This window comes from Phaseolus vulgaris, chromosome 4, assembly GCF_000499845.2.
Source record: "Phaseolus vulgaris cultivar G19833 chromosome 4, P. vulgaris v2.0, whole genome shotgun sequence".
NCBI lineage: Eukaryota > Viridiplantae > Streptophyta > Magnoliopsida > Fabales > Fabaceae > Phaseolus > Phaseolus vulgaris.
In genome coordinates this window covers 44353660-44425015 of record NC_023756.2, presented here as the reverse complement: position 1 = coordinate 44425015, position 71356 = coordinate 44353660, and the positions used below count along the sequence as shown (strand labels likewise).

General features: G+C 30.7%; 7 protein-coding genes across 10 annotated transcripts; 4 read left to right on the top strand and 3 right to left on the bottom strand.

The window, feature by feature from the left end:
* The first annotated feature begins 6067 nt into the window (after positions 1-6067).
* On the top strand, positions 6068-10672 carry LOC137837873 (homeobox-leucine zipper protein HDG11). 2 transcript variants are annotated; one of them, XM_068647031.1, is made up of 11 exons: positions 6068-6205; positions 6625-6854; positions 7054-7171; positions 7298-7486; positions 7577-8044; positions 8144-8245; positions 8327-8536; positions 8623-8803; positions 8888-9162; positions 9245-9334; positions 9676-10672. In XM_068647031.1, exons 2-11 carry the CDS (start codon positions 6733-6735, stop codon positions 10066-10068), a joined length of 2148 nt encoding a protein of 715 aa, XP_068503132.1. In that variant the 5' UTR covers positions 6068-6205; positions 6625-6732; the 3' UTR covers positions 10069-10672. The 2 variants fall into 2 exon arrangements, with proteins under 2 accessions (XP_068503132.1, XP_068503133.1); XM_068647032.1 differs by lacking the exon at positions 6068-6205 and having other exon boundaries at positions 6595-6854.
* An 18621-nt stretch (positions 10673-29293) lies between these two features.
* Positions 29294-30586, bottom strand: LOC137838897 (uncharacterized). Its single transcript, XM_068648107.1, has 2 exons — positions 30100-30586; positions 29294-30012 (listed from the first exon to the last, which is right to left on the bottom strand). Exons 1-2 carry the CDS (start codon positions 30584-30586, stop codon positions 29294-29296), a joined length of 1206 nt encoding a protein of 401 aa, XP_068504208.1.
* Positions 30587-37855: 7269 nt separating this feature from the next.
* LOC137837871 (protein REVEILLE 7-like) lies at positions 37856-42636 on the top strand. Its single transcript, XM_068647029.1, has 7 exons — positions 37856-38316; positions 38589-38685; positions 40099-40212; positions 40310-40421; positions 40512-40573; positions 40772-41197; positions 41437-42636. Exons 2-7 carry the CDS (start codon positions 38674-38676, stop codon positions 42127-42129), a joined length of 1419 nt encoding a protein of 472 aa, XP_068503130.1. The 5' UTR covers positions 37856-38316; positions 38589-38673; the 3' UTR covers positions 42130-42636.
* A 193-nt stretch (positions 42637-42829) lies between these two features.
* On the bottom strand, positions 42830-45566 carry LOC137837872 (organelle RRM domain-containing protein 6, chloroplastic). Its single transcript, XM_068647030.1, has 4 exons — positions 45197-45566; positions 44153-44221; positions 43906-44012; positions 42830-43121 (listed from the first exon to the last, which is right to left on the bottom strand). The coding sequence occupies exons 1-4, from the start codon at positions 45498-45500 to the stop codon at positions 43035-43037; spliced, it is 567 nt and encodes a 188-aa protein (XP_068503131.1). The 5' UTR covers positions 45501-45566; the 3' UTR covers positions 42830-43034.
* A 1785-nt stretch (positions 45567-47351) lies between these two features.
* LOC137837870 (uncharacterized) lies at positions 47352-50093 on the top strand. The gene is made up of 8 exons (XM_068647028.1): positions 47352-47452; positions 47657-47889; positions 48021-48119; positions 48262-48592; positions 48944-49078; positions 49314-49399; positions 49566-49671; positions 49761-50093. The coding sequence occupies exons 2-8, from the start codon at positions 47672-47674 to the stop codon at positions 49836-49838; spliced, it is 1053 nt and encodes a 350-aa protein (XP_068503129.1). The 5' UTR covers positions 47352-47452; positions 47657-47671; the 3' UTR covers positions 49839-50093.
* A 6951-nt stretch (positions 50094-57044) lies between these two features.
* Positions 57045-60959, top strand: LOC137837869 (NAC domain-containing protein 54). The gene is made up of 3 exons (XM_068647026.1): positions 57045-57233; positions 57759-58036; positions 60357-60959. Exons 1-3 carry the CDS (start codon positions 57077-57079, stop codon positions 60633-60635), a joined length of 714 nt encoding a protein of 237 aa, XP_068503127.1. The 5' UTR covers positions 57045-57076; the 3' UTR covers positions 60636-60959.
* A 119-nt stretch (positions 60960-61078) lies between these two features.
* Positions 61079-66297, bottom strand: LOC137837868 (uncharacterized). Of its 3 annotated transcripts, none has more exons than XM_068647024.1 (9): positions 65994-66297; positions 65763-65861; positions 65290-65620; positions 64792-64926; positions 64471-64556; positions 63568-63673; positions 63261-63478; positions 61445-61548; positions 61079-61361 (listed from the first exon to the last, which is right to left on the bottom strand). In XM_068647024.1, exons 1-7 carry the CDS (start codon positions 66209-66211, stop codon positions 63401-63403), a joined length of 1053 nt encoding a protein of 350 aa, XP_068503125.1. In that variant the 5' UTR covers positions 66212-66297; the 3' UTR covers positions 61079-61361; positions 61445-61548; positions 63261-63400. The 3 variants fall into 3 exon arrangements, with proteins under 3 accessions (XP_068503125.1, XP_068503124.1, XP_068503126.1); XM_068647023.1 differs by having other exon boundaries at positions 63377-63478; XM_068647025.1 differs by having other exon boundaries at positions 61445-61534; positions 63377-63478.
* Positions 66298-71356: the final 5059 nt, after the last annotated feature.

Genomic DNA, 71356 nt, shown 5'->3' with positions numbered 1-71356 from the left:
CATTTGGTCATCTTTCAAGGATTATCACCTAATATATTTTAATCAAGTTCTTGGATCAAGACATCAGTCTCAGTCTCAGTGTGGGAAACTTGCTTTTGACAATTTACATATTATCCAAGCCCATGATTTTAATTGAGCTTTTAAAAATATTCCCTCAGCGTCTCTGTTTTTGACAATTTAGATATTATCCAAGCCCATAATTTTAATTGGGCTTTTAAAAATATTCCCTCAACGTCTCTGTTTTTTACAATTTACATATTATCCAAGCCCATGATTTTAATTGGGCTTTTAAAAATATCCCCTCAGCGTCTCTGTCATTTCATTCCATACAATAGTCCCCCACATGCAACACCAAATTATGTTTTCTTCCTTATTGAACATTAGGAGTATAAAGTGATTATGGTAACATTTAGTTAAGTTATGATGTGATCTTCTTACCCTGACCCATTTGTCACACATATCTCACACACACCCAATACAACTAAAAGTAGATGACTGACTGGCTAACTCTTTTGTTTCTCCACCTCCCGTTTCTTGTCACAACTGTCCTTTTATATAAATTATCTTGCGTGACAACTCTATTTTATAACACTTTACATGCAAAGAATTGAGTAGAGGGTAGGACCTTGATTTTTGAAAACATGTCATACAACTTATGTTCTTCACCACTAACTTCATTATATTATAAGCAAATTTAACAATGTATGCTTATTTCTCTTCAACCCTCCAACTTCATTCATTTTGTCCTTATTTATTGTTTGGTTTTGAAGGAGGACAGTTTCTCACTCAAACCAATTTCCCCTATCATGACTTTACAATAATTAACATGCATGACCCAATTACCCTATCTAAATTAAAAATAATCGGATAAAAATATTCAATATTCTAACAATTTAAAGAATGATGACAAATAATAAACTTATCAATAACAAAATCTTTTTAGAGTTTTAAAAATGTCAAATTTTGATTGAGGAATTAAAAAATAAAAAAAATTAAGATTGTAATGTTCATTATTATAATAGGGATATTCTAAGTCATTTATTTCAAACATTTTACATTAATTCAGAAATTGATGTAGATATCACTAATATAAAGGTGGAGGGAGTTCAGTGAGATTTTACATCAATTGGGGTGTGTAATCAATGTAGAAAATATTACTTTCATATCAATAAGACAAAAAAAAATGTTAAATATCACTTACTATCTTCATTATGGGCAAAATCAATATAAAAAACATCTCATACATCTATTATAGCAACAATGTTGCATATGTTGTTTTTTTAAACTAATTTATTTTTAAACATGTCATCATATAATAGCAAAAAGATATAAACACCTAGATGATGATACCAACTCTATGTTATTCTTAACTAAATCAATTCTTTTTTTTCTTTCTTAAAGTAATAAATACAAAAGTTCAAGAACACATACAAACCACAAATCTTAAAATGAAAACATAACAACTAATGATTTCCAACATGAAAAAAATACTTTGTTCACTCGTTATTTTATTTTTCAATTGTTGATATGATTAATAATTCTTTGTTTGTAAATAGTTGCACTACATACAATATATATTAATTTTTTAACATTTAAAATTTAAAAATACAAATGAGTTAATTTTTGAAAATTTTAAAGTATGTTATTATTTGGTCTCAAAAATTCGTAATACATGTACATGTTATGGTCTATATCCAATACATGATAAATTATTTAGATGTGTGAAATTGTGGTGATTAAAATGGAATATAAGTTAAAGTGTGATTACTCAAGTATTTATTTAGTTGTTGGAGGTTCCAAATATGATTTTAAAAGTAAAAGTGTGACACAACATATTGGTGCTTGAATGGGTAGTTTGGAGTAAATTTTAATCATATGTGTTAAAATTGAAATTTCTTGAACTATCCATTGGTGAAAATATGTGTTTATGGGTTGATATCATTCAAGCAATAGACTACTGCTCAAGCGACATTCAAGCAGTGAGTCACCATTGAATACATCGTTCAATATTGCTCAAGCATTATCCTCGATGCTCAAAAAACACAAAATATTACTCAAGATATCCCTTGTGGACTGAGTAAAGAAGAGGTGAAGGGAAATTTATCTCTTTTAGAGCAAGTGACGCTCAAGAAATAAGAGGTTTCTCAAGAATTAAGATGTGGTGGTGGTGCATAGGTTTTCTGAATACGAGACAATATGGTTGCTCACCATTAAGCAATAATTCATTATTTGAGCAATATCAATCCAAAATCACAATATTCCATGTTTCAAGTATGAATTTAATCACCCCTCTACCAATAACATTATGCTTTAATAATCCACAACACCAATTATACATTTCAACAATTGTCATAAGTCACTATTAACTTTATTGAAATACTCTAATCCCTTAATAATACAACATACTTATGTGCAATTATATCTTAACTTCAAATATCTCTACTTCAATTTAACCCAACAAAACATGTCACATTTTTAATTGAATAAAAAATGAATAGATAGAATTTAATTAATTCCCCCTACTTAAAAGTAGTATGTAATTAGCAAAATTGTACATCTACACCTTTAGAATCCCAAGTTATGGTATTGAAACTCTCAAAATTTTAACCCTGCTTTAACAACACCTCCTTTTAATCAAAATTGAAAAAAAATAAATAAAAGAAATGATCAACAATAAAAAAACTGAATATTTAATTTAACAAAAGAAATTGTTTGAATAATCTTGATCTACTAATTGTTATCATCACTTTATGATTATTGTCACCTCCAAGATAACCTTGGAGACAATAACAATAAGATAGTAACACTAACAATAATAACAAAAAAAAAATAATATATATATAATAATAAAATAATAATGACGATAATAATTACATGAACTTAAAAATGCTAATAATATGTTAATGAATATGAAAATAGTAGGGAAATAAACTAAAATAATAATGAAATAGTTATTTCTTTTAAGTTTTAAATTCTAAAATAATTTTGAAAATTAATTGGTACAATAGTTTCATATAATATTGTTCTTTATATATATATATATTATTTTTTATTTTTATTTTTTATTTTTTTTTCTTCTTGAATGACCTAATTAATTATGATAATTTATTCACATTTACACACATGGACACATATAAAAATCTCACAATCAAAATGAAGAAAAAAAATGGTTAGGTTGGATTTAATAACATAAGTTCATTCTTAAAATTCATGTGTACTTTCTTCCTATTTAATTTCTATCAATAAGATTTCAAAATCATAATTGTGTTCATACTAAGGAATTAACAAGATGAGGTTATAAACCATTTCATTCCACAAATGGTAAGTTTTATCTCTCTCACAAGGATTGCTTAAGGGATTGATATATAATTATCATGTAAACAATAAAGTTACTAATTTTTACAATAAATTTAAACATAAACATTAATTTCTATACTTTATTACATTTATCTATATTTTTCGGATATTTGTAGGAAGGAGATGAACGTACATTCATTATGTTTTTTTCTCACCTTACATTTTAAAGTATATATATATATATATATATATAATTATTATAAAAATAATAATTTATACATACATAATAATCTGCTTTTGAATAAAAATATTTTTTTATTATAAAAATATGCTAATTAAATTCTAAAAGTAATTATTATAAAAGAACCAGTAATCTTATTATATTAGATAAAAAAATTATACATGTAAAGTTAGTTGATATTCTCATACTTAATATGTTTTATTTAATTTGTTATTTTGACATATTTTTTATACTGAAACTGTTCTTCCCTTAAGATTAGAGGGTAAATAAACTATTTTTGAGATTTTTTTTATTTCCCTTGCATTCATTAGAGATGCCTAAAGAGTATAGGTAATATTTAATTTTTAAATTGAATATGTGGTGTCATATTTATCTTTATGATACTATTTGTTTATGTTTTAAATTACTAAAACACTCCTAATTTATTACATTATTTAAATAATTTATTTGTAGCATTCTTTTTTATTCTTAGTTTTATTTTATTTATAAAATTATTATTTATTTATTCACATAATTCTTAGTTGTTCGTCTTGTTCAATATTTGTAAAATTTATTTTTTAAGGTGTATTTTTTTTTATCACAACCTTAATTACACATTTTTTTCTTTCTGTTATTTCCTTCAAATAAATAATGTATTGCATTTCACGAAACACAAATATCAATTTTATTAAATTAAATAGTTTTTAGAATACAAATATGATTATTTATAATCCTTTTTAAATATATTTTTTTTTCATATAAAAGGATCCAATTCTTTCAATTTCAAGTTTCAAAGTGTTCAATTGCATAAATCTTTAGAATATGTGTACTTTTAATATTAAATACTTGATAATAACATTTTTTTTGTGATTTTTATTTTTTATATAAAATGTGTTTAATTAATACTTAAAAAAGGACAAATATGGGCACAAGTACAAATATACATATTTGTCAATGAAAATGAAGATGGAACAAAAATTTGGATATGAAAAAAAAGATGTGACAAAAATTTCATGCACATTTGAGATAGAGAAGATAATAATAAATTTTTACTTTAGAATAAAGATGAGATAGTCAAAGTGACATCTGCCCCACTACGTTGTGATCTCTATCTCGGATTACAAGAAAATATTAATTAATTTTGCACTCCAATTACTTTTTTCAAGAAAATATTAATTAATTATAATTATATAACAAGTTTAATTTTAATGTTCTATTAATATAAAACAAATATTAGACAATCAATCAGTATAAAATCATTATTTTTAAGTGTCGTTATTTATAAAGCAGCTTATAATTGAATTAAAGTATTTCCTCTATTAGTATATAGACCATTGATTACTTAAATCATATAATTAATTGTTTAAATAATAAGAATAACTTTGCTCTTATAATTTAGCATATTCAATGATTTTCTTAAAAGGCATTATCTTAAATCATATCATATAGAAAAAACAATCTTTAACTATTTTGTTCCAAAGGGAAAAAAATTAATTATCCAGTTAATCCTTAAGTATTATAATTTAGTTTTTAGTTCCTTAAGTTTTAATTAGGTCTCCTAATTAGTTAATTCCATAGCAGTGTGTGATTCTAATGCAAAGGTGAGTGTGAAATTGAATAATTATGATATTTAAAGAACCAATTAACATCATTAGAAATGAGACTACCTGAAATAATATATTTATGATACTCAAAAAATTCAATTAATACAATTAAAACATAAACTTTTTTTATCTCAGAACTATAATTTTAATATTTAATGAACCAAACATAACTTCAACAGAAAATAGAAAAAAATAAGTATTAGTGTCGTTTAGTAGTCAGAAATTTAATTAAGATGCATAAAATCATAAATTCGAATTTTAATGTCATTATGTAAAAAAGAAAAGTCTAGAATTTTGATTTTTACTGCAAGCAGCATGCATTGGTTGGTTTTTGATTCGTGGGTAAATTTGAAAGGTGCCAACCTCGCATGATTCTAATCCTTAACTCCCCCAATGGGATACCAACGTTTGACTTTTGGCACCCCTCGCAGCATGTGTGTGACCTCAGAATGGAAAACCAAGAGAGAGAAAACTCAAGGGCATGCATAACCATAAATGAAGACAGAGAAAGAGGGTGGCGGAAACAAAACCCCCTCCACGTGCCGCCGTGTCACGGCGTTGCTCCGGCTACCCGGAAACCGGTTCCTCATTAAAGTCCCAACTGGGGCACACCCTGGTGGTGTGGCTGTACCACTCTAGGAGAGAGAAAGAAAAGAAATGAGGAGAGAGAAAGGGAGTTAGTGTGTATTATTATTATTACGATGATGATGATGTAGAAGTGGTAGTGTAGTGCAGTGTGTGAGTGTAGATAGATAGAGATTAGATAGCACCTCTTTAAGTCTCTTCCTTTCTTTCTCCGCGTTCTCTCTCACAAAGCCAACGACGCTTTAAAAGCCCCTCCATCAGTTACGCTTTCTTTTTTTCACTTTGTGACACCATATAATCAATATACACATACATATAATATAATATATTATATATATTACACTATACTTTAAAAGGGTACAAGTGAGTGTGTTCATTCATTCATTCATAGGTGCAAACACAGCAAGAGTTCTTATATATATATATATAGAGAGAGAGAGAGAGAGGGAGAGGGAGAGGAAGAGAAGAAGAGGTGGTGTGGTATGGTGGTGTTGTGTTGGTGAGTGAATGTTTTGTTCTTTTTTTTGGTTTTTCTTGGTTGATTATTAGATCAGCAGCAGAAGCAGCAGCATCTTCTCTATGGAGCATCCCTTGAGATTTGCCATAACTCTCTCTCTCTCTCAAATCATGCCGCTATCTTTGATGGTCACAGCCGTTTCAGAATAATATATAATTAATAAAATTATATGTGTTGTTTTGATTGTTGATGTTATGATGTTATTGTGTTTGCCATTTCACTTTGCTTCTCAAAACACACAGAGCATAATAGCCGTATAGCCTTGTAGCCTTACCCATCAAAATCACATCACAAAAAGTTTTCTCTCTTTTTTCACACCCACTTTCCAAATTCCCTTGTTTCTTCTCCTTCTTCTTGTTTCTTAAGCTTTTTTTTTGTTTCTTCTGTGTGTTCCTGTTTAGTTTCTCAATGGTTACGATGTCATGGGAGTAGCTGATTCAGTGGAGAGAAAGTGGTGGTGGTGGGAGTGATCAAGAGAGAGAGAATTTGAAAGAGAGAGAAAGACAAGAATGGAGTATGGAAGTGGGTCTCCTGGTGATCTCCATCATCACCATGATGGTTCTTCTGATTCCCAGAGAAGGAAGAAGCGTTACCACCGTCACACAGCTAACCAGATTCAGAGGCTTGAATCGTAAGGACCATTCTTCTTTTATTCATTTCTATTCAAACTTTTGGTGTTCTCATTTTCTTGTTTTATGTGATGTCTTTTTGCATTCCTTTTTTTTGATGTTGCTTCTTCATGAACAGTTAAAAAAAAACCTCATATGCACCCTTCTAATTTTGTGGTCCCTCTCTCTTTTTCTTTCTGTGTGTGTTTGGTGTTTTTCCAGGATGTTCAAGGAGTGTCCTCACCCTGATGAGAAGCAACGGATGCAGTTAAGTAGGGAGTTAGGCTTGGCGCCTAGACAGATCAAGTTTTGGTTCCAGAACAGGAGGACCCAGATGAAGGTAATGTTTTGTTCTTCCATTTTTTTCTTTGGATTCTAAAAAAGTTTAGTTTTTTGTGTGGTTATGTTTTTGTACGTTTCGTTCCTGATTATGGGACTTTGTTCTTTGATTAATTGAACAATTCAGGCTCAGCATGAGAGAGCTGATAATTCTGCACTGCGGCAAGAGAATGACAAGATACGTTGCGAGAACATAGCCATAAGGGAGGCCTTGAAAAACGTTATTTGCCCTTCTTGTGGTGGTCCTCCTATCAATGACGATTGTTATTTTGATGAGCAAAAGTTGAGATTGGAGAATGCTCAACTCAAAGAGGAGGTGCAAAGGCTTTCTCTCTAATTCAATAATTCTTTGTTTAGATTTATGAATGTGAATATATATCCATTGAAAAATTGGTTGAATTTGCAGCTTGATAGAGTATCTAGCATTGCAGCTAAGTACATCGGAAGGCCAATTTCTCAACTCCCACCTGTTCAGCCTATTCATATATCTTCTCTGGACTTGTCAATGGGGAGTTTTGCAAGCCAAGGGTTGGGTGGCCCTTCACTTGATCTTGATCTTCTTCCCGGGAGTTCATCGTCCATGCCGAATGTGCCTTCTTTCCAACCTGCGTGTCTTTCGGACATGGATAAGTCCCTCATGTCAGACATTGCCTCAAGTGGAATGGAAGAAATGATCAGGCTATTGCAGACAAATGAGCCCTTGTGGATGAAAGGTGCTGATGGGAGGGATGTCCTTGATCTTGATACCTATGAGAGAATGTTCCCCAAGGCTAATGGTCACATGAAGAACCCCAATGTTCATGTTGAGGCTTCAAGAGATTCAGGAGTTGTAATTATGAATGGCTTAACTTTGGTTGACATGTTCATGGACCCGGTAAGAAGTTCTTTGATAATCTTATCTTTGCATTTGAAACCTTCAATTCAATTCAATTCAGTTCTCTAAATTGTTCAAATATCATGATTTGTTTTGCAGAACAAGTGGATGGAGCTGTTTCCCACCGTTGTCACAACGGCAAGAACAATTGAGGTTATATCTTCTGGAATGATGGGGGGTCATAGCGGTTGTTTGCAATTGGTATGTTGAAAATTTCTCCAAATTATTTTCTTACAATTTTCATTCTTGTTTTGTTCAACTTTTTTTTTCCCTATGTTGTAGATGTATGAGGAGTTGCAAGTGCTTTCTCCACTTGTTTCTACTAGAGAGTTCTACTTCCTGCGTTACTGTCAGCAAATTGAACAAGGCTTGTGGGCAATAGTAGATGTTTCATATGATTTTCCTCAAGACAACCAATTTGCTCCTCAATTTCGATCTCATCGTCTGCCTTCTGGTGTCTTCATCCAAGACTTGCCTAATGGATATTCCAAGGTAACCTTAAACACTACATGCTACTGTTGGCTACTTTGATACCCCTGAACGTGCAATTTTGTTTACTCTTTTTTGTCATCACGTAGGTTACCTGGATTGAACATGTAGAGGTTGAAGATAAAACTCCAGTTCATAGGCTCTATAGAAACATGATTTATAGTGGCATTGCATTTGGAGCACAAAGATGGGTAACTACACTTCAGAGGATGTGTGAAAGGATTGCTTGTCTAATGGTGACCAGCAATTCCACCCGCGATCTTGGGGGAGGTACACAAATTGAACTGTTACAATCTCACTTGTGTTTAATTTTCTAGCTATGATTCGAACTCGATAGTTTAAATTGTTTTTCAGTGATTCCCTCACCTGAGGGGAAGAGAAGCATGATGAAACTTGCACAAAGGATGGTTACCAATTTTTGTGCAAGCATTAGTGCATCAGCTGGGCACCGATGGACCACTCTCTCTGGTAGTGGGATGAATGAGATTGGAGTCAGAGTCACTGTGCATAAGAGCACAGACCCTGGCCAACCTAATGGTGTGGTGCTAAGTGCAGCCACCACCATTTGGCTCCCAATCCCTCCGCAAACTGTGTTCAATTTCTTCAAGGATGAAAAGAAAAGACCTCAGGTTGTGACATGCTTCACTTATTTATCTTATACGATGTTTTTCTCTTCAGGAATGTTTTAACATTTTTTTTTTGTCGTCTTAGTGGGATGTTCTTTCCAATGGCAATGCTGTGCAAGAGGTTGCTCACATAGCGAATGGAGCACACCCTGGTAACTGCATATCTGTGCTTCGGGTAAGACATGCTTTCTCTCCATTATCTAGTTGAATTTTCATTTAAATTGTTGTCAATCAATCCCTAAAAACATGATTTCTTTATCTTATTTTCTCAACTTAGTCCCTATCAAACTGCTATTTGTTTAGTCATAAAATGTTGCAAACAACCATGTGCTTTTGTCCTTCATGATCAACTCAAAATGCATTATTTTCATTAAAATCTAGAGACCAAGTAGAATTTAAAGGACTTTTGATGTAATATGACCTTTAATATAGTGACTATAGAATTCATGAACCTACAAATACATAAAGTTTTGTGATTGAATGCTAATGTAAGAAACCATGTCCACTTAATTCCAGGCTTTCAACACAAGTCAAAACAACATGCTGATCCTCCAGGAGAGCTGTGTGGACTCTTCAGGTTCCCTAGTGGTGTATTGTCCAGTTGATCTTCCAGCCATCAACATAGCAATGAGTGGTGAAGACCCTTCATACATTCCCCTCCTTCCCTCAGGCTTCACCATTTCACCTGATGGGCAAGGTGAGCAAGATGGTGGAGGGGCCTCAACCAGCACAAGTTCAGGCAGGGTGATGGGGGGCTCTGGGGGATCACTCATCACTGTTGCATTCCAAATCCTAGTGAGCAGTTTACCATCTGCAAAACTGAACTTTGAGTCGGTGACCACTGTTAATAGCCTCATCGGCAACACTGTCCAGCAAATAAAGGCTGCCTTGAATTGTCCTAGTTCCTGATGAGGACCTGCTGCTGCATGGTTGTGTGCTAGTTAGTTTCCTTTACTCACTCTACCCTCCCCCTTCCTTAAATATGCTTATCAGAAATGGTTCAGACCTGAGGCTGTGTTGTGCTGGTGCTATAATCAATGTGTGGGAGAAGTGTTTTGGGTTAGTTGGGACTTCAATGCCCCCTCATCAAGACCACAAGGCCTCATTATTTACTGCTCCAGCTGATGAGACCTGTATTTTGCTTCAAACCTTCATCTTTCATTACCTTTCACACCAACTACCAATTTATTTTCTTTTATTTTCAAGGGTAAGCTTAAGTAAGTTGCTTCTTTTCAAAAGAAAAAAAAAAATATTATGGTTTGTTATTTTGCATACTTGGTTTTGAACAAGAAGTAGCAGAAATAGCCTTATGAGTAGTAGTAGTAACAGTAGTAGTATTCACAGTCAGGGAGTCAAGAACGCACCATATATATATATATTTATATATACACATAGGGGTGTTTTCTTCTCTACATTCCCAGATTAGCCAGCACTCCATAAAAATGTGTATGGTTCGGGCATTGACTTCCTGTGAAGAGACTTAATATTATTATTATTATTATTCATATTTTCATCATTGTTCTTGTTTGTTTACCTTCTGCTGTAATAAATCTATTTGTTTATACTTTTTCACACACACATATAATATATTGTTGTAGAGAGAGAGAGAGAGAGAGATAAATGTACATGAATTGAGAAGTTGGTGAGGGATTTATGCAAGGGGGGGATGTGGGGGCAGACAGATATTGACAGTTTGGATACCTTTTGTGGCTTGACATCATTAATGGGCTCCATGCATTTTGAAGAGAGTAATGAGACTTTGAATAAAAGATGAAATCTTGCTGCATTTGGGTTGACAACTTGACGTGCAGCTGGGATAAATGAAACAACATAGCCATTCACCTTCATTCAATGCATCCATTTTTCAACTTGTTTTCTTCTCAAAACTATCTGTGTTTTCGAGCTGTATTTGCATATTTCACTTCAAAATTCATGTTTTTCATTTTAGATTCCTCTCACTACTCTTCTTTTCTGTGATCTGATGTCAAAGGTTCTTTTAACTTCAACTTATTTTTGACCACAACACACGAGTGTTCATCTAAAATCATGTGAGTTAGACACTAATAACTAAATGAAAGTAACATAATACATACTTTTTTACTTATAAATTTGTATTATTGTAACTTTGAATGTGGTTGTTGGGTTTAATGTGGTTTTTGTTTACGTGTATTTGATGAGGGATTAATGTTTAAAATTAGGGATGAGAAAAAAGTAATTATCTCGTGCCTGCAGAAAATCACATGAATGATTTTCATATTTAACACGTCTAATCACTCTTGATGTTCTTTATTAATGCGTGTTTTAATGGTTAACCTGAAATGTGATTTGCGTTATAAGAGAAGCAATTAGTCGTAGTTATTGCGTATTTTCCTGTTTCACACGGTTCTGTGACTGCAGGCACTGGTTTTGCATATATCCAAACAAGCAATTAAATTCAAAAAATGAAGCAATGTAAACACTTATTTGCTTCTAAAATTATTATATTGTCGGAGACTATGATGTTTTATCATACAACTTTTACTTCAAACGGTTCAAGTTTTTTGGTGAAAGAAAGTAAATAGTTTAGAGTAAATCTCAAATTAGTCCTCTAAGTTAGGGTGTTGTCACATTAAATTTTTAAGTTTTATTTGTTAAATTAGTCACTCGGCAATTTAAATTCTTGTGATATTATGGCTTGTTATATCTACGCGTGTGTTTGGTTTAAATTCTCTTTAATAGTTTTGAATTCAAATGTAAAAGAAATATAAGAGATAAATCTCTTGTATTGTAAATGTTCCTAACTCTACTTATGTAGAATATTTATGATTATAATAAAAAAAATATATATAATTTTGGCAACGAAGAGGCTTGGATAAGCAAATTTTGTTTTACCTTCCTCCTGCACCTCTATATTAATTGTGAAAAGTCGGTTTTAACCTTTTTAAAAATTAAATAACCTTAAATGAAACATAACCTTAGCTTTTTAAATAACATTAGTTGCACTCATGCGCCCCATACTTCCCTTCTAGTCGCATCACTTCCATTATTATACAGCTGTAGTGTTTGAGAGACCAGTTTCATCATTTGAGCGTATATGAGAGGGTGAATGAGAAGATTTGTTATATTTGACGTTTCCTAGTGTGAAAATATTTTTTTTTTTTAGTTTTATACTCCATTTTTGTACTTTATTGGTTTTTTTATGGGTTTTGTGACTTCTAAAAAAATGAAAAAAATAAGTGAATGAAAACAACCACTACTAATAAAATACCACAAAACTTACCTCAATCACCACAAGCAATCATCATCACTTGAAAATGAAGAAGACATCAACTCTTCATCATACTCAGAAGTGTATTGTTGAAATTAAAAATGTATGGAGGTGCAGAGAGAATTTGCCCTTGGTTATCACTACAAGAAAATAATTAAATATCAACTAATTGACAAATTCTCCCTCCACCTCTATATCTTTCTCTACACCTCCATATTAATTGGGAAAAGTCGGTTTTAACCATTTTAAAAATTTTAAATAACTCTAAATGAAATATAATCTCACATTCTTAAATAACCTTAGTTGCACCTCACACCCCTATATCTCCCTTCCAGTCATAGCACTTCCATTCTTCTCAAGTCCTAATGCAAAGATAAATATCTTTTTTAGTTTTGTACTCATTTTTTGCATCTTGCTGGTTTTTTTATGGATTTTGTGGCTTCCAGATAAATGGAAAAAAATGAGTGAACAAAAACACAGTTGCCACTAGTAAAAATACCACAAAACTTACATCAACTATCAATGTTCACCACTAGTCACTACAAGCAACCACCACCACTTGAAAATAAAGAAGAAGACATCACACTCTCTACCATACTCAGAAGGGTATTGTTGAAATTAAAAAAATAATAAGGTAGAGAAGGTATGGAGGTGTAGGGTGAATTTGCCCAACTAATTTAAAACACAAAATATAATCAGTCATTATATTAACTAAGTTAGATACTATTTTATAAATTAAAAAATTATTGATTTGTAAAGTAGTTTGTGAATTGGTATCTAACATTAGTTACTAAGATTTTAGCTACCAACTAATTAGAAGCTTGTAACTAAAACCTTAATAATTAAACTAGTTTAGCTACAACTACAACCTTAATAGTTAATGTTATATACCAATTTAGAAATTAGTAATATAAATTACTTTATATACCAATAATTTTTTAGTTTATAAACTAGTATCAAACTTAGACACTATAATGGTTATTATTTTTTATCTTTAAATTATTTAATATTTAATGATTTGCTTGTCGTGTATATTATTGGCTCTTATAATTTCAATTGTTTGATTTTTTTAATCTTAACTTTTTAACCAATAACTCTTTATATTTTTAAAATTAAGCAGTTCATTTCTTTGATTGAATTTTTTTTATCTCAACAACCCTTCAAAAAAAATATCATCTCATTCAAATAGTTCGAACATCACTTTGTCATTTCTAGTTAGAAGAATATCCAACTCTATTTTTATTCGAATATTTTACAAATTGAATCAATTATATTCTCCGAAATTCTTTTGCCCAACTTCATCTACTAAACATTAAATTATTAATAAAATAAAATTTTATCTTCAAATTCTAATCTCGCATATTCAACATCTTCACGAAGACCAATTTTACTTTATTTTGAAAATAGAGTGATTTAAAAAATTTAAATATTTTGTAATAAGGTATAAATCAATTTGAAACTACTATCCTCAGCGTATAATGGATTCGTTGAATACATCATCAAAGTTTTAAAATGGGATTCAAAATGATATTATAGTATTTATTTCTAAATAAAAACTTATAATGTAATATTAACATAGAAAACACTTTTCAAGTTTGAAAGTTTTGTTAGAAATTTCAAAAGTTGTAAGGAACGTCAATTTGTAAATTGATAGTGAGAAAAAATGGTGTAAAATATTTTTAAATTGATTCTTTCTACAACTAATTAAAAAAAAGAAAATTTGCAAAAAGTGTCAAAGTTGTTGATTGGTTGTAAATAAAAAGGATTTAAAGTGTATTTTTTCCCCATTTTTATATATTTAATTTAGAAACTTTTGCTAGAAAATTTAAAACTTATACAAATTAACGAAACACTAGAAAGTAAATCTGGTATTTGAAGTCCTTAATTAAACTAATTCAATTTTAGTCAATTTATAAAATATTAAGTTCAAGATAGCATCACGAAGCTTAAGATAGCATCACCAAGCTTAATAACAGTATTTGAGATCATTCGTCATGATTTTATTCTTAAAAAGTGTTTTGTATTTAAATTGTTCTTTATATGAATCTTGAATAATATAAAACTATTGTGTGTACCGAAACAAACCCTTGAGTATGAGAAGTGTTCGTCTTTGGAACCACATCTTTATTTTTACATGCAACTTCAATTATTTAACCTCAAGTCCGTTGAAACAACATCATTATGATCAATTATCGCATTTGATATATTATACATTTTGAAACTCAAAATTTCGTCACAGTTTTATCTTTAAAAATCGTATTATATAGTTGAAAAAAAAATTAAATTATCTTTAATCATTTCTTAAATATATGAACTAGGGTGTACCGAACATATATAAACGAAACTAAAAATATATCAACGCAAACCAAACATATTTAAACAAAAACAAGTATTTAAAAAGTTATCTTTGGAAAAAGAAGATATTATAAAAATCTACCTAGATCCACAGTATCTAACATGAACAAATAGATTTATGTGTGAGGCTTAAATGTTGAAGATGTTGAAGAAGCAGAAAGAAGATGAAAAAACGAAGAAATAGTACGTAGAGAAAGCATGATGGGAGAGGAAAAAGAATGCAGTTCAAAAGTACAAGGTGGTCATTCATGGCGTGATTGCAGCAATTGGAAAATATGGTTGTTTTGTTGACATTTGTTGATGAAAACCAACCATGTCGTACGAAGTTGAAAATGAATGTTGATGGCCCCTCTTGCATTTCCTTCCAACACAACACAACACAAACTTACTTCATCCTTTCCACCACTTCAACATTCTTCTGCCTTTGCCCACTAGTACGTAGAGAAAGCATGATGGGAGAGGAAAAAGAATGCAGTTCAAAAGTACAAGGTGGTCATTCATGGCGTGATTGCAGCAATTGGAAAATATGGTTGTTTTGTTGACATTTGTTGATGAAAACCAACCATGTCGTACGAAGTTGAAAATGAATGTTGATGGCCCCTCTTGCATTTCCTTCCAACACAACACAACACAAACTTACTTCATCCTTTCCACCACTTCAACATTCTTCTGCCTTTGCCCACTGCTTCCTTTTTTTGGAGGATAAATGCTAATGCAAACATTTATTGAAACCAAAAACTCCACACCATGTGCCCTACAGTTCTCACTTTTCACTGTACTTTCTTCACTTTTCACCAATTTACTTTCTTTTTTACTTACGATTTGGAGATGCCACATCAACTATCAACTAGAGATATAAGTAGTTGTAAATCTCACGAGATATAAATAGGTGTAAACCTCACCGCATTAGCTAATTTTATAAGATTGAGTTAAATTTAAAGTTTATCTTGTAATACTTACTTCTATCTTTTTCTAAATATTTTATTTATTATTATTGTAGAAAAAATTCAAAATGTTTAACTTGATAAATTTTACTGAGATAGATTTTAATATTATGCTATGGAACTCATTTATATATATCCATAAAAAAATGACATAAATTTTTTAACCTCTATGGTTAGAATATGGAGAAGGGGCATTATATAATGAATTTCAAAGCATGGATGGAAATCACAATCAATTTTTTGAACAAAACATGTCCCATTGTCCAACACAAGGCAAATATTCTTTGTCTCTCAAACCATTGTGTTGGGTGTTTTCTTTTATATTTCCTTGGTGGGTTCCACCTTTGTATCAAACACCTTACTTTACTATTTTTAGCTACAAGATTAAAAGAATGTTTGCCACATTAGAAAGCATTCCCAAAATCATAAAAAGGACCATTTTGGTCGAATCCAACAAATTGTCATGTCCCAAAATATTTACATTTTTTTTTTAAGATTCATTTCAATTCATTCACACGCATTATCCTGTTAATTTTGTTTAGGTGTAGTTGACACTAAGTATGTTTTCTCAATAAAAATTCTAATTGTATTTGGAACTAGTCATTTTAAATATGTACCTTTTCCTAAGACCTAACTCTGCCAATTATTAATAAATGCAGTGAAATAAATATTCTGGAAATCATAAACCTTGGAATTTATGATAAAAATAAGAGAAATGTGTTACTTTTACTATTTTTTTATCGCTTACATACTTTAATAAGAGTAACGTGATTTTTTTTTTCAGCAGAACATTTATTTTAATTCATGAAAATTAGAGTTCACCTATACCATGGAAATTTGACCAAAACCGTTTCCAGAAAATATATTTTTTCATGTGGGGTATCCTCTCTGAATAAAACTGTGCCATGAGATTTTTATTGGTTACAGAAATGGCAAATTCTTTCTGCACCACCACAGTTTCTTTTGACAACCCATATATTTCAAAAATATTGAAATTGTTAATTCCGAATTTTATAATTTGGAATTTAAATTTTGTATTCCGAATTTTCTATAATATGGAGGTGCAGGAAGAAACAGTCTGCACATAAATTTGGGATCCAAATTTTTCTAATTTCTTTTTTGATATTTCTATATGGGTTTATAATTACTTTTTTTTTTCTTGTTTTTATATTGGGCCAAATTTAGCCCAAAACCCGTAATCATGTTTAGCCAAATTCTTTCTACACCATACCAATTTTAACTTGGACTCAATCTGCCGTTAAAATGACGAAAATGTTTCTATAAAATGATAAAAAATGACTTCAAATGTAAGAAGAGTGTAGATAAAAAAATTGCTTCTAGAATCCCTTTTCTAAAATATATTTCTGGAACAAAATTTTTGAATTTCAGAAATTCTTTTCCAGATGCATTTTCAAATTTTGTGTTATGGATTTTCTTTTCTAGAATACATTTTCGGAATACATTTTTTAATTCTAGAAATTCTTTTTCGTAATGTATTTTCAGATTTTGTGTTCTGGATGTTTTTTCTGGGATGTATTTTTTGCATTTTGGATTTCCTTTTCTGGAACGAAATTTTGAATTTTAAATTATATTTTTTGAATTTTGAATTTTCAAATCCGGGATAAAGAATAATTTTGAAAAATGATAGGGTGCAGGTTGAAATTGATAAGATGTAGGAAGAACTTGCCTTATGGTTAGGAACAAAGCAGCCCAAGCAAAACAGGCCCATAGTTTTGGAATGTGTTTTTTCTTAAAAGAAGTCCTTTTTCTTTTGTTTCCTTTTCGTGTTTTCGTTTAAGAAAATTAAAAAGGATTTCTTTAAGTAATAAAAACATTACATAAATGGAAGATTAAAAATAATAAATTAAAAAGAAACGCACACAGAAATGTGAATAAAAATACAAAGCTAATAATATGAAATAAAATTAAATAATTAGAGTGTAATTTTACGGATGGTGAATAATAGACCACATTGTCATTATATATCCTTGTTCTTTTCGATTATGTGTGAACACTAAACACCTTAATTTTCATTTGATGACTATAAATGTCAAAAACTTTAAAAAAAAAATCAATTGGGTTTGTATTGTTTTGATTACAATTATGTGTAATATGAACCTACTTGGCAATAATTAATGTGGAAAACATTTTAATGAAATATCTCCTTTAATTAGTATTCCAAAGTGGAATATCAGTAAAATTAATCTTCCAAATTAAATATATTTTATTTAGTCGAATTTGCTATTCCAAAGAAAACTAATAATATTATGTGTGAGAGAGGGAAAAAAAATGAAAGTGGCCCAAAGAATTTATATCATGCCGACATGCCTCATGCAAGCCAAGCAAAGATTTTTTTAAAGAGTCAAATCACACCCAACATTTTGATAAGCAAACTTCACACACTAGGTAAATTATGAGTGTATTATGAAATTATTATTCATATATCTATAAAAAAACATTTTTGTGTCCACTTCAATGAAAGGATTAATCTTTGAAGCAATCCAAATTTAATGGAAGAGATAGGGTTGTGGAAGATGATGCATGTTGAAGTTAAAATTTTCCAGTTATGTTGAAGTGTGATGTGTGACAGAATCTGAAACAATATAATCTTGTAAAGAGTGTGTGATGCGTCTAGAACCAAAACAAACACAATAATCTAATTTGTTGTTTTCAGCTCCAACTAAATATCTGTGACTGTGATAATTTATCCAATTTATTTGGAAAGTTTAAAAGGAAAAGAAAATTGAATGATGGAGAGGTCCTAATGAAGGGTAGGGTCCCACAGGAGAAAATGAAAAGGAAAACAGAGAAAGAGAAATAGTCTTTGATGAAAGAGAAGGAGAATGAGAGTTGTGTGCATTGGTTATTATCCAAGATGAAGAGTGTCTTAGCCACCTACCAACAGCTCATTCACAGCCACACATTTCCATCTCCAATCACCACTACTATATCTTTTAGCACCACTAACCTTGTCCCCACAAAATATCTATCATGCTTAAACTCAAACATGCTATATCATCTTCATCATAATCATACCCAACTCTTTCTAGGTTATTACTTTTTTATTTAATTCAATTTAAAATTGAGATTCGGTGACTTTATCTTTAATCGATATAAGATCTATAACACATGTCTTTCGGTTTATGTTAAAGACTATACTGTTAACTTATACATGTGATTAATATTATAGGTGATTTAATATTAATATGATAAGACTAAACTGTTAACTTATATACGTGTGTGTGAGAGATTAATAATATAGGTGATTTAATAGTGATATGATAGTAGGTGACTCGATAGATCTAACAAATTTTTATTAGAATAAATTTTAAATTATTCTATATCATATAAAAAAGTGTATTTTAAGTTTAATTCAATCTTAATAAACTAACTTGTGAAATGAAGTTTGCATCTATTTATATATTACGAATTTGTTTTATCTCTAATAAATTATTATGAAATCTTCAACCACATTTCTTACCTTTATTTTTAACCTATGATTGTACTACTTGATAATCAATTATCTATACTTCTAAAATAAAAGTATGATTGATATGTTTGTAAACAATTTCAAGTTTCACTAGGGCTATTATTTTTTGTTTAATTAAAATCTAACTTGGAAATTAAATTTATATTTACTGGTTTTTATCTTTAATCGATGTCAACTTTACAACACACGTTTCTCTCATTAAGACGGTCAACTCATATATGAGACTAGACATTTATAGGTGAATTAATAACGACCTGATAATGAGTGACATGATAGGTCTAACAAATTTTCGTTATAATAAACTCTAAATTATTCTAGTATCATATATAGAAGTGTATTTTAAATTTAACTCAGTCTTACAAAATTAACATGTAAAATAAAGTTTAAGTTCGTTTATATACTACTTTATTTTATCTCTAGTTGATATAAAATCTCTAAAAACATTTCTTACCTTCATCATCATGTTTAACCTATGATGTTACTACTTGATAATCAATGATGTATACTTCTAAAGGAAAAGTATGATTGATATTTTTGGAAACAATCCCTGTTTTACAATCCCATGTTGTCTCTCCCCTGTCCACACTAATTTCCATTCCATTCACTGCTATGAATATGAAATAAAGTGGTGTGAAGAAGAAAAAAACAATTCCCTTAATGTGAAATGAAGTATGCTTGCACAAGGACAACAATAATTCGTCTAACTTTATATTACAACCTAATTAGGTTAATTGGTTAACAACTTACGCCATGTGCTGTAAAAAAAGTAATTTTATTTCTGCTTTTTATGTTTCGACATACATAATTACAGATTATTAATATTTTATCTTAAAGTTAAATTAACTTATTTTTTATTTTAAAACTCAGCTCAAATAATTTAGATATAGATACTAACATGTTAAAAACTCAGCCAACAACAAAATAAGGGAAAATAATAACACATGTTAAACATGCTTTTAGAAAAGAAAGAGTATATATTCTGATAACACTGAAAAAAAAAAAGTTCTTGGGGAACATTTGAGGGAGAAAATAACTTTCTATGCTGTTTCTCTTTTATTTGAGAACAGATTATACTTACACTACCCTTAATTTTTCTAGAACTTACATGTGATCTCCTACTTTTTATTATTTATAACAACTTTTAATTCTATAAAAAAAATTATAATTGTTATAAAGTGGTTGCTTGTAATGACGGGTGGTAAACGATGATGTTTAAAGTAAATTTTGTAGTATTTTTTACTGATGATGGTTGTATTTTCGTTTGTTTATTGTATGATCTGAAAGTCGAAAAAAAAAATAAGGTGAAAAAATGAAATATAAAACTAAAAAACTATCTTCACGTTATATAAGAAAATTTTGGTTTTAAGGGTTCACGATTTGTTTCAGGTTGTAATAATAGTTCACTTTATGAAACCATTGCAAATGCAATAATAATAATTTTCTTAATAGTGAGAAAAAACTTCTAGCTACAAAAGACTCAAGTCCTTAAGTAAGTGTGCCTTTATCTTATAAGTAAATTTAAACATGTAAAATGATGAAAATGTTCTCTCAAACACTACGGTTAGTGAAAAAATGAAATTATTGTAGTCGAAAGAGAGGTATGAGAGTACATGTGCAACTAAGATTATTTAAAGATATAAGATTATGCTTCGTTAGGTTATTTTAAAAAATTATTAAAATTATATGGAGATATATTGAGGAGGATTTGTCAGATAATGTAAATGGCACAATGAAAACATTAATGAAAATGTATGACTTTTAGATTTCATATAGAATATCATAAATATAAGTCTAATTTCACTGAATACCACCTTAACTCTTGTGAAAGAGTTTATTCTTAAAAAAATATAAATTTTTCTATATGTAAAAGAAAATAATACCCCTTTCTAATATATTTAAATTTAGGGGAATTATGGCACATTAATCACAAAGAAGAAATTATAGATGGGTTCTTTGTCTTGTCAATTTTACTAATTCATTTTATTTGAAGTCACTATTATTGCATGAGGCAGAAGTACATTAATAGAAAATTAATCGTGGATCACATTTTAAGAGTAGGTATTTGTTTTGAAGTAAAATTAAAGGCAATGGTCAACGATGAAGTGTGGCCACAAGAGTTTGTAGTTTGACTCATCACATGCATCAATATTCAAATTTGACTTCTAAATATCCACCAAACAGAGAGTGACGTGAACAACGAAGTGGAGTACAACCAAACTTTTTCTTGTTTTTTTTTTTTAAATCATTGCTAGTTGTAATAATCATTTATGCAATATATATACATAAATAATGTAAAAAAATAAAAATAAAATAAATTCAAAACTTTTACTATATATATAATATTGTACATGTAATTAATTAATTAATCTTAAACAGAAATATTTACTTCCAGATATAATGAATTTCTATATTATCTTCCGTGTTACTTTAAAAAAAATTAATTTAGAAATTATGTTTGATCTTAGATATTATTTGAAGTTGAAGTTATAACTTTTATGTGAATGATTTTTTCTCCAATTGCTATAAATGATGATAAATGAACCTATAAAGTAGATATTCTTCGAATTCATTTTGATTTTATGTTGAATCGTATACATTCTTAATTTATTAGGTAATTTTAAAAAATTAATACTACATGTTTTCTTTAACCTTTAGTTTCATTTCATTTAAACAAAACATTTGTTTGGTTACAAAATTTTCATTCTCTTTTTCAAATACTCAACTCATTCAATATTCACCATTTTTTTATTTTTTATTTTTTATAAAATACTTTGTTTATTTGTATAAGAATAGTAAATTATGTGACTCACTTATTCTTAATACCTGTTTAATTTAGTAGTTAACGGTGGAGAAAGTGTCCACGGATTAACGTTAAATAATTGCTTTTAAACATTCACTAAATATTTTTAAAGAATAAAATTTGCTATGAAAAGCCATGTAATTCAACTCAAACAAGATTATCTTAATATTAATTTAGTTTCTGAAATTGAAAGGGATGGTGAAAGGCAACACATGCAGAGGCCAAATATGGAACCTAAGTGAATGAATAGGTGAAAAGATAATTTGCATTGGAATGTTGAAGTGGGCCCATTGTCCAGAATAGAAATGGGCCATAGAAGGGTGGGTGTCAAAATCAATGTTTGTGATTAAATTCCAATTGAAATAGAAAGCATAATTGAGTTTAGCAATGTCTCTAAAGTTAAAGCAACAATGAATAGCCCTAACGAAGGACACCTAGAATAAACAAGAATATACAAAATGGAAGAAAGTACAATAGCTAATCACTCCCTTCACTTTCAATTTAAGTACTTTCTTCCCATTCTTTTCTACTATTATTTCCTTAAGACTCAACTACCTTTCAAAAGCCTATTTCCTTACTTCTCACAATCCAATCAAAATTAGTTTTCAAATAATAACAAATATTAGTTCTAATTAAATTAAAGGTTAAATATGTTTTTCGTCTTTATACTGTAATAGGAAATTTAGTTTGTTCTTAACTCAAATTTTAGACCGATACTTGTACTAAGAAAATTATTAAAATAGATCTTTCATAATGTTTTTTACGTAACAAATAAATTTTCAGTGTGAACTGTATTACAATATTATAATATTTATATCAAAAATTAGTCATTTATGAATATTTTAACATCGTATTTCACACTAAAAATTCGTTTATTACAAAAAAAAATTGACAATAACTCATCTCAATAATTTAATTATTATAAATATCCAAAAGGTCTAAAGTTTCAACTAGACACCCTTAAATTAAATGTTAACCCTATACTTTTCTAGAAAAACCGTTTAAAAATAAAATAAAAAAATAGAGAGGATACAAAGGAAAAGTTAGGGTTTTATGAACCATTCCATATATGCAAAACTTGTGGACAACAATATTACTATTTTTTTTTTCAAAATATATGAGATAAAACTTCCTAGGAAGCTCAACACAACTCATTTTAAAATGAGAAGGACCATTTTTTTAATTTTTTTTACTTTAATCAAAATACATATCCAAAATGTGACCTATCAAATTTTGTGAAAATTTGTTTTAAGCATATCCACTTATCTTCCCCAGGGAGGCATGTGAAGTTTGTTTGCCCATGTTTGCAGGTTTCCTCTACCCCAAAACTAGAGGTCTCAATTCTCTGATGGGATCAACACAACTCAATTTTATGGCCCAAAATGAAACTAAAACCCCCCAAAACTAGAGGATCATATTATTCCACCTGTCTAGAGAAACAAACCTTGTCATAAATACTTCAAGAACACATGGATAAGATATATTAATTAAAAAGTTTAATTAAATTCAAAGAATAAAAAAATAACACATTGCTACTATCCACCCTACACCATATTTATATTCTAAATTTTAAATTTTAATTTTTTTAATGTTTTTATTGGGATATTTTTTATTTTAATCTAAATATTATGTTATAGATTTTGTTGTGAATAAGATGACATATGGATATTTTCATCTTTTCTCTAATTTATGGATTAATTTTTTTCTTATTTTTTTAACTCATCGATTAAGTTTTTCTTAAAAAGAAAAGAATCATGTTAATATGAATGAAATTAAAAGGAAGAAACTAATCACTCAATGAATAAAAGGCGAGAACATAAAAATAAAAATAATGATTACTACATTTTATTAATAAAATAAATTGACAAAACTAAAATATATTTTAAATATTCAATAGAACAAAACCTTTTAATATACATCTGATTGAAAATATTGATAAAGTAATTAAAACTTAATTAAATTATGTTATTTGATACAAAGTATTATTATCTTATTTTTTAGGTGTAGTTTTCTATGAATTATGTTTTTTTCATAAAAGCTTTTAGATTAAATATCATTTTGACATTGACACCTCAAGTAACAACAATCATCTGTTATCATATAAAAAAAAAACCTATGAATTATGTTTTTTAACTCACAAAATTTAAATTTAAGATCTTATTTTTTTTAAATCAACCAATATTTAGATAAAATTTTGTCTAGGTGACTTCAATTTTTTTTTGATAACCCTTCAAGCTAAGTTTGGTTGGCTAAAGGCATGGAAGGGGCCACAGATTTGCATAAAAGGAGGGTGTTGATAAATGATTTGATGAAGAAAAGGAGAAAAAAAAAAAGATGAAAGAAAAGAAACATTTTCTAACAAGTGGACGAAGAAATGCAACATAGTCACGCATAATTCTTTATATTGCTAAAATAATGTGTTTTTCTAAAATGCTTTTTAATGTACACGCATAATTAATTATAAGTATTTTTAACCTTTTTATTGTAACAATAAAAAGGAAGATTAAAAACAATAATAATAATAAGAAGAAGAATAAATAAAATATTAAGGGATAGTGGGGCAAAAGTGTAGGGTAGGGCGAAAGGACATGAGACAGATCTGGAGGGAGATTTGTGCTTGTGTTTGATATTGACTTGGAAGTGTTATAAAGGCTACGTGTTGCATAGCCCAACCAACTAACAAACAAAATAACTTCTCCTAAACCCTAGTTCAATTAATTGTGGCTCACAATTTTTCCTCATTTTTATATTATCTATATTTCAAACCAACCCTTTCTCTTTCTTTATTAACACTACTAAGCACCAATGTCTAGATAATCTTATTAATACAAACATTGATATTCAAATCATCAATTCTGTCATATTACAAGTCATTTGTTTTTCTTATGTCTGCATAAGTACTTAATGTGAATTTTTTGTTACAAATTTAAATAATGAAAGATATTAAGGAGTGATTCATCTTCCTAAAACAAATTTACTTACAAATTTATAAGGTAACAAATTTACTTACAAATTTATAAGGTAAGAATGTTTTTCATTTATATATTATTATTTTTGTTAGGAAGATAAGACATAGAGAACTATTGACTGGTTTTATCTTTTTCCTTCCTTCGGGCAGATTATTAGAGCTTCAATGTGATCCTTCTCGCTTTGACGTTGTTCCTTCATGTCTCGGTCGCCCTATCTTAAGTGAATGTCGAATGGGGGGTACTTGCAGAAGGCACTTTGACGCTCAAGTTAGCAAAAGGGGTATTCGGCACTTGGAGGTGTACAATGATAATGACGTACCTTGTTCTTAGGATATGCGTTATTTATATTATTTTAATGGACTTACCTTATTGTGTCGGCGGATCACACTTAGGAGCGTATTACTTAGTTCTTAATGGTAGTTTAGTTTTACTGACATTGATTTGAGCGTTAATAGTTTAGGTGTACCGGTAGGCCTGCACAAACGCGTCACGCTCAGTTGACTCGGTCAAAAAGATCAAGTTATGGTATTTGATCGTTCGGTCCATACCAGTGCAATTATAAATTAGTTTTTTTAATTTAAATTTTTTAACATACTTTTCTTACACATTGAAACATTTATATCTCAAGTATTTATATCTCAAGTATGAAACAAGATATTTATAGGTAATAATAACATATAACATAATAAGTTCAACAACTCTCATTACACTAAACTATACTATTTTATTAAAAAAAAAATTTAAGTCTAATTTATTATCATAAAATTCATTTAAATATTATTTTAAATTAATTATATCTTTAATCACCTAAAAGTTTTCAGCAAAATTGATGAGGCAAATATATATTATTGAATGGAGTATTGAGTAACTCATTAATGAAAGTAGAATGTCACAGAAAAGCTATGAGAGGGCATGATGAATAGGAATAACGTGCACTCCAAAAGAAAATAAATAAATAAATAAATAAAAGTAAATAGAGAAATTAAAATTCCGAAATGAAGTTGGCGTCTACGGTAGATAAGGGAAGTGGAATGCTGAGGTGGCAATAAAGCGCACAGCAGAGGAAGGTAAGGTGGGGACCACACCATGGAATTACATTCACATACATTACATCCTTTGTTTTTAGTGCTTTTAGATATTTCTTCATTTTTAGTAACATTTTTTTTCATTATTCATTTCCAAAAATAACTTCCATTGAAAACTCAGGATTTTAAAGTATCTTTCAATCTACCCCACACACAATCTATCTAAATTTATTTTCTAATTCCATCAATATATACAATATATATGAGCATGGATTATGAGATTAATTTTTATATTATCAATAAATTATAAATTATTTTTAATATGATTTTTATGATGGTTATTATAAAATTCAGTAAAGTTAATATATATAATAATAGATTGTGATTGAAAAATGTAAAATTAATTTACATGTATACATTTGCTGATAGATTATTATATGTTTTATTAGTAAAAACTGACGTGGTTTGTGAGTAGTGATTCTTGTGTACTAGTAAGATAAATTTATACATATGTTAAAAATAGTTTAGAAAGGATTTTCCACATTATTGTGTTAAAATCAATTTGTAAAATATTTTATACATTAGTTTTTTTAGCATCAATGTAGAATTTTTTATAAAATTTTAAAAGTTTTGACAGAGGTTTTTTTTTATCGAGTTTATAGAGAACCGTAGAAAGTAATCAATAGATAATTTTTTATCAATCTATCAAAAACATAAATGTTTTACGACTTTTGAAATTCTTTGGTTTTTTTTTTTTATTAGCAATAAACAATAAATAAATGTGAGTCACTTTAGGGGTGACCCAACCCTTATACAAAACACACGACCTTTAACTCTTTCCACAACACACACCCCACCAACTCCTAAATACTTAAATAAATCTGGAGAGAACCGCCTACAACCCTCACTCTTATACCCAAACAAAACATCAAAACATCATCTTCATACAGACCAAAGGAGCAACACACCAATCAGATAAGGAAAAGATTGCATCCTGCGACTTGGAAGTAACCCAAGCCCATGCCTTTAGTTGCACCAAAGCGAGAACTTCCAAAACATCTATTATACCCCCTCTAAATATAACTCTGTTTCTATGTTTCCATATTTCGTTGACGACCGCGATCCAAATCACTCCTCAAACCTCATTTACTGAAACAGACTCGTTGCTCAACCTAAACTGAGAGAAATTTAGCAGTGGGACATTATGAAACACACTTTGCACGCCCAACCAAGCACCACAAAGGTTCCACACTTGTCACACAAAACTACACTCAAAGAAGAGATGAGTGTGAGATTCCACCTCCACCCCGCAAAGACTACACACTGAACTTACCACTGTGATCCCACGTTTTTCCAAATTAGCCTTAGTAGCCAACTTATTTTCCAACACCCTCCAAGCCGTAACATGTGCAGAAGGTACAACCTTACACTTCCAGAACTTCATAAACTCCCCCTCTCTCTCCCCTACTCGCCCCCCCTAAGACGAAGATATTCAGCTTTAATTGAATACTCTACCTTCTCCCCTTCCTTCCACTCCCAACTATCTTCCTTCTCCAAATTCAAGCTCACACCCTGAACTTCCTGAGACAGTAGACACACTAAATTCTTTTCCCACTCAAAAAGATTCCTTCTCCAACCAAACTTCCAAACCCAAACATTGTTGTTCCAAGCCCCTAACTCTGCCACCGTAGAAGCTTTTGAGACACTAAGTGAAAACAGCCTCGGGAAAACACTTTTCAACGCCCCCTACCCACCCAATTGTCTTCCCAGAACATAACTTCCTTCCCATTACCCACCTTCCAGGTCACAGCATCTTCAAAATTCTGACCTCACCCTTCTAAGCTCCACACCTCCCTTAAATCTTTCCACCACAGGGATTCCGAACTTCCTCCCCTTCCTGCTCTCAAATTTCTCCAGCCCCCGTACTTGGAATCAAGTACCTCCTTCCACAAACCACCCTTGTCCGACCCCAGACGCCAAATCCATTTACCGAGTAATGCTAAGTTAAAAATTCTTAAGTCGAGGACGCCAAGCCCTCCATCCTCCCGCGCTTCACACACCTTTTTCCAAGAAGCCCATGCTACCTTTCTTCCATCAGAGCCCCAACCCCACGGGAAATTCCTTTGAATACTCACTATCTCATTTGCCACCCCAACGGGCATTTTAAAAAGAGATAGATAAAACAAAGGGATAGAAGAGAGAACCGACTTGATCAGGCAAATTCGCCCTGCCAAAGACAAAAGCCTACCTTTCCAACTACTCAATCTTCTTTTCACTCTAACTATCACCCCAGCCCAAAACTGCTTTTTCTTATGACACCCTCCTATCGGCAAACCTAAATAAACAAAAGGAATTGTCATCACCTCACAATTAAGAATTGACGCAAAACGCTGAATTGAAATTTGCTTTACCCCCACACCTCCTAACTTACTTTTCATAAAATTCACCTTAAGCCTAGATGCAAGTTCAAAACAATTCAGAGCTGCCTTAATATTGAAAATACTTTTAACATTAGCTTCACAAAAGAAAACAGTATCATCAGCATACTGCAACATGTTAACCTTCACCTTCTCTTTGCCAATCTCCAGACTATCTATCATCATCCTCTCAGTTGCCATTCTAGACACGCCTGCCAAGCCTTCCGCCGCAATAAGGAACAAAAAAGGGGCTAACGGGTCGCCTTGTCGAAGTCCTTTTTTTGGGAAGAACTCCTTAGACGGACTACCATTCACTAGCACAGACACAAAAGCAGACTCCAAACACCCTTTTATCCAACGAATCCATTTACCACAAAAACCAAGCCTTTCTAACATATAATAGATGAACTCCTATCTCACTGAGTCATACGCCTTTTCAAAATCGGCTTTGAAGAAAACACAACTTTTCTTCCTTCTCTTTATCTCATCCAGAACTTCATTAGCGACTAACACACCATCCAACAAACCCCTCCCCTGAAGAAAAGCGAACTGCCTGACATCGATGACTTTACCAATCACTTTTTTTAGACGCAACGAAAGAGCCTTCGAAATAATTTTGTACAGACATCCGACCAATGAGATAGGTCTAAATTCCCCAAGCTGCAGAGGATTTTCACATTTAGGGATCAAGCATAAGAATGACGCATTTGAGCCCCGAGGCCATTTTCCGAAGGATTCGAAATCCTTTACTGCAACCATGATATCTGCTTTGATGAGATCCCAACAAAACTTTATAAATCCCAAATTAAAGTCGTCTAGACCAGGACTCTTCGAGCTATCACAACTCCACACCGCTTCCTTAATTTCCATTTCAGTAAAATCTCCAATCAACATCTAATTATCTTCCACGAAATGGAATTAAAACAAACGTTGTCCAGCCTAATCGGCAACTCTTCATTTCCAACAAACCTGGCTTCAAAGAAATCTCTGACCTTAGCCTTAACCTCATCTTTATCCTCACTCCACCGACCGTTCTCAAAAACCCCATGTAACTCATTCTTGGCCCTCCTCCATTTAATAGAAGAGTGAAAGAATTTTGTGTTAAGATCACCTTGCTTCAACCATTTCAGTCTCGCCTTCTGCTTTACCACTGCCTCTTGCTTAAGGAGATTTTTGTTAAGTTCAACTAATAAGGACTTTCTTTCCTCCCTCTCAAGCACATTAAGGTCAAAATCATCATGTCTTGTGTCCAACTCCCTAATCCTATTTAGCAGCCCATCACCCTCCTTATTCACATCCCCAAAGACCTCCTTATTCCATACTTTTAAGTCAGCTTTGAGTTTCTTCAATTTTTCTTTGAACACATATATCCCTCCACCTTGAACCTCATACTTAGGCCATTTTTCTTTCAGAAACACCTTAAATCTGTTGTCACTCTGCCTAACATCCAGACTCCTAAACGGTTTCGAACCCCAATCAACATACTCATTTTTAATAACAACCGCACAATGATCGGAAACCGATCTACTTAGTACGTGTTGTTTACAATTCGGCCATGCTTCAACCCATTCCTTTGACACAAGGACTCTGTCGATCCTGCTCTTCACTAAACCATTAGGTTTATACTACGTAAACTTCCTTCCTGTCATCGGAATATCTACCAATTCTGCTTTCTCGATAAAACTATTAAAACCTTCTATTTCTCTACCATAATCAGACACAGAAACCAAACTCTTCCTCTCCTCCCTTCTTATGATTGAATTAAAATCACCCACTACGCACCAGGCCATGTTCACTTGTGGCAACCTGTAATTACAAATTTCCTCCCAAACCTCCTTCTTCTCTCGTAGAGACCCAGAACAATAAACATTTACTATTGTGACCGGGATCTCCTTCCCAAGCTTCCAAAGCCCTTCAATAATAGAATAATTTCTACCATTAAAGAGCCTTGACATCTGAAAACTATTTTTCCTCCAAATCGTAATAATCCCCCCGGCATTATTAATAGCTCCGTTCTCAACCCACTCTATGTCATTAGTACCCCACAGCAGAAAAACACTCTCCCTACTAATCTCCGAGCTTTTCGTCTCTTGTATACATACCAAATCCGCCTGCTCCTTACTTATCAAAGTTCTTAGATACTTTCTCTTTAAGGAGCCACCTATCCCCCTTATGTTCATACTAATTATCTTCATCAACATTAACACTAAGCTCCCCCCCCCCCCTCAAACCTCAAATTACTGTTATCCCGAACTTCCAAAGACTGAATTCTACTAATGACAACATCTTCTTGAGCATATCGTGTGTAACCCATATCCTTGCCGGCCTTCCACACTCTAACTGCTTCAGACTCATCATTCTTCAACCTGTAAATTCTGTTGCAATTCTCAATTGCACTGTCAGACAAAAGAGTAGAAGTAGGCCTCACCTCCCATTGCTGAACCAGATAATCTGCCTGAGCCACCCTGACATCCACCAAATTAGAATATGGCCCAGTTTCTCTCACGCCCCCCACATCTCTTTCCGTTGAAACTATTGTATTAATCTCTACATTCTCCTCCGCAATACTGGCCAAGTCCTTAGATATTGACGTTCTCGCATTACGAGGAGCTCCACCAGAACTTGCCAGACCACCAAGCAACCGTGAATTCTTTTTACTCCTCCTCCCACCCTTCTTCGCTGCTTTATAATTGTCATCCGCAACTTGACCCTTACCACAATGAAGGTGACAGCGAGAATCGCCTGCGAAATCCCCACTAACGCCACCCATCCCTCGCCCTTGCAACTCAACTGGAGAAGCCAATAAACCTCCTGCACATCATCATCCACTACTTGAACTACCCCACCAACCCCCTTCACGACCCCTCCAGACTGCTCCACCTCACTGATTTTTTATCCTAACCCACCAAATCCGCCCACCTCGTTCCAGCAAGGAAGCCCCACCCACCAATCCATTCCACTCCTCTCCACATGACCACTAATATTTTCAACCTCCAACCAGGAAGACGACTCTTTGTCTACTGGAAACTGGAAGTCATACCCCTCCTCCTGTGAACCGCAAGCACTCTTACCTGAACCCCCCGCATCAGCACCATCACAACATCCAGAACAGCATCACCCGCCACTACTTGAGCAAAGGACAACTTCTGCTGCCCCTTCGGATTCCATACTTCCCTCTTAACCACCCCTCTCTTCTTTCCAAACCTTGATGCGTCGTCCCTTCGAAACTTTGGGAGATTCACCTGTAACTTCCACGTACCAATCCAGATTCCATCCAATTTTCTTTCCAGGGAAAGAACGTCAGTCACACCGTGGAACCTAACAAACCCAAACCTTCGACACCTTGCGTTAAGCTTTCTGGCAATGAAAACATCTAGGACTCTTCCCCACCTTTGAAACACCTTCCAAAGATCTCTCTCAAAGAAATGATCAGGAAAATTAGTGAAAAAAAATGAAGTATCAGCCATCTTCAAACACTCACCCTACATTAACAAATCGTATAGAATGGATCTAAGAACAATTTTTAGATCGATTTTCAAAAAACTAATATAGAATATTGATGCTCTTTCTAATTTCCCAAATTTTAAATAAAAATTTGAGTTTGACTTTATTAAATCCAGATTATTTATATGTTAGACAAAAAAATATAGTGTACATTATGAAATAACATATATAAGCAATCTTATCTTTTAACAAAGAAGTTACAATTTCGAAGATTTAATTTATGTCAAAATATCTGTTATATATATATATATATATATATATATATATATATATATATATATATATATAGTTAAACTCTAAAATAAATTTCGGTATGTTAAGATATTAATCATAGACTTTTTTTTTGGCTAAAAAAAATATCTTATACTCACCCAAAAATAATATAAATTTATTAACAATACTTAAAAAAAAAATTAAGCAAGTTCTTTAATTAAAATTTTCAAATTATTCATCATATCAAATGAGAGAGTGTAAGTGTACCAGTTGGTATCGACCGAGCCAGTTTCAGTATGAATGATCGACCGCCCTAGTCAAAGAACGTCATAAATAAAAGTTACAACTAGCATTGAATGAGTTAATGAATATCCCGAAATATATTGGAACAATTGATTAACTGAAAGATACATGTCCCAAAATATACGAGAACAACTGATTAACTAAAAGATATACGTCTCTGATATCAAGGAACTATTGTGCATCAATTAATAATTGATGTAAAGCCCATCAGCATCAAGGCCCATAGGCCAATACTATAAATAGGGTTCTCTGTGAAGGAACAAGGTACGTTTTACATTATACTAATATACCTAAATGAGAACATTGACTTTAGCGTCGAAGTGCAATCGTAGGTACCCTTACTGACTGAGCATCAACATTGAAGGAAGGAGGCTTAAAGGAATTTGGAGATCACTGACACGTCAATAATTGTACATCCAGTAAAAGGTACTATATGGGCCCCTCAGCCTATACAGAAAAATTGGCGTCCACCATGGGGTCGGGGTAGTATTCAATCTTCAACAACAAGTCACAACCAACAACAATGGTCTCAACAAGAAATAATGCTAACAACGACCATATGGCGGATGAACAAGCAGTTATGATCCAGGCCCTTCAAGCACAAATGGAGGATTTACGTCAAAAAGGTATTGTGGACCAATTACACAATGAGGAGAGGAGATGTCCCTTTTGAAGGAGCAAAACAAATGTTTACAACAACATCTTGATGGACATGAACGGGAAGATTGCCACTCAAACACATCAAACCCAACCAACTCCTCAAACCCATCAACCTCCTCTACTCTTCAAACTCACCAAAGTTCCAGAAACAATTCTGTCCCAGACGATGAGGAGGACTCGAGAGGACACCCATTCACATATGAGATAATCGACACACCACTTTCTCCCAAGTGGATGTCTTTAAGACACATATGACCTTATACACAACCAACAAGTCAGTATGGTGTAATTTCTCCCCTACCTCTCTCCAAGAGGGAACTAGGTTGGTTCACTAGTTTTCCTCTCAACTCCGTGGGGAATTTCAAATTATTAACAATGAAATTCATCACGCAGTATGCAACGAGCCAATCACATCACACTTCATTCATGTCCCTTCTTAATGTGAAACAAGAAAAGGGAAAGTCCTTACGAGCATTTATGGATAGATTCAACAAAGTATGCATGGGTATCATAAATAAATTTCAGTATGATTAAGATCTTAATCATAGACTTTTTTTTGGCTAAAAAGTATCTTATACTCACCCAAAAACAATATAAATTTATGAACAATACTTCAAAAAAAATTAAGCAATGTCTTTAATTAAAATTTTCAAATTATTCATCATATCAAATGAGAGAGTGAGTCTTACTAATTAGTTTTTATTTAATGATTTTATAGTAATAATATATATAATTTTGTTAATTAAAGTTTCAATGTTCAATTTTAAATAATAAAAAGGAAGAAATTATTGTTTATTCTATTAAGAGGAGGTGAGAAATGAAAGTGATTGTTGTGTCTGGTTTGTTATTTTTTTTGTTAAAAGTACATTTGAATCAAATTCTGTTTGATTGTACTGATCAGATGTGTTTGATTTATACACTTAAGTTTAAGTTTGGTTTAGGGTAAGTATGGGTTGAATACGAGTTTGACCCAGATGTTGGTAGTCAACACGAAAAAGATAATTAAAATAGGAATAACTGAAGGAATATTTGAATTAGTTAGTATGTATATATCTATTAAATACAAATAAAAGTTGTTGGGAATAATGTGGATAACATCCGAGAATAAAGGTGCATGTAATGTTTTAATGTTGAAATTATACTCTTGCTGTTGAGATTATATGCTCTCCGTTGAAATTATATTTTGTTTGTTGAGATTATATTGGTTGTTAAAAGAATATCTCTACAAAGGGATTGAGACCCCGAGTAAAGGTATGTTTTTCTGAAACAAATTTTATAGTTTGAATGCTCTCACTGACTCGTCGGAGTTAGATCAACCAGTAGAACTCCCTTTCTCCCAGAGGAGCAACGTTTCAAAGCACCAAATGGAGACAAGTGAAACTCACCCGTTCATACCAACTGAAGTCAACAGACAAAAACATTTAATATGAATAAAAAAAATTAAACTGAATTAAGACAATTTTGTAGTTTTATTCAAACCGATTTTATGATTTTATTGTATAAATTTTTATTAATATTCAATTTTATCTTTTTAATATGACAGTCAAAGGTTATATTGTGACGAATAATTTTATTATTTATTTTATTATAATTAAATATTTGTTTATAGAATATTTTTTTTCTTTACTAGTAAATGAATTCAAATAAAATATAAATATACAAGGTCTACATTGAAAAAATAAACCAAAGTGATTTTGTTGTATTCACATCTCATAATATTTACATCTCATAAGTCTAAGAAATTTACACGACAATGTAAAATATGACAGAAAATTTACAACATAAATATCAAAATCAATCATTTTATATTATATCCTTTTAATAATATTATTCTTTTAAAATATTATTTTCTCTGAAGTCAGTAATGTAACACACCATCAATACAACTCCCCCATTCACATTATTCATATGTTAAAAATCACGTGGTCCTCCTTTTATTGGTGTGAAATAAATTAAATATATTATATTCTTTTATGACACACATTTAAAATAATAAAATAGTATAATAATATTTTTTTTAAAATTATTTTAATTTTATTGGATTCCATTTAAATCGATTTTGAAGTTGCAAAATCTACATGTCAAACGTTTGATTCATATCATTTAATTGATATAATAGGTTTTCTTATAATATATTATTAGATTTTTTTATAAACATGTATATTTTTTTAACATATGAATTTTATTATGTACTTTAAATATTTGAAAATTTAACTTTTAATTAAAACATGAAAGAAATAAAATAATAATTACGTACTATAATATCAAGAAATGGGTTTAATATATTTGGGGACACAGGTATCACTACATGTTAATCTTAACTGTTTAACTTAACAGCACACAAATGTTAAAATGAATATTTGGAAATTGGAATTTTAAATTATTTCATATAAGAAAAATGTATCAGAAAGCAAAAAAAAATGTTGAAAGTAATAAAGTAAGAAAAAACATTTTTATATATAGATTAGAGATTGAAATATTACATTTAAGAAGTTAATTTAATTAGTATAATGATGTGATATTTTTGGCTCTTAAAAGTGGTGTGAAAAATATATGATGCGTGAATGAAGGTGGATCACTTAAAATATATAAAAATATATAGAAAATAGAAGTGTTGTTGGTAGCATTGTTTGATTTGAGTGGTTGGTGGTTGTTACTGTGTCTGGATTTCGTTGACGTAAGTGTGCAAATTACTAACAAACACTCCTTGCAAACTAAGCCACGCGCCCCACTTGTCACAATGTTACCACATTACACAAATTTCAATCATTATTCTATGTATTTACACACTTATATATATAATATATAACACCACAATTACAGCTATCTTTAATCATTATTTTATATTGATAAAAAAAAGGTATTTTGTGAATTTTGTATCTTTAAATAATAATAACAACATTTTTGTATGAGTGAGGACTTGTTCAAGTAAAGTAGGTGTATGATTTTGGTGTTGTAAGAGTGAGATATATGCATTAAATATTGTTTCACGATATTTATCTTTATTTTTGAGTAATGAATATTTATAGAATTATAATGAGTTGTTTTTTTAAGTATGAAGTAGGGCAAGTTGTTGTACAAAATTTAGTCTATTACTTTCTTAAAAATTAGATTTGATCATATTATTTTTAGAATATTGAGTCATATAATCAGTAGAATATTCAACCACGTTATCGATGAGACACTCGATCGTTGGTAATGATGGTCCAAATAATAATAATAATGTAGAAAAATCAGGTTTAGGGTTACTCATATTTTTCGTGAAGAGAATGCGTGTGTTGATAAGTTGACTAATTTAAAATTTATTCGTAGAAAATCTTTTCATTGGTATAATAAGCTACCATCTAATTTGTTATTCTTATAATTTTTTATGTTTTTTTTTCATATGTGATAACAAATGATTGTTGTTACTTAGGTGCCAACATAGTGATACATCAAATTACTAATGTTTAACATAAATTTTTTATTTAAAATAAATAAATAACAATAGTTAAATCAAATTAGTGATGTCTTTTTAAAATTTGTTTAGTAATTTTTTTAGAAGTTTAATGATTTTTTTTATGTCTTTCCTTTTTTTTTTTACTTTTAAGATAATTAAGAGCAATCTTAAATCAATTATAGAACTTTGTTGGAGACAAATGTTTATCTTTTTCCTTTTTTGTTAGAACTTATTAATTAGTTATTCATATAGATAAAAAATTTAAAAAGTAAATAAGTCTTTGTGTGCAATTTTAATTAGATTATTCATTTTTTATTTACTTTTTATTTTCTTTTTCTTAATTAAATAACTTCACTTTCTTATCTGCAACATGTCTGCAATTTATCTCACAGTTGGCCTCATATAGTTTATGATTTCTCTGCCATGAAAGAAAATTCAGTGTGTTTGTCCAAATGTGTTGAACACAGACCTTAGATTTTGCAGGATTATGTCTTTTACTGTTTCACCTTTATTATTTTATTAGTAAGATAATATATTTTATATATTGTTTTATTTAACACATTAAATAATTAGCCTTTGATTGGAACTAATTGTAATATAATTAGTACCAGTTAAGACAAGCATCAAGACACTGATGACTCACATAATTGATGTCTTAAAATATTAATTCCTGTCATTAAAAGCATTATCTTCTTTTAATAATTTCAACACGAACTACTCAATATACCAAAAAAACTTCGTGTTAATTAATACTTATTATATTTTTTTATTTGCTAAATATTTGTAGTAAAAACATTTTTGGAGTAAAAAATAATTAGTCTCGTAATAACATTTTTCTCATTCCTTCGTAACATGCTATTTTAAATAAAATTTCTTTAATTTTTTTCATTAAAATTTGTTGAAAAGTATAAAATAAAAGGAATAATTAAATGAAAGGCGAATCTCACGTTCTTTTTTATTTTGCATAAATTTCAATAAAAAAGAGAAAATGGGTTTAAAAAAAAGTATATTCTTAGTATTTTTTTCTTACCATGTTTACTATTATTGTTTATTTACTAACTTAAAGTTTTTACAAACATAGTAAAATCTAAATTTTGGACTCAAAATTAGTGGGTTGAAAAAGTCATTTTCATAATAGTAATCTTAGTTAACCATTTAATTATTAATTATTAACCCTAGATAGTAGATAGTTCTAACACTGAGATTCACGCGGTGGAATCGCGCGTGGAAGAACATAAACAAAAATGGTAATAAGTCAAAAAAGCCACACTAAAGAACAAGCAAAAAAATATCTTATTATAATAAAAATCTTCTCAATTATCTTCTCTGCATTCATGGCTTCCACAATAAAATCTGCAGCGACACATTTTTTTGTACCATTTTTTAATTTTATTTTCTGGCAATAAAAACTAAATATCAGACATCACAAGCACTCACCACGTGTCTTCGGGCCCAGACCGTTCTCAGCCACAAAACCTTAATGCATTCTCGAATCGTCCATGGAAATTTCTTTTTCTTTTATTTTTTTCTTCCAAAATATTTTCTCAATCTGACGTGTCACTCTCTCCTTTTTCCCTCTTTTTTCTAATTTTTTATTTTATTTTCATAATTTATAGTCTCTCTCTTTCTCTCCTCCTCCCCCCTTCTCTGCTCACGCATTCTTCCATTGCTCTCTTTCCATTCGCCATCTGGGGTGCCTTGATTTTCTCGGAAAATTCTTATTTTCCGAGAAAGTTCGCATCTTTACTGTTCAATCGAGAATTCCCAAATTGGGGTGTCAGAAAATCAGAGGTATTCACTGCTCTCAATTTTGTGTGTGTGTGTGTGTAAGGAACATGAAGAACATACTTCGGATTCAGTTCTTGGCGTGTTTTTGACATTTGTAATTGGTTGATCTGATTTGAGCATTGGCTCTTGTATTTCTATTTTGGAAAAAAAAAGTTGAGCTGTTTAATTTCGGTATTTGAGAGAACATGGAACAGGAGATTATGAATAATGCTATGTGATCTTTTTTCTTTCCAAAAAAATTCACTTTTTTGTTGGTGTGGTTTGATTGGTGACAGCTGTTGTTGTTGTTGGCTACTGAGGTTAGTCTCTGTGGAGGTTTTGGGTGTTTTCTGAGGCAGTGCTGACTCCCATTTTGCTCCAATGGAGATGCAGGTATAGCAAGAAACAGTCCAACCTGCCACTTTTCTAGAGTACCCTTTGATTTTTTTTTCATTTTTTTTTCATTTTCTAGATTAGAAGCATGGAACTTGATTCTTTTTCTTCTTTTTTTTGTTCGTCTTCTATTTGTGTAGAAGTTGTGGTCATATTGGAAGTTGTATGGAAAATGAATTGGAAATTCTTAGATTTATTCAATTGTATATCTCTTAAAACAACTAAAGGAAATGGTGTTTAAGTGGTGGCTTTATCAGCATCTAAGTTGCTGCACCATTATGGTTGTGTAAACTGTAAAGTGCTTTTTTAAATTTCCAGCTTATTGGCTTCTAATTTCTTAGGAATACTGCTTAACTCAATGTTTGATCTGGTCCTCTTAAATCAAAATTCTTGTATTGCTTCAAGATTTGATTCTGGTGAGGGAAAGGGTAGATGTATTTCTTTGGTGGCATCTAAAAATATAGATCACGGGTACATCTTTTGGTAATTGGGTACTTATTAAAGCAACTAGATATGTGACTTGGATAAGACTCTAATACAAGTTGGTGGGGTTTGGTGTGCCTTATGTACTAACTATTTTTTTTGTTATATTGATAGTTTTTCAGTTATGATTGGGGATTTTTTAACTGTTTTAATCAGTTTATCCGTTTATGTTTCTCTCTACTAAATCAGATCCACTCATCCTTTTTGAGATGTGAATTTATTGATTCCTTATTTTGTAAACGTTTCCCAACAATTGATAAATATTTCATTCAATTTATGCTAGTTTTAAATTTTTGTGTTTTAAAACGGATGTAATGGACATGTACATTTAATTTTTGAAGATTTTCATATCCAATGCATGTATCACAGGTTTTAAGTTGCAGTCGTAATTAAAAAAGACTAGAGAACCTTAATAGAGTAATTGCAGACAAATGCAGCCAATGTTATGCAGTTGCAGTTTTGAACCATAAATTAAATCCTCCACTCCCCCTAGAAGTTTTGGACAGGAATTTCATAGAAGGGACCGAGTTGGCTTCAGCTGATTATTTTCACATGACATTATTGGCAGTGTTTTCACTAGAATGTAAATTAATATTTGGTTTGGTTTGAGTATAGTTGAATTGGTTAGCATGTGTTTTTGGAAAAGATGACAAGTCAGCTCTTTTATACTCTATATGATATGCTGCTGCTTTTTTGGAAGCTGGTCTCAATCCTCTTGCATTCAATCTTGCGGAGACTTTTGTCCTCTTTTAATAGGAAAAAAGAGAATTTCATTATGAATTCATCCAGTGACTTTGTTTCTTAAAAGGAACTGAAATATGTTATAGTGAGCATCATTTCTTTCATGATGAAATTATCTATTTCTTATTCCTTTATTCCCATTTTTTCAATCGGGGGAAGTTATCAATTCATCAACTACTATTAATGTAGGATCAAATAGAAAGCACTAGATCAACCATATCTGGCTCAGCTAGTTACTGCCATTCAAATGGTGGAAAACAATCTGAAACTGTTGCTTCTGTTGGAAACAGCCACACTCCCAAGGTTGCTTTACTTTACATGCTAAAGTATTCCTTTTAATGGAGACCTTTTTGTTCCACTTCTAGTTTTGATTTCTAAAACTTATTTCAATTTTCATCAGGTTAGGAAACCATACACCATTACTAAACAGAGGGAGAAGTGGACAGAGGAAGAGCATCAAAAGTTCCTTGAAGCTTTGAAATTGTACGGTCGAGGGTGGCGCCAAATTGAAGGTAAACTCTTTGTCCTGAGTTATTCATCTGAAACATTAGCTTTTTCATTTTGTCTTCATTTCAGATGAAAGTCATTTTCTCTTCATGCAGAGCATATAGGTACCAAAACAGCTGTTCAGATTCGAAGCCATGCTCAAAAGTTTTTTTCTAAGGTTAATATTATTATTTCAGTAAATAATTTCTACTGGGAGCATGTAGGCTATTAACATATAATTAGATTTTGATTGTTCCATAGGCCTATTTCTACTGTAAGGGAAAGAAATTTGATGATTTTCAATTTGATAGAGTTTGAAGTTAGATGAATTTGTTGAGTTCGGTGTTCTCAAGCATCACACTCTACATGGTTTCAGGTTGTTAGGGAATCTGAGGGCAGTGCTGAGAGTTCTGTACAGCCAATTAACATACCTCCTCCTCGACCTAAGAGAAAACCCCTCCATCCATATCCCCGTAAATCACTTGATGCTTTCAAAGGACACACCACACCTAATGAAACAGAAACATCTCAATCCACGAACCTGTTGGTTGCAGAGAAAGACACCCCATCTCCGACTTCTGTGCTATCTACGGTTGGTTCGGAAGCATTTGGGTCTGCATTTTCAGAGCAGAATAACAGATGCCTTTCACCAAACTCTTGCACCACTGATATTCACTCCGTCAGCTTGTCACCTGTTGAAAAGGAAAATGATTGTATGACATCCAAAGCATCTGAGGAGGAAGAGAAAGGATCTCCAGCTTCAGTTCCTTTATCCATTGTTTCTAACCCAAACGTCTGCATGGTATGATAAGCTTCTTGATTTCTGTGCTTTGTCTTTTGAAAGACCAGCGACTCCACAAGAACTTTTAAGATAGAAAAATAACAAGAATTGTTTTTAACTTCTGAAATTAAATTACAGAAATCCTCACATATAGTTTTTTCCTTTATAATTTTTTCTCCTAAAAGTTCTTTTTGGATAAGCTTGTTCAAATATTGTGGTCAAGGTTTAACTAATTTTCAAATTCTCTGGTGTTACTGCAGAAGCCCGAGTTTAGTTCCAAGGAAACCGAATATGTTATAGAAGATTCTACCAATATGCCACAAACCACTAGTATTAAGCTTTTCGGAAGAACAGTCTCTATGATAGATAATCAGAAGTTGCAGAACATTGATGATAATGGTAAGGCAATAACTGTGAAGTCTGATGAAGTGGATGATGTTGAGAATGAGAAGCCTGGCCAATCAACCGAGCAAGTAGATACACAATTATCTCTAGGCTTGGTTGGTGGCAACTGTCCCATAACACCTGATTCTGAGGGAGCTGACCGCAGGGACGAGCCACCGAAGGAGAACATGTGCCTCAGTGAATGTGCACCTGATGCATCTTTTCCACAGTGGAGTTTGTACCAAGGCCTTCCAGCTTTCTGCGTCACTCCATGCAATCAGATCCTAAATCCCATGCCTCTTAGGCCCTCTTTGAAAGTAAGAGCAAGAGAGGAGGAAAGTTGTTGCACTGGTTCCAACACTGAATCAGTTTGTGACATCGATAACCAAGGCAAGAACTCAGATGCTGTTGATTCTAAGTGTCAAAAATATCAAGGGGAAGGAGCTGCACCCCAGAAGCCTGCAAAAGGGTTTGTTCCATATAAAAGATGTTTAGCTGAAAGAGAAGGAAATTCATTAATTGCGGCCATGGAAGAGAGGGATGGGCAACGAGCTCGTGTGTGCTCATAGCCTTCCCTTCCATTTTTACAAGATTCATAATCATGGTATTAGAAAAAAAAATTGAGAAATAAGGACCTTATTTAGGTAGCTGTGATCTAATTGACCAGCATCTAATTTCCAATTATTTTTTCCAACATCTTCCACGTTAAAACATTTCATGTCCAATAATTCGTGCGGGGGCTGGTGGCATCATTTCTTCTGGCTTGTATCGTGTTACAGTTACTTTAACCAAATAGACACATAGCAGCAAGTCTATAAGTTAGTTTATTTGTACTATTTGCATTTGTCTTTGTAGTTGCATGTTACACACATCAGTGACACACATCAGTGACGAGGGTGTACCAGGGAAGCTTGGACAAGCATCGCAGCTCACTAAACATCATATATTATTTCATCTGACATAAGGATATTGTGTGTCCATGTATTAAGCTTAAAAGAGCCTTGTGTATTTCGGATTTTCTTTCTGTATCATTCTTTTTAATCATAGATTATAAACATTGTTTCTTCATTGATGAATTTACAGTGCTGTACCTGTTCCGTCTTTTAAGCTGATTACTTGAGTGAAATATTAAACATTCTTTGGTCAACGATTGGTCTGCAAATACTGAAGTAGTTCAGTTCCATACAATGTTATCCATTCATTCATTTGATCGAAAAAGTGATGGTATTTAAATCAATTCATACTCTTGTCAAGTGTTAAAGCCAATACTTGAAACATAAGCAACACGTTTTATAACTTCATCGTACATGGTATAATTATGATTAAAATTCATTACTAATCAAATATGACGGTGTTTAAATGAGTTCCATGCAGCCTCAGAGTTAGTGGGGGGTAATAAAGAAGGGAGCAAGTACACTTGCTACAATGGTTCTTCCTATTGCACGCCAAAATGAACAAACTTTGGATCTTCGTATTACAATCTTGTGCCTTCCCTGTGGCGCTGTGGTAGCTCTGATCTCGGTTTGGCAATTTCCACAAATATGACCCTACCATCCAAGAACTGAAACAGTGGTTTCTTTCTTGTCAGTATCCAACATAGTTTAAAACTTTTCTCTGTTAATTAAAGATAGCAAATAGGGAAAAAAAAAGAATAACTGACATTCAAATTTTAAGCCTAAGAACAACAAGATAATACAACAATTTAGACCCTCAATCAGAGGGAGGGAGCACAATAGTTCCAGATCTGGTCTTCTAGTGATCCTTTGACAGTTTCACAGTGAATAGTATCTTGAGTTTTCCGACTTACAAATCTTCACACTTAAACAAAACATGCTTAAAAAATAGTGGACTGATCTCACTCAGTTTCATAAACAATGCTGCTTTGACTCTCTTCTCACTGGGAAAGCTCAATCTAGTTTCTTGATTAGTTTTATACATATATGCAATCATGGTTATATTCTAATTCGTTCACTTTAAAAAATTTAAAATCCACCATTGTAGCCAAGATAAGCCTTGGAGGCATTATAGAATTTAGTCAATGAATTATCACAGAACACGACAACAATTTAACAACCGCAATAAACCAAATGGCATTGTACAGACATAGAACATAATGCAACGATTTAGGATTAGCTCGGATTCCAAATAGGAAATTCAGCAAATGATGTCTAGTATTCACTTAGCAAACTCTAAATTACTTAATAGTTCGCAAACCAGAGGAAGTCCTCCCATAAAACACAAATCTTCCTCTCCCATCCAAATTAATCTCTTGAACAAGATAAACTGCCATTTATGTATCTGATCTTTCAAAAATAAGAACACCATAGGACACAACAAAATCATACCTTTCCGTGCATTCCCTCAATAGCCTTCTGAGATTCTTCTTCAGTTGCATAACGAAGAAAAGCAAACCCTCTTGGTCTATTTGCAATTCTATCCATCACCAGCTTGACTGTCGTAAAGTTAAGCAAATATTTTTGTAGAAAGTGTTACCAACAAATTGATAAGAACTGGCAAATGACTAACAGATACTATACCCTAAATTTTAGTAAAAAAAAACATGATTGACAAAGGAAAATATCATTTTCCTACCTTCCACGAGTTGACCAAAATTCTTAAAAGCATTTCGCAAACTTTCTTCAGTGGTACGAAATGATAACCCTGAAAAGAACAAGAAATAACATTTATAAAGTTGTTGTTCAAAAATATACATATGAGTAATCAAATATCAAAGAAATTCACAAGAAATAGCAAGAATTCATTCTAAAAATATATGCAAAAAAAGTAAGGGATACAATCTGTAGACTTTAGCAAAATATGGCAAATGACTATTGAATCAAGATCAATCACAGGTAGTATATGAGGGACATCAAGGTGCCCTACAGATGAAACGCTTACATAATTTGCAAAAGGTTCCAACAAAATGCCTAGTTTTATGTTGGTTGCAAGATGAAAAAGCATTTTTGCTAGACAGGAACCGCATTTAAAAACTTATACAAAGAACTAAAGATAATTAAATAGACACATAAAGCAGTTAACAGTTGAAACCAACAAATATTATTCTAGTAGAAGATTTCATATAAATTGTCTCTTAACATCATTCCTCTTTCTTCAACCATAAAATTAAACGATAAGGTGTGGATACTGAATGGAAGCTAGAGATACCGGTCACCTTCTTCCACCATTACATGAAACTCTTCTGCATAGCAAAACATTTTAAAGAGCACATACTGAATTATGCTCAAAATCAAATCCGCAGTAATTCTTCCGCAGATCAAATCCATAGCACTGCCCCTTTCCTCCTAATCTCAGATATCAGTTAAATATTGATTGCACCACCATTGTAGCCACTAGACAACATTCTGAATGTTTCCAATGCTAAAAATTCATCCTTTTTCAATGAAATAAGGGAAGCATTCTCCACAATCAACCTACCTCTCATTCAAAAAGTAAAGTAAAACCCTTTTTCATTCAAATTTTCCACTAGTAACAACAGATAAAACTGTTGTTATTCACTGACACCAGCACCCAATGGCGGAAGACCCAAAAAAAATCTGGAAACTTTATTCCTCTAACATCAATTTGGATAAGAAAAACAAAAAGTGTAACAAAAGGAGAAGGGTAAGAGTAGCTAACCACTGACATAAAGCTTGATTGAAGGGAAAGGGGAAGAGGGCTTAGCAGTGGAAGATGATGGCGTTGAGGATTCAGAGGAAGCTGGAGGGAGACAACCCAACACACAACAACCACCCCTGCTTGTGAGGGGTGATGATGAGAAGGAAGAGGAGAAAGAGGTTGTTCTGTTATTGGTTTGGGAGCAACTCAGAAGAAGTAAGTGTTTCTTATGGGTGAAACTGGAAGTGAGATTTTTGCCTGTAATGGGTAATGGTGCTAGAGGAACAGCAGCAATCTTAACACCAACAAAGACCATGTTAGCCATTGCAACTGTTTCCTCAGCAGTGCCAAATAAAAGGCAAATTCTCCTGAAATATAACAATTTAAACCTTCAGTCAATATGTTATCAAAATAAATAAATAAATAAAAAATGTTTTTGTAAAATGATAAAGACGTTCTTATGAAATGACATAAATAACTTTAAACAAAAAAGGAGGATATGAATAAAAAAATATTTTCAGATTTCTTTTTTCAAAATATATTTTTAGATTTAAATTTCTAAAATACATTTTTAAGTTCGAGAAATTTTTACCTTTTCAGATTTTGTTCTCGAAATTTGAATTTCTAAAATATATTTTTAAATTTTGAATTTTGAATTTTTTATATTTTTATATTTTATATTTTAAACTTAAATGTTTGGAATACATTTTTTATTTCAAAATACACTTTTAGATTATGTGTTATGAATTATTATTTTTTTCATAATTTACTTTTTGTATTTTACATTTTCTTTTTCTGAAATTGAAATTTTGATTTTTAAATTTTAATTTTTTAAACTTGAAATAAAAGATAGTTTTAAAAATTTTAAAAGACGTACATATGAGGTTCGGACACTTCTCTTAAATGGACGTATTCATGTCAGACACACGTATCGGTGTCGACACTCGTACAACACTCGTATGACACTTATCGGTAAAATGTTCAATTTAAAAAATATTTGTTGGATTTTTAAAAATTCTAACACGGTTCTAACACAATTTTAAAAGGTATAAATACAACAATTTTCTAAAAACTCAAATTTATTGTATAAATTTTTATTATGATTATAAAAATAAGGAACAAATTCTTTTGAACCAGTCATGAAAAATATCTTTCTGCTCCCAAAAGAATCTGAAACATACTTTTGCACATAAATATTTATTTTCAATTTATATAATTTAAAATTATATAATATATAGATTTTTATCCCCGTATCCTACATTTTAAAAATTTTACGTATCTTCATGTCCGTATCTATATCCGTATCGTGTTCGCGTTCGTATCTATATCCGTATCATGTCCGTATCCGTATCTATGTTATAGAGTGCAAGTTAAAATTTATATGGTGAAAAACATGTCCTAAATAAATGCTGTAGTTTATATGGGCTGGACTGAACCCGGTTTTGACCCGAAAAGTTTATGTTTTTTTAAATTAATAAACAAATTATTAGTTCAAAGTTTATTGATTTAATACTAGTTAATTTATTTTTAATATTACATATATATTTTAAGTAAAATATAATATTTCTGGGAAAAAGAAAAAATAATGAAATTACAAGAAATTAGAATCTAAAATTTATAATACTGATCTCAATCAATTTTCTGCAGTCATCTCATATGTACACCAAAAATCAATTATTCTACCTAAACAACTTTATTGAAAAATTATATATGCCAAAAATAATAATAAAATTTGATTTTCAGTATATTTTTATTAACAGTTGTAGATTATGGATATTTTTTTAGTTTATAACTTTTTCATGAATCCACACTTCCTTTTTTAAATCAATACAATATCTTATAGTTGGGAAAATCAGAGATATTATATATAAGAAAAAATTAATTAATTTAAATTTACATAAAAAAAATATATCATAATTTATTATTTAAATATTTTTAATAACAAGAATAAATTTATATTTTATATCTTTAAAATAATTTTTAAATTCTTTTCCAATTATCACATTACTTACAAAATCTTAATTTTTTTAAAATCCACACTATCATCCTTTATCCTTAAGTTCAAAGAACCTTAAATATTTTTCACACATCTCTCTAATTCTTACAAATCCGCTATTTTTCCTCTTCATAGATTTCTTTCTCAATCCAAACACAACATTTATGGAAAAATTGAAGAAACACTTTCACTCTCTCGTGAGTCTCCTCGTTCATTCTCTCATTTTTAAAATCAGTGAAACAAAGAGAAGAAAAGTACCTCTTCCTCCTTCCTTAAACACGGTTAGTGAGGTTTTTAGATTAAACCTAACTATTTTATGTATTTATATTATATCACAATTAACCTAATCTATCTGATCAGAACTTGCTTAAATATATTCTATTAACAAAGGTACCATAAATACGCATACACTGCACACAATCCCAGCCATAAAAAAAACCTCAGTTTTATCAAATACTTACTTTGAATGATGTCGAATCCAACAGAACAGAACTTGCAGAATGTTGCTGTCACAAGCCAAACTGCAGAACATGTCCAATGCCATAAACATGGGATCTAAGAAGAGGAGTAACAATAACAATCATGCTTCACCTGCTATACTCTACCACTATCCTTGTCCTGATGGTGCTTTTGCTGCCCTTGCTGCGCACCTTTACTTCAAGGCCACTTCCTTATTCTCTCCTCTTTTCTTTCCCAACACTGTTTGCAAGCCCCTCAGGTTTTTGCCTCATTCACTAATTATTATTTGTACAATTCATTCTGCTATCAATCGTTGTTCTGCCATTATGCTATTTCTATGCCATTTGATTTATGTGTATGTATTTTTTTGTCTTTGATTGAAATTTTCAGTGCTGAAGATCTTCCTCTGAATGAAATTGGTGATCTTTACCTCCTAGATTTTGTGGGGCCCGATGGTTTTATTCAAGAAATCTCCACCAAAGTTTCAAGGTGCTTTGCTTTGTTTTCTGTTTTCCTTGTAAAAGATGCATTCTTTAAGTTTTATTTTTCATGTCCGTATATTTGATTTGAGTTATTTTTGTAGTCATAATACGATGGTTATCTTTGTTTGTGGTGTTTTCTTGGGATGTAGGGTGATTGTTTTAGACCATCACAAGACTGCCCTGGAGAAGCTAGGGAATGAAGTTTCACTTGGTGAAAATGTGGTAAAGGTTATTGACATGGAGAGGAGTGGGGCTACTATTGCTTTTGATTACTTCAAAGATAAGCTTTTGAGTTCAGATATTGAAGTTAAGCACCCCTCAGTGCTTGATGAATTTGAGCTTGCCAGGCAACTTTTTCTGTATGTTGAAGATGGGGACCTCTGGAGGTGGAGACTCCAGAACAGCAAAGCTTTCAGCAGTGGTTTGAAGGATTTGAACATTGAATTTGATGCCAGAAAAAATCCTTCGTTGTTTGACCAGGTAATCTGCTTTCTGAGTCTTATACTGTTTTCCCAACTTTTCTGATTTATTATTAGAATCTGATTGGAATACACCGACAATGTAAGACTTTGTATATTTGAGTTTGTGTTCCCTAATTCGAACAAGCACATTGAGGAGTTCCTAAGTGCATGAAGATGTTTAACTACTTTGTTTGGTCCTGTAAATTTGTCCATGAGTTCATTGTGCTGATATTCTACTAAATTTTGCCTGCCTCATTAAGGGTGATAGTTCTTTATTTTCATACTTATATGTTGCTACCAAGATAGAGTGATAGGTCATTTCATTTGTATAAATAGTTGAAATAACTGATAATTTTGTGTATTATGGCAGTTGCTATCACTAAACTTGAATACTATCATTAGTAGAGGTATGCTAAGCATATCACTCAAGCAAAAATTAATTGATGATGGTCTCAGCAAGTCGTATGAAATTGCCCTCGGGAATGGTGCATTTGGTCGTTGCCTGGTATGATTGATGTTTCCTTCTCTTAAGATCTCACTATTTCTTCCTCTACTACCTTTCTATTCTTTGGTTTTGTAGTCAAATTTCTTTAAACCATCCATCTGCTGCTTTTGGTTATTCATGCATTGATGCTAATTTTCAATACTTATACTGAGCCTTAGTTGTGTCTTTCACACCTCTCTTGATTAGGAGAGAACTGATGAGAGTCCTTTTATTTTCAACCATTTGTGTTTTGTAGGCTGTCAATGCAGATACTACTCTTTCACAGTTAAGAAGTGAATTGGGACATCAATTAGCTACTAAAAGCAAGGAAATGAAGTTGAGGTTTGTTCATTTTAATTTCATGTTACTATTAATTAAATCATATTGTTGTTCTTCTCCTTTGACTCATTGGAAAATCTGTGTCCTTAATTATTGGAGAATCAGAACAGAACATAATAATTAAGGAATTGATATCTCATGTCAGTTATGCACTTACTTTTACTTGTAGAGGTATTGGTGCAGTTGTATATAATGTACCAGAGCTGGAAAATGATGAACTGCTAAAAATAAGTCTAAGGAGTGTGGAAAATGAAGATACCACGCCTATCACTCAGGTTTTTCCTTTATCAAATTTCTAATTGCATCTTTTTTTGCAACTCTTGTTGCTTATACTTGTAGTTAATATCTTTTTCTCTTCTATTAGGAATTTGGAGGTGGTGGGCATAGAAATGCAGGTTCTTTCAAGTTAACAGCTGATAAATTTGAACAATGGAAGGTGTGATTGGATTTTTGCACTTGAACAATGGATGGAGCATTGAATTTTTGAATGTTGGTCTTTTATATGTAACATCATAGTTTTCAGAAATAAATTGGGTTTAGAATTATTTGATTAAACACTCTAAAATCTCTTCCTTTACTTATTATATTTTTGGAAAATTGCTGCTTTGATTATGTTGAGACTTGGATTATGTAAAAGATTAGGAATTGACTAAATTCGTCATAAACATATCCATAATGGATTTCTTGAGATTGTATACATCTAATAATATTCTGAGACAAATCTGTTCATACAATGTTTATAGAAAATTAAAATATGAAACTCAACTATTCTGAGATGATTAAAGTCACAGAATTAGTGGAAAATCAAAACAGAATATTTGTAACATCATCACCATCAAAATGACTTTTTGATTGTACAATTAAAAAGAAAAAAGAAAAATAAGAAATGGTATGTTTATGGAATGTAGAATAAATATATGGAGGTGTAGGAAGAAATGCCCCTAGTTCATAAGAACTAAAGATTTCTTTTTCACAAGACATAGTCTGTGATATTTAAAAATTATATGGAGGTGTAGAAAGAAGCAATGGAGTTGTAAGGAGAATTTGTCAAAAGAAAACTATTCCAAAACCCCAATAGTCATTGTCATTTGAAAACAAAATTACTTTCTGGAACTTCATATTTTCTTTCTACACTCCAATTCTTTGATATATCTATTTTATCCTTTGTGATTTACATCTCTTAACATTTTTACTATTTTTTCTTTCGTAATATTGTGAAGTAGCGATAGATGCACTTATGGTATTAAAGATGACAAATTGTTGTCATATTACAAACTAGTTCTCATAATTTTTTTTATTTTTTTTTATAATTACCTTATTCATCACTATATTTAAGATTAATATTCAATTTAGTACAGTGATTTTTAAAAAAAATCAATTTGATCCCTATATTTTTTAAAATGTATATAAATTTGTTATTTTCATTAAGTCTTACGATGCCAAATGTTGCTCATGTGGCAGGGAGGTGAGATTGAGAGATGTGACGTGTCAAACCCTTGTTTACAATTTTCAATTTCAACATTCCTTGCACCTGGATGCTGACAAGAATTGGGTGGTTTCTGGCGACGTGACGTAGTTGATAATATCAACGGTGGTGGATTTGGAAGGAATCAGTGGCGGAGGAAGAAGGTGGTGCTAATGCATGATGATATTGAAGGGATTCAATTCCTCTACGGTTCCAATTCCAATTTCAATGGTTCCACTGCCACATCAACACCTGATCTTGACACGTCACATCTTTCAATCTCATCTCTTTGCTACATAAGAAACATTTGACGTCGTAAGGTGCGATTTAACGGAAATGACCAATCTGTATACATTTTAAAAAATATAGGGACCAAATTGATTTTTTTAAAAATCACTTTACTAAATTAAATATTGACCCTAAATATATGAACAAATAAGGTAATTATACCTAAAAAAATATAGCAAGTTACTTTATATTTTAAATTAGTCTCTATAATAATAGTATAGACTAATTTAGAATATAAAGTAGTTAGTAGCTAAATGTTTGGTAACTAATGATCAAATACCAATTTAAAAACTATTTTGTAAATTTTTATTAATATTAAAAATCACTTTAGATATAAATAATTTTTTAATCTCTAAAATAGTATCTAATTTAGTTAATATAGTGACTAATTATTTTTTATCTCTAAATTTGATTGTTATTTAATGATTTTCTCTCTAGTTACAAGTGATCAAATTCAATAAAAAGGAAGAGAAAGAGAGCAAGACTTTTAAATGCATTTGGAAGAAAACTTAAGATATGAATGGATTAGGAGGTACACACTTGAAAATTTAGAAGAAGCTTTCAAACTTGCTGCGAACACCCCATGTTTATGATAACCTCACATCTCTTTCTATTTTTTTTTAAAACTTTTTAGTAGTTAAATATCCTTAATTTAAACAACTAAAACCCAAAAGCCAAACCACAATGTTTTTATTAACTTCGCTACTCATATAAACATATACACTACATCAAACCTATCATTAGACGGTTCAAGATTTAAACAAAAATTAAATTATTTCATACACTTATCACACAAAACACAAGTTCTTACACATTTCCTTGTTTTAATTTGGTGTTGAAATTTAAAATTTCAATTTACTAAATCACAAGAACTTGGATAAAAGCTTAAATTGTTAGGTAGAGTCTCATGAACCAATTTGATAGTTATTACAAGTCCAAGAGAAAGTAAGACATGCACTATTTCAAAAATGAAGTAGAAAGAAAAGAGAAAGAGAGATGTGCCCTAAAATCAGCTTGTTAAAGCCTAAAATGATGTTATGCTATGAACATGAAAGGGATGGCCCCAACATCCATGTGGGTGGGTATCTAAGTTCTTCCATAGTTAAGTGCCATTAAACTATTCTTGTTCTTTGACCTTATAGTTGAAGCTTAGAGGAAGTTGTTTGACATGAGAAGGTGCAAGAACTAAAGTTTTGGATTTACATGACCAACTAAACAAGTCTAAAGCATGAGTACATTCTTCTTTTGTCACATATGCAAAATCTGAAAAAGTTAAGATGTAATAAGAAAGATATGATGTTGTAGGTAGCTACACATCTTGATCAAACACAACAATAAAGCAATGAGAAAACACAAAAGAAGGGCTAGAATCACCCAAATGGAAAAAAGTATATATATGGGGATTATTGCTGAGTAATAATTACGTAGAAAGTTAGGTTATAAAGCAAAAGCTCACTGATTCAAGCTCAAAACTTAAAATAAAAAAATTCTGATGAAGGAGAAAAAAAAGAAAGGAAAAGAAAAGAGGGAAGCTAAAGAAAGGTTACTGAAACAAGTGAATTATGAATTGTGCTGCCACTTTATCTTCTACATTTTCCTTTTACCCTCAGTCTTATTTCAAAGAGTTTTTCAAACTTTGTTATTATTCTACCACTTGTGTGAGTTAATGATTCATCAATATGTGTATACAACATCATTTTTCATTTTAGTGTTTAAGAGAATATTCCATTTTAGATCCTACACTAAAAAGTTACCAATTAATCTTGATCATTTGTCAAGAAAATTGTAATAATATGTTAAATTTTGTGAAATAAGTAAGAAGATAAATATAAAATGTGACAATAATTAAGAAACCAGGAAAAAAGAGAGTCTAAAAGACAATTTCATAAAAAGTATATCACTACAAGAAAATCATGAAATAGAAACCAATTTGTAGAAACCAAAATAATTAGTTGAAATAGTAACTAAATTAGAGACCATTTTAGAAACTAAAAAGAAATTTGGTTTCTAAATTAGTTTCTATTATTTTCTATTATTGTTAAATAGTTTCTAAATTGGTATCTAATTAGCAACCAAGGTTTTTGCTACCAAATTTAGAAACTAAATAATTGGTAGTTAAAACATTAGTTACTAATTAGATACCAATTTAGAAACTATTTAACAATAATAGAAAATAATAGAAACTAATTTAGAAACCAATTTTTTTTTTAGTTTCTAAAATGGTCTCTATTTTAGTTTCTATTGTAACTAATTATTTTGGTCACTAAAAATAGATTTCTATTTCATGATTTTCTTGCAGTGTATGTTCTTTTAAAGAGAAAAAAAGAAAAAAACTATAATTTTTTAAAAGACCAATATTTAAAAAAAAGAAACAAATATTTTTTTACTTTATTTTATTATTATTATTATTAGTGTAAATTTGTAAGAACATTTTTTTTTCATTTGGTGGATTATTTTTAAAATAGATAAATGCTAAAATTTTAAGTTAGGTATAGTAATATAAATTAAAATTTTAGCTATTTAGTTATTCAGTTATAGTATGTTTTCTTTGTCTTTTCTCCAAGTTTTTTGACTTTTTTTTTTAATCTCTTCTATCCAATTAGAATTTGCTTTGGACTAAGCTATTTTTTTTTAATTTGTTTTATCCATAAATTTTATGAGCTTTCATATTGTTTTGGTTGGATTTGGGAGTTGGTAAGCTATATTTTGGTATGGAGAAATTGATGATTTGTTGACTTTATTGTTTTTTGCATTTATCACTTGATCACCAACGAGTTCTTTTGAACCAAATTCAACCGATAACATTCTTTATAAGTACAAAGCATCATCGCTTAAGTGTCATACAACTCCTTGCTCAAATTATGACTTGAGGTTGGAGTACGAGAGGTACAAAAATAATTCTTTTTCTTTGACCCTTCATTGCTTAAGTAATAAAGATGTAAGATTTGTAATAAGATTTTAGAGATAAGTAGCGTAATCCCAAAGATATGCCGCTTAAATAATTGTATTACAATTGAACAATGAAGATTCAATGTTGATTCTCCCTACTCAATGACTTGGGTGCTTAAACATTTGTTGGTTGCTCGTGAGGAAGATGTCAAATCAATTCTCTCTTCTCCCTTGAGATATCACTCATGCGTTGAGATGTCACTTAAGTACTAAGATTAGACTTAAGTGATATGTCATGTTACTCGAGTGAAGATGTTGTCATTTAAGCTATGTCTCTCAAGTGACATACTTACAACTTAAAAAAAACTCATGTTTGTGAAAAATTTAGGAATTGATTAGTTTAATGATATGTGTTTTGTTGTTTCAAGTTGAATGTTGATTATGTTGTTATTCATGTGAGTAATTGATTAGTTTAATGATACATGTTTTATTGTTTCAAGTTGAATGTTGATTATGTTGTTATTCATAAGTATGTTTTTGAGAATGAAATCGTGAAAGTAAGTAGTGTGATTGATGAGATATATTATTTTAGAATTATGTAATATATTATTTTATGAATGATATTAAGTAATAATCAAAATGATATTTATGTATTATGTAAGAAATTATTATATAAGGTTGTCAAATGAGATATATATCGAAAATAATATAGATTGGTAGACAAAAAATTTAGTGTTAATAATCTTACTATGATTATATTTTGACAAGAAAACAAATAATTATATATATATATATATATATATATATTTATTGTTATAGAAAGAGTTTATAAAATAACATATAAATATCTTTATTTCTTAATATCTAAATTTTATTTTAAATTATAGATAGTTAGGATATGTAGTATAATTGTATACAAAATATCCAACTAAATTATTAATATATATATATAATCACCATTAACAGCTGTTTTATGATTATAAATAAACTAATGTGTGTTGATTATTAATCAAAGTTAAAAATAAATAATAATTCTTTAAAATTGTAATTAAACTAAAATTACGCATACAATACAAATTTCACTTTCATAATACGATGAGAGAAAAGAAAAGGAGAAATGGAGTAATTTTTTTTTGTTACACGAAAAAAGGGAAAAGATTTTGTGAATGAATCATATTTTTGTTCTAAAAACACATGAAAATCTACAGTGCTTTTTACCAAGTTTGGTAAATGAGGGCACGTGAATAAAACACTAAAGTGTGTGCTGTACGGTTTACCCTAATAGCTAGGGATAAAAACGGGTGGGTAATAAATATTATATTAAAATTATTTTCAACTATTAAAATATAAATTATATTATTTTTTATAATAAGTAGGAATGACAATATGGGACGAGTCATGCGGGTCGGCCCGTAACCCACTAACAAAAAATGCAGGGCGGGTTCTTTAATTCAATTCACTAATCCATTTAAGTCTGTCTCACATAATCCGTAACCCGTGCAGGCTAACAGCGACATTGGCTCGCTGACCCGGAAAAAAAAAATATTGATGTTTTATCTTAATTGAATTATTGATGTTTAACTATATTTGAAATGGAAGAATATTGGTGTTTGATATTTTATTAGCAAACATAGGTTCAATTTTTTAATCAATTATAATTCATTTATATTCAGTTCTTTTATAATTATTGAATTTTTATATTCAAATGCAAAAAGTAACAAATATTTTAATTGAATTCCTTTATATTCAACTTTTTATAATTATTGAATTTGTATATTCAATTTTTCAGTAACAAAAGTAACAAACATTTTTATTGAATTTAAAAAAAATAAAAATTATGCGGGTTAACTCGCAGACCCGCAGGCTGACCCTTATGCGAGACGGGCAGAGAAATCAATCCACGTTCATTACACGGGGCGGGTCAACCCAGCTTGTATTTTGCAGGTCAAACATGGAGTGAACCTATACGAGACGGACCAACCTGCATTGTCATCCCGAATAATAAACGTCTAAGCATTTAAGAATCACATAAAAAAACTTGAAATTAATTAATAATATCTTTATTTAAATATATGAAAACACATATATTACTCTGCTATCCATATCCTTTAATATAATAAAATACAAAAATTTCATAGTATATAAGTTAATGTAAACTTGATATTAAGAACCGATGTTATAAAGTTGAGTCTACTAAAAGAAATATCTCTTAGATTTGGAAAGAGAAGGATAGCACACATAAGCATATGGATCATATCAGGAAAACTGTTGGAGATCCCACATCGACTAGAGATGAGAGCCTTTCATAGTATATAAGTGGGTGCATACCTCACCCCATTGAGCCGGTTTTATGGGGTTGAGTTAGGCTTAAAGTCCACTCTCGTAATAGAAACTAAAAAAATTCAACAATCTTGAGCTTTTATGAAATTAATTTAACTGTTTGAAGCATCATCACACAGCATAACATTCAATAATGAAAGAAACAATGGCAGGCACAGGGTGTGATACAAAGTTTGTAGTTTATTATTAGTAGTAATAGTATTTGAATTGCCACATTGATTAATTTATTATATATCAGCTTATCTTCTGCATCTAAAAAGTGTGCTGTGTCTGCTTTTGTATTACTGATTGGCTGATCAAGATACAATTAATTAGTGGATTATTCACATTAATTTGAAGTCTAAAGATCCCTCACTCACTCCTTAGGCCATGACTAGTCTTCTTTTGCATCAAAATGTTGTCACAAAAGAAAGAAAAAGGGTCATTAATTAAACCATATTAATGAAAGCAAAGGATTGAGGAGGATATTTGTATGATTTAAATGGAAGTACCTACATACAAGGAAGTATATATTATCAGTGATAGGGAAAAGGCTTGTATCAAACGTTATGCCAGAATCTGTAAAATCTGTAAAAGAAAAAGAGAAAAAAACTCAAAGATAAGGAACTTTGGTTCCTTTTGGTCTGTTTATAAGCAATGATGGTTGTGATGAGTGAAAACACTTTAGCAGAAGCTACAATAAGAAGAAAAGAGAAAAAATGTCACCGGTTGGATTACCACCTGGCTTTAGGTTCCATCCAACCGATGAAGAGCTTGTCAACTACTATCTCAAGAGGAAGATCAATGGCCAAGAAATTGAGCTTGATATCATCCCTGAAGTTGATCTCTACAAATGTGAACCTTGGGAATTAGCAGGTTTTCTTCTTCCCTTTAACTATAACCACCCTTCAATTCTTCCAACTACTTTGTTTCTCCTATTTGTCATTCATCCATTTATAGCTCATACTTGTCAAACACTCTCACATTTTCATCTCACATTCAAACAATATCATGCTAGAAATTGTGTTTGCACATTCACAATGTGTGTGTACAATGATGTTAATGAAACTTAAAACCTTGTGTAAACTACTCAACCTCTTCATCACTAGGTTGATCCTGATGGATAAGTGCATACCCTTTATCTAGTTACAACATTTAACTATATTTGCAGGATAGGTAATCTATATGAAAAAAAACTACCCCCAAATCAGTACCTAACTTGCAATATCTTTGGTGGATCATTCATGTGCCTTATTTACTTACTTCTTCATACATGTATCATCTCATTGGGCAAGGACTATCAATTTGATGCACTATATATGGCCTGCATTTTCAATATGGCAAAGTTGTTTAACTGTGACTGATTTTGGAACATTTTTTGTTGTCTTGTTGCATGGTTAGAGAAATCATTTTTACCAAGTAGAGATCCAGAGTGGTACTTTTTTGGACCCCGGGATAGGAAATACCCAAATGGATTTAGAACAAATAGAGCAACTCGTGCAGGGTACTGGAAGTCCACTGGAAAAGATAGGAGAGTTTCCTGCCAAAGCAGACCCATTGGCATGAAGAAAACTTTGGTTTACTATAGAGGCAGAGCACCTCAAGGGATCAGAACTGATTGGGTAATGCATGAATATCGCCTTGATGACAAAGAGTGTGAAGACACCACTGGATTACAGGTTTGTATATATACATACATATATATATTCACCTATATTTGTATATCATAATCTTTCTTTCTGACACATTTTATCACTTATCAGTATCACATTATCATCTTTTCTTTCTTTGTAACCTTCTTTCTATCACATTATATTATTTCTCAGTATCACATTATCATTGTTTTCACCTCTCTCTCTCTCTCTCATAGTGTATGTATGTATCCATAGAACATCATTTTCAAAATATGTAATTGTTAGCAACATAAAGTAAAGCTCTTAATGCCTACTCACAATCAAAAGTGATTAAAATAAGACAAGAAGACAGTCACCATGTAAATGTTAATAATATTTGAAAAAAGTTATTAAAGTCCTTCTTGCACTTATTTTAATGTTATCTTGAGTATTTAGCTAGTTATTGTGCTCATGTTTGAATTGCTTGTTGGCTTTTTAGGTGTACAAGTAAGTAGCTTTACTCTTATTCAGTAATTTTCATCAGTTTAAATAATCAAGAGTGATCTTAGCTTGGTTTAGTTTCAAAATGACTATTTCTGAAAATTGCATTACCAACGCATTAAGGATACATGAGTGTGGCGAATTAGTAGGCATATTACCATTCTAGTGCAATTTCACACATGAATGGACAAATTTGAAAAAACTTGCTTGAAGGATATAAGTTGTGCTTATAGAATACGATTTCGTATGAAGACAGTCGTGTTTACCACTGCAGTTTAAACTTAAACATAAGACAAAAGTTGGTGGATGTTTGACAGCGAAATATATATACTTCCCATTGTTGTAATTTTTTTCAAATCAGTTCATTCTAGTAATTTTTGTACAAAATTGCCACATAATGGTAACAAACCCCGAATTACCAAGTTACACCTTCCAAATTAGCTTTACAAGTCACATCTTAGAAAAGTAAATGTTTTGTTGTCTTTAAAACTAGCCTCTAGTGCCCACCTGACCCTTTGCCTACTTTCAGAACTCTCTTTTGTTTGTGTGTGCAGTATGCACACTTGTCATCACATATTTGAACCAAAAAGCAAGAAGTTCGATGCTTAAGGGAGTGACAAAAGCATTTTTCATTGATTATTTTCAGCTCCTCTTTTACACCAAAGACAAGGAGAAAAAAAAGATAGATAAGCTTTAGTTCCATATTCCCATGATGATCATCACTTCATGAGAGTCACACCAGAAACACAGTGAGAATAAAACTTGAAACTGTAGAAAAAAATGAAGTACATAAGACATTGTACATGTTTGGACAGTAGAAGAACGTGAAAATTGCATGGCGTGCATGGAAAGCCTTCACTTTTGTAGGAGCTTTATTCCTCCTCTCTCTCTCTCTCCCTCTCTATTTTACTTTATGTTTGTTTGTTGTAGGTACTCTATAAACGTATGGCTGACATATTCTTTACTTGTGTTACTCTTATACCTCTAAAATGACAAAGTTCTAGTGCACCTTGTCCTTTATATCATTTCATGTACAATATAATATAGTGTAATGCAATGAGACAAAACTACCATCCTCTTTATTATCCCTATCCCTTCTTATTAAAACTCTTTAGTTATTGGCGTCTTTGTCAATTATCATATGTTCAACCTTCCTACCCTGATCTACAATTTTTAGATTCTATATATAAGCCATGAAGGCTTGTGCATCTCATAAAGCAGCTACAATTCTCCCATCACTTTCATTCTGTGTCGGTCACTTTTCACTTTATTCCTAAACACCAAAACTGACAAATCGGTACTATACTATATACCTCAGAAAATTTACAAATAATTAAGATAATAAAAAGGAGAGGGATGGTACAGTCAATTGTACCAACCAAATATTCGTTATAAGAAAATTAATATCCAAGCCAGGATGTGCCAATCAGGTCATAATGATTATGGTAAATGAATTTAGCAATGAAGTTAACATACATAATATGTTCACCCTTTTAGTAAGCAAAAAGTCTGCACTTGATTAGGACACAGTAGCAGCATTTATAATATTCTAGATAAGAAACATGGACAGAACATTTAGCACTCTTTGAATCTTTCTGCCACTGGCTTGTTCAGAGGTTTTTCTTTTATGGTTTTAACCTCCACCACATTGTGTAGATCCGTTTAGGCCTCAATATTTGACTACACTGCTTTAGTTGATCATTTCAAATGTAGGCAATAAAAAGACATAAAGCAATAATTTGTAGGAAAATCCTACACTATCTTCTGTGTTACTTTGGGCTGCATTAGTTTATATATATCCAAAAGAGAAAAGTGACACCAACAAAAGTCCAAATGAAGTTGGTTTATAGCACACTAGTTAACTATCTTAATAACTACCTTGCAGGATACTTATGCATTGTGCCGTGTGTTCAAGAAAAACGGAATCTGTTCTGAGATTGAAGAGCAAGGACAATGTAGTATATCACTAATTGAGAGTTGCCAAACCATAATTAATGAGTGTGAAACCATGTCTCCTGACATACCAGGGGCATCATCATCATGCTTGGAAGAGGAAGACAAAGATGATTCATGGATGCAGTTCATTACAGAAGATGCATGGTATTCTTCTAATGCAGCTATGGTTGGTGGTGAAGAACTCTCACATGTTACATTTACAAACTAATATTTTGAAGACCTAATGGCAGGCCTGATTGGTGGTGAATAACTTGGGAGCCGGATATGAATATAAATATATATACATTTCATCATATAATAAAATATTAATACCTTTTTCATATAACTGTTATTAAGAGATTTAACTTTTGTTTTTCTGATTATTATTATACTTAATTGGTGAGGATGGTTTGGTTTGTTTTTTTGGTTTGGTGGGCTTGTTAATTAGGATCATATTATTGCATTGATTTTATACATTTTTGTACTAACCTCTATCTCGAGGTGATCTGGGTGTTATTTGTGGAATAAATATAAATCACAACTCAAGTGTTAATTATTTTCATTGTGTTTTTCATTGGCTGAAGGAATTCTAGCAGTGAAAGCCAGTTAAGAGTATAATTAACTATGCTAATGCTTGTTTACCAAAATTTCTGACAGTGTTTAGCCAAGTAATTGGAGAGACTATTCAAACATTGCTTTTAAATTACATAAAAAAGAATAAGCACATTGATACCTAATAAATAGTCAAGAGAATTGCATAATAGAGTAACTGACAGAACTGCTAAAACATTCCACACAACTTAGCAATTTGAGCAGCATATAGAACATCATGTGTGACTGTAAACTCCTTTATGTCCCCATGTCAAGTGAAGAAATTCAATTACACCTTTCAATGTTCAAATTCATCAGCTATTAACATGAAAGAGCTTGCATTTCAATGTTTACCTCCAAATTCCTAAGATGAGAAAAATATATCAGTACAAGTAACTAACAAGAGTCACAAAGAAGATTCAATTAGCATTTTCATGAAGGAGCAACCTGAGAGATAGGCGTGGTATCTTCATTCTCCACACCCCTTGTGCTTATTTTTATCCTTTGGTCATTTTCAAGGTATGGCTCTTTATACAACTGCACAAATATCTCTACAAGTAAAAATCAGAGAATAGCAAAAATAAGCTGTCAGTGAGAGAACAATAAAAACTAATATATGACTTGTTGAAGATGTTACAGATATTCTGTTTTGATTTTCCACTAATTATGTGACTTTAATCATCTCAGAATAGTTGAGTTTCATGTTTTAATTTTCTATAAACATTGTATGAATAGATTTGTCTCAGAATATTATTAGATGTATACAATCTCAAGAAATCGATTATGGATATGTTTATGATGATTTTTTCCATAATCACTTTCAAGAAAAGAAAAATAAAATTCTACCTAATAAAAATTAAGTTAAAAATTAACTCATCTATAAAATTCAATTCATATAGATTGAATTTATAAACAAACTTATATCATTTTTTTTCTTAAACTTGAGAAGAAGTTTATCTAAACTAATTCTATACAGATTTTTGGTTAATGCAATTGCAAGATCAAAGATGTATAAACATGTAAAACAAGTTTTAAACCACCAATTTACTCATAGAATCAACTGAAATATCATGTTTGAGTTTCATCAGTAAATTCTCTTTTAAATCAGCAAGTACTTTTGTAATTGTCTACTCCTCTAGAAGTTCTAAATTTCCATCCTTAAACATTTGAAATTTATTTATCAAGCTGATTTTAACAAATCATTCTCTGACATAAAACTCTCAGTCCAATGCAAAGAATATTGTACTTCAAACAAATTAGGCCATGATTATGTGACAGGAAAGTAACTGAAATTACTTTTGATTTGATTAATAGAGAAAATACTGAATAAATTTGATTACAAGGGTTAGACACAGAAAGTTTGGAAATTGAGAATGAAAAATAAATAAAGCAGAAAAGGGAAACTTCTCTTTCTTGTGGTGCTATCCTAAAAGTACTCAAATGATTGCTAACCTATTTCATTTCTTCCCTTTTCCCTTGTATCCCCCACAGCCTGTAACTTTTACCACACAGGCCATGTATGCAACCCTTATAGGAGTGCCTAACAATAACACAAAAGAAATATGAATATATCCTTTCAATTATATATTATCTTTTTCATATTTTCATTAACTTTTAAAGTTTACTTGAATGAAGAAAATGAGTAAAAAGTTTTGAGCTTTAGCCTAATTCATTTAATCTTTGTATTGACAGTTACAAATTCTAATTTACACTTCACATTTGTTGGGCAATTCCTAATCTTTTACATAATCAAAGCAGCAATTTTCCAAAAATATAATAAGTAAAGCAAGAGATTTTAGAGTGTTTAATCAAATAATTCTAAACTCGATTCATTTCTACAAACTATGATGTTACATATAAAAGACCAACATTCAAAAATAAAATGCAATGAAATCCCAACAGGAGCACTATTTAAACTTGATTTTAAATTACATAAAGGATCATTCTTTATGTTCTAAATAATTTGTTTTGGAACCTTCTTTATCTAGACCATAAATATTTGTAGATATGATAATTCTATTTTGCATGTTATTGTTATATTTTATAATATTGTATTATGGTCCTTACATTATTATCATTTATTTTAAAACTTTTTAAAGATATTTTTTTTTAAACAAAATCACCAAAATACAATATTATAAATTTTAATAGTAACAATAGGGTACTTATGACATGCATATAAATACCATGACAAGGTTCTAAAAAACTATTTATACTAAAGGAATTGACTAAAGAAAGATAAAAAAAAAAACTAAATGAATACCTAATAAATAAACAGTTTGCATAATACAGTGACTGATACAACTGTCAAAAAATTTCACATGGCTTTTAAATGTGAGCAGCATACAGAAGAACATGATCTAAGAGCTCCTTCATCACCTTATGTCAAGTGCAAAAATCCAATCACACCTTCCATTGTTCAAATTTATCAGCTGTTAACATGAAAGAACCCGCATTTCGATGCCCACCACCTCCAAATTCCTAATAGAAGAGAAAAAAGATATTAACTACAAGTATAAACAACAAGAGTTGCAAAAAAGATGCAATTAGCAACTTGATAAAGGAAAAACCTGAGTGATAGGCGTGGTATCTTCACTCTCCACACTCCTCAGACTTATTTTTAGCAGTTGATCATTTTCAAGCTCTGGTACTTTATATACAACTGCACCAATACCTCTACAAGTAAAAATAAGTGCATAACTGACCTGAGATATCAATTCCTTAATTATTATGTTCTGATTCTCCAATAATTATCGAGACATCATCTTAACCTATTCCTTTTTGTATGGTGATTATAAGTTCCATGGTTTGATTTTCTATATACATTGTATAAACAGCTTTTGTATTCAGAGCGTAAGAGTGTCAAAACAATAATATATATACAACTCCAATATCACAATATACATTAACAGGCAAGACAAATTTCAAGCTACCATATTAACAATAGAATGGACAGAAAATTCATGTTGGAGTTCTATGAACAAGATTCTTTTATAAATCCTGCAAGAAATTCTGTACTTTTTTAAGTGTCAGAAATTCTATGTATATATGTTAGCGCAATGCAATGAATACTGTACCAAAATTAGGTAGTGACTGTGTGATAGAAACCAAATTTACAGCAAACTAAAAGAGGAAATACTCAAAAACATTGATCTAATAACAAGGCAATATGCAGAAATTATAGAAATTGAGAAGGAAAGATAAACAAATCACTTGAGAATTGCAGATATTGAGAATCCTTTTGCAGTATAAGTAGTTATAGACTTTGATACCATAACAGATTTTATCTTAAAACCAATGTGCATTAAAGTGAAACTGTCCAACAGTGTGTGTATATAAATCACACTCCAAGACTTGAGCAAGAGATGTGGGACTTCTCAACACATATCACTAAGAGATTTTCCAATGAGTCGAAAGGAGAAGAAAAGCAATATGATTTAATTAATAGTAACATGAAATTAAAATGAACAAACCTCAACTTCATTTCCTTGCTTTTAGTAGCTAATTGATGTCCCAATTCACTTCTTAACTGTGAAAGAGTAGTATCTGCATTGACAGCCTACAAAACACAAATGGTTGAAAATAAAAGGACTCTCATCAGTTCTCTCCTAATCAAGAGAGGTGTGAAAAACACAACTAAGGCTCGGTATAAGTATTAAAAATTAGCATCAATGCATGAATAACCAAAAGCAGCAGATGGATGGTTTAAAGAAATTTGACTGCAAAACCAAAGAATAGAAAGGAAGTAGAGGAAGAAATAGTGAGATCTTAAGAGAAGGAAACATCAATCATACCAGGCAACGACCAAATGCACCATTCCCGAGGGCAATTTCATACGACTTGCTGAGACCATCATCAATTAATTTTTGCTTGAGTGATATGCTTAGCATACCTCTACTAATGATAGTATTCAAGTTTAGTGAAAGCAACTGCCATAATACACAAAATTGTCAGCTATTTCAACTATTTATACAAATGAAATGACCTATCACTCTATCTTGGTAGCAACATATAAGTATGAAAATAAAGAACTATCCCCCTTAATGAAGCAGGGAATATTTAGTAGAATTAATAAAGTAGAATCAGCACAATGAACTCATGGACAAATTTACAGGACAAAACAAAGTAGTTAAACATCTTCATGCACTTAGGAACTCCTCAGTGTGCTTGTTCGAATTAGGGAACATAAACTCAAATGTACAAAGTCTTTCTTTGTCGGTGTATTCCAATCAGATTCTAATAATAAATCAGAAAAGTTGGGAAAACAATGTAAGACTCGGAAAGCAGATTACCTGGTCAAACAACGAAGGATTTTTCCTGGCATCAAATTCAATGTTCAAATCCTTCAAACCACTGCTGAAAGCTTTGCTATTCTGGAGTCTCCACCTCCAGAGGTCCCCATCTTCAACATACAGAAAAAGTTGCCTGGCAAGCTCAAATTCATCAAGCACTGAGGGGTGCTTAACTGCAATATCTGGACTCAAAAGCTTATCTTTGAAGTAATCAAAAGCAATAGTAGCCCCACTCCTCTCCATGTCAATAACCTTTACCACATTCTCACCAAGTGAAACTTCATTCCCTAGCTTCTCAAGGGCAGTCTTGTGATGGTCTAAAACAATCACCCTACTTCCCAAGAAAACAGCACAAACAAAGATAACCATCGTATTATAACTACAAAAATAACTCAAATCAAATATACAGACATGAAAAATAAAACTTCAAAAATGCATCTTTTACAAGGAAAACATCAAACAAAGCAAAGCACCTTGAAACTTTGGTGGAGATTTCTTGAATAAAACCATCGGGCCCCACAAAATCTAGGAGGTAAAGATCACCAATTTCATTCAGAGGAAGATCTTCAGCACTGAAAATTTCAATCAAAGACCAAAAAATACATACACATAAATCAAATGGCATAGAAATAGCATACATGGCAGAACAATGATTGATAGCAGAATGAATTGTACAAGTAATAATTAGTGAATGAGGCAAAAACCTGAGGGGCTTGTAAACAGTGTTGGGAAAGAAAAGAGGAGAGAATAAGGAAGTGGCCTTGAAGTAAAGGTGCGCAGCAAGGGCAGCAAAAGCACCATCAGGACAAGGATAGTGGTAGAGTATAGCAGGTGAAGCATGATTGATATTGTTACTCCTCTTCTTAGATCCCATGTTTATGGCATTGGAGATGTTGTGCAGTTTGGCTTGTGACAGCAACATTCTGCAAGTTCTGTTCTGTTGGATTCGACATCATTCAAAGTAAGTATTTGATAAATCTGAGATTTTTTTTTTTATGGCTCGGATTGTGTGCAGTGTGTGCGTATTTATGGTACCTTTATTAATAGAATATATTTAACAAAGATCTGATTAGATAGATTAGGTTAAATATAATATAACATAAATAAATAAAATCAGTTAGGTTTAATCTAAAAATCTCATGTGTTTGGATGGAAGGGTGGATAGAGGTGAGGAGGATTCTTGTTTTGATCAACATGTTTGGAGGTCGGAGTGTAGATAAGGAAGAGAGTTACATGAAATTTTTTTTCCTCTTACCTATGCGATGACTAGGTTTTTAATCCGTACTGTACACGTGAAAGGAATGCAAGATATTAATTATTTATGAAATATTATTAATCTACAAATAACTAAACAAGTTATAAAATAAATATTAATATATAAAAAATAAAAATTAGTATATATAAATAAATAAACTAAACATACTAACATTAATATAAGTAATGCATAAAAATAAATAATACATGGAAATAAATAAATTGTTTAAGTATCAATAAACTTATATAATTTTGAGGTAAGTAAGTAACAATAAACAATTATGTAAAAAAATTATTCATCTTACAAGACGAATAATTCGAATTTCATTATTTGGTATGTTAACCTCTATTTCAAAAATAATCTCATCGCCTTTTTTAAATCATTTCACATACTTAAATTATTTCTTCATGCTACAAGTTTTGTTTGATTTATTTGACGCGCGTTTTTTTCACTATTTTTTATAAAAATATAATTATATATATGTAAATAAATAAATTACAATGCAAATATTTATATATAAGGAAGAGAATATACTAATAAAAAAATAAAAACTAAACATTTTAAAATTAATATAAACAATGCATAAAGATAAATAATACAATAAAAATATAAAATAAATTGTTCAAGTATCAACTTAAACAAATTTTGAGAAAAGTCAGTAAACATTTAAAAGTTGACTCATTTTAAAAGTTGAATAACTCAAATTTCATTATTTAATATGTTAATCTCCGTCTCAAAAACAATCTTCTTATATTCTTTGAAGACATTTAACCTACACAATTTCTTGTAGTAATATAACACAACTTTTTACTAAAAAAAATCAAGTTCAAACCAAATAAAATTATTATTGATGATAAAGTTATTCTTTTAAGTTATGTGTCTGATATTTAAATTTGAAATTATTTATTATATTAAAATAATCTTGTGTCCGTTTATCAGCGCAATATTATAAGAATTTAGTTTTTCAAATGCACAATTTTTTAATCTCTAATACGTTATTTAAATAATTTTTCTTTTTTGTATATAACATTATTTAAACAATTTTAAGGGCTAAAAGTTATGCATTTCAAAATTATGAGAAATAGAAAAAACATAGAAAGGTTTTTTAAACATGAGCTTTAAATTTTTTAAAAGGATAAAAGAATATCTTAGTACATTTATTTAATGTTTAAATTTACTCAGTAGCAAGAACGAAATATTGGATTTATTTTGCTTGATTAGCAATGATAAAGTGTTTAAATACTCTTTAATTAAGCAGATAAAACAGGTTGCTTATACAAACTAAAATGAGATTAATGGCACTTTTGGGTTTTAGTTATTTAAGTTAAGGATATTTAACTACTAAAAAGTTTTAAAAAAATAGAAAGAGATGTGAGGTTATCATAAACATGAGGTGTTAACAGCAAGTTTGAAAGATTCTTCTATATTTTCAAGTGTGTACCTCCTAATTCATTCTTCTTCATTCATATTTTTTAAGTTTTCTTCCAAATGCATTTAAAAGTCTTGCTCTCTTTCTCTTCTCTTTTTATGGAGTTTGATCTCTAAGCTTGCAACTAGAGTGTATCACCAAGCTTGTTTTTGCTTCAAATTTAGAAATTTCTCTTTCTCTTTTAACTCTCTTCCATTGCATCTTCTTTCTTCTTAGAAAGTTACATGTGTGATTTATTAGGATTCAATAAAAAAAACATTAAATAAAAACTAATTTTATAAACTAAAATAATTAATTACTATATTGATTAAATTAAAGATTATTTTATAAACTAAAAAATTAGCAGTAGTTAAAGTAATTTTTATTATTAATAAAAATTCATAAAGTAGTTTTTAAATTGGTATCTTACCATTAACTACTAAAGTTTTAACTAATAACTACTTTATATTCTAAATTAGTCTCTATTAGTCTTTTAAAGACTAATTAAGAATTTAAAATATTAGTAGCTAAAAACCTTTCTAGCTAATTTAGACATCAATTTATAAACCATTTTATAAATTTATATTAATAATATAAATCACTTTTGATATAAATAATTTTTTAGTCTTTAAAATAGTATCTAATTTAGTTAATATAGTGACTAATTATTTTTTTGTCTTTAAAATTGATTATTATTTAATAATTTTCTTGTAGTGATTGATAAGGAAAATAGGCTTTTAGAGGAGTTTGAATTTATAATGAATGGCTAAGGTTTCCATCCTTGAAGCAATCCATGGATTTTCTTTACCTTTTTTACTCATCCTCCTCTCTTTTCAAAATGTAGTTTCCTCAAAGTACAAGAAATATCAAAGCGAAGTTAGATTTGTTTTAAATTCAAATTAGGTTTTTTTTTTAAATATTATTATTTCAATAGAGTTGAAATGATATACACGTGTGGAATTGTGAAGCATATTGGTGAAACTATTGGATGTTAAGAATTGTTTTGTGTTTAGTTGTTCTAATGATGGAGAAGTATCAACATTGTAAAAAGATTGAATTTCTTGTACATTGTAAATTTAATAGATTTGAGACAATTGTATGATTAAGAGTTGAGTAAAGTGTGTGAAGTAAAATGATGCATAAAACACTTAACTTCTTTATATCAATTGAACAAAATTGTGGGACAATTTGATAGTTATGTATACCATGAAAAATATGTTAGATTTTAATACCATGAAAATTAGTTAATTTGAAGAGGTAAAAAGATGAAGACTTGCTATATTTTTTATGAAAACAAGTTTGTAATATGACAACAATTTTGTCATCTTTAATACCATAATGCATTTATCGCTACTTCACAAGAATACCAACGAAAAAATTGTAAAAATGGTAAGAGATCTAGACCACAAAGGGTAAAATGGATATATCAAAGAATTGGAGTGTAGAAAGAAAATATGGAGTTCCAGAAAGTAATTGTGTTTTTTTCAAATGACAATGACTATTGGGGTTTTGGAATGGTTTTTTTTTGACAAATTCTCCTTGCACCTTCATTGCTTCTTCCTGCACCTCCATATAATTTTTAAATCCCAAATGTATCTTTCTTAAAATGAACATCGGATTAGCTAATCTGAAACCTCAAACCGGATTTGAGATTGTGTACCGAATTGAACACAATCTGGATTGTACTATTCGGTACACAATCTCATTGGTCACTCCGATATTCATTTAAAAAAAATTAAATTGACTATTAAAATTGGGTCTATGTGTGAAGAAAGAAAGAGTTGATGCAAAATATTGTGTTTTAAATTTACAAATCGGATTGTAGAATCCGATACACAATTCTCAATGGTTTGAGGTTTGGATTGACAATTCAATATTCATTTTAAAAAGAAATGTATATTTGGTATTTAAAAATACATGGAGGTGCAGGAAAGGTGCATGAAGAATTTGTCTTTTCTTTCTCAAGACTATGTCTAGTGAAAAAGAAATCTTTAGTTCTTATGATTTATTAAAGAGCAACATTTCTTCCTACACCTCCATATATTTATTCTGCGCTCCATAAACATAAAAATTTTCATTTTTTCCTTTTTGAATTCTACAATCCTAAATTCAAAAGTTTTTTTTTTCCGTATTGTATTATTTGAAAGTCAATTTTGACTTCTAGATTACACAATTCTAAAATATTTTTGAATTATAAATTACACAACTTAAAATCGTTTCCAACATCTTAGTTGTCTTCTTCAAAAGTACTCATCATTAAGAATGAAATTGTCGCCAACATCGAGCTCTCCACAAGGATGTCGTCATCTTCCTCATCATCGCAACTTCCACCAAAGGAGCCACGAGCACTACCTTATCCACTACTCACCATTTTTTTACAAAAAAAGGTCACATAACTTCCGAATTACACAATCTGAAAGTTATTTTTGACTTCTGGATTGTACAATTCGAAAGCCAAAAATAACTTATGATTATACCATCTTGAAGTTTTCTTTTAAAAAAATAAATTTTATGTAATTATAAAAAAATTACTTTCGAATGCAATCCAACAACTTTTTTGAATTACACAGTAAACACATTTTAAAGTAAAAAAACAAATACTTAAACTCAACTAATCTTCTTGAGCTCTTAAAATAAATCTGGTAGGTTGTGTTTTTTAAAGTTACATACTGAAAAGTCAACTCAAATAATAAAATAGAAAAATAAGGAGGGGAATTAAAAAATGAACGAAAAGATATATGAGATTGTAAATAAAAGTATAAATTAAAAACTTATTGACATTACAATAAAATCATCAAATATAAACTAATTTTAGAGATAAAAAATAATTAGTTGCTATAATGACTAAATCAGAAACTATTTTAGAGACTAAAAAAAATTTTGGTTTCTAAATTAATTTTTATTATTGTTAAATGATTTTTAAATTAATATCTAATTAGCAACCAAAGTTTTTCTATTAAAATTAAAATCTAAATAATTGGTAGTTAAAATCTTGATTGCTAATTAAATATCAATTTAAAAATTATTTAATAATAATATAAACTAATTTAAACCTTTTTTTTATTTTTAAAATGATATCTAATTTAGTTACTATAACAACTAATTATTTTTTATTTAAAATTAGTTTTTATTTCATTTTATTTTCAGAGAAAAAGAGAAAAAATGAAAGTAAGATGAGCCCAGAGAATATAAAATATGTTGCGTAAGTTATGTGTGTGTATAGGTAATCCAAATTATTAAAAAGATTAGGTTAAATGAACCCCTTATCTAGTTTTTGATTCAATGTGTGAAGCATATTGAATTATATAGTTTATTAGTATTTGCAGTTCACAGTGGAATAGTTTTTTGTGCTTGACTTCATGTCGTTTTCCAAAATGATGGAAAAAGTATTTTCGTACTTGGCA

What these genes read in the sequence shown, in the direction of transcription:
- LOC137837873 (XM_068647031.1), top strand. Translation starts at nt 6,733, where the DNA reads ATGGAGTATGGAAGTGGGTCTCCTGGTGATCTCCATCATCACCATGAT. An exon ending in ATGCTCAACTCAAAGAGGAG is followed by an intron (nt 7,487 to 7,576) that starts GTGCAAAGGCTT and finishes TTGAATTTGCAG; the next exon opens with CTTGATAGAGTATCTAGCAT. An exon ending in TGCCTAATGGATATTCCAAG is followed by an intron (nt 8,537 to 8,622) that starts GTAACCTTAAAC and finishes GTCATCACGTAG; the next exon opens with GTTACCTGGATTGAACATGT.
- LOC137838897 (XM_068648107.1), bottom strand. Translation starts at nt 30,586, where the DNA reads ATGAACATAAGGGGGATAGGTGGCTCCTTAAAGAGAAAGTATCTAAGA. An exon ending in TTATGGTAGAGAAATAGAAG is followed by an intron (nt 30,013 to 30,099) that starts GTTTTAATAGTT and finishes CTAATGGTTTAG; the next exon opens with TGAAGAGCAGGATCGACAGA.
- LOC137837871 (XM_068647029.1), top strand. An exon ending in AGGGTGGCGCCAAATTGAAG is followed by an intron (nt 40,422 to 40,511) that starts GTAAACTCTTTG and finishes CTCTTCATGCAG; the next exon opens with AGCATATAGGTACCAAAACA. An exon ending in CTCAAAAGTTTTTTTCTAAG is followed by an intron (nt 40,574 to 40,771) that starts GTTAATATTATT and finishes ACATGGTTTCAG; the next exon opens with GTTGTTAGGGAATCTGAGGG.
- LOC137837872 (XM_068647030.1), bottom strand. Translation starts at nt 45,500, where the DNA reads ATGGCTAACATGGTCTTTGTTGGTGTTAAGATTGCTGCTGTTCCTCTA. An exon ending in AATCAAGCTTTATGTCAGTG is followed by an intron (nt 44,222 to 45,196) that starts GTTAGCTACTCT and finishes TGTTCTTTTCAG; the next exon opens with GGTTATCATTTCGTACCACT. An exon ending in TTTTGGTCAACTCGTGGAAG is followed by an intron (nt 44,013 to 44,152) that starts GTAGGAAAATGA and finishes ACTTTACGACAG; the next exon opens with TCAAGCTGGTGATGGATAGA.
- LOC137837870 (XM_068647028.1), top strand. Translation starts at nt 47,672, where the DNA reads ATGTTGCTGTCACAAGCCAAACTGCAGAACATGTCCAATGCCATAAAC. An exon ending in ATCTCCACCAAAGTTTCAAG is followed by an intron (nt 48,120 to 48,261) that starts GTGCTTTGCTTT and finishes CTTGGGATGTAG; the next exon opens with GGTGATTGTTTTAGACCATC. An exon ending in ATACCACGCCTATCACTCAG is followed by an intron (nt 49,672 to 49,760) that starts GTTTTTCCTTTA and finishes CTCTTCTATTAG; the next exon opens with GAATTTGGAGGTGGTGGGCA.
- LOC137837869 (XM_068647026.1), top strand. Translation starts at nt 57,077, where the DNA reads ATGTCACCGGTTGGATTACCACCTGGCTTTAGGTTCCATCCAACCGAT. An exon ending in TGAACCTTGGGAATTAGCAG is followed by an intron (nt 57,234 to 57,758) that starts GTTTTCTTCTTC and finishes TTGCATGGTTAG; the next exon opens with AGAAATCATTTTTACCAAGT. An exon ending in AAGACACCACTGGATTACAG is followed by an intron (nt 58,037 to 60,356) that starts GTTTGTATATAT and finishes ACTACCTTGCAG; the next exon opens with GATACTTATGCATTGTGCCG.
- LOC137837868 (XM_068647024.1), bottom strand. Translation starts at nt 66,211, where the DNA reads ATGTTGCTGTCACAAGCCAAACTGCACAACATCTCCAATGCCATAAAC. An exon ending in ATCCTTCGTTGTTTGACCAG is followed by an intron (nt 64,927 to 65,289) that starts GTAATCTGCTTT and finishes GTATTATGGCAG; the next exon opens with TTGCTTTCACTAAACTTGAA. An exon ending in GTGCATTTGGTCGTTGCCTG is followed by an intron (nt 64,557 to 64,791) that starts GTATGATTGATG and finishes TGTGTTTTGTAG; the next exon opens with GCTGTCAATGCAGATACTAC.